Raw genomic sequence first — 72089 nt, forward strand, 5'->3', positions numbered from 1 at the left:
TTGAGGGCATATGAGTCTATAAGTGAGAAAGTTTTTATACCTTCGGGTGAGTCTGTATCATGTGGGAGGTTGTATAGGGATGTATCTATGATAGTTGGGCAAGTTGATCTACCTGTAGACTTGCTAGAGTTTCCTTTTGATGGTTTTGAGATGATAGGCGGGATGGATTCGTTGGGAAAGTATAAAGCTAAGATAGACTGTCATCAAAACAAAGTGTCTTTGAGAGGTCCTAAGGGCGTTAGTGTGTCTTATCGTGGGTTTGTGGTCAAACCCAAAGTTAAGTTGATTGCAGTTGTGACCTTGAAGTCCTATCTGAGGAAGGGATGCCCTTTGATCTTGTGCCATGTGAGAGATCACCGGATAGAGAGTCCGACGATTGATCGATACCGTGGTGGGTGAGTTTGCGAGATGTCTTTTCGGAGGAGATTCCGGTTTGCCACCGAAGAGGGAGATAGATTTCACGGTTGAGTTGAAACCGGGGACGAGGCCAATCTCTAAGGCACCGTACCGGATGGGTCCTAAGGAGATGGAGGAGCTCAGGAAACAGTTAGATGATCTAATAGAGAAGGGATACATTAGACCTAGTGTATCGCCGTGGGGAGCACCAGTTCTTTTTGTGAAGAAGAAAGATGGGAGCTTGAGGTTGTGCATAGACTACAGGGAGCTGAACCGAGTGACGATGAAGAACAAGTATCCTTTGCCAATGATAGACGACCTGTTTGATCAGTTGAGTGGTGCATCAGTCTTTTCCAATATTGATTTGAGGTCGGGGTACCATCAGGTGAAGATTAGAGAGGTGGACATACCAAAGACAGCTTTCACGTCGAGGTATGGCCATTATGAGTATGTGGTGATGCCGTTTGGGTTATCTAATGCACCAGCTGTGTTTATGGACTTGATGAACAGAATCTTCAGACAGTTTTTGGACAAGTTTGTGGTGGTGTTTATCGATGACATCTTAGTCTACTCCAAGACTAAGGAGGAGCATGAGGAGCATCTAAGGATTGTGTTGCAGACCTTGAGGGAGCATGAGTTATATGCTAAGCTGTCCAAGTGTGAGTTCTGGTTAGAGAAAGTTGCTTTTCTGGGGCATGTGATCTCTAAGGATGGGGTAGCTGTGGATCCGGCAAAGATTGAGGCAGTGACAAAGTGGGAAGCACCAAAGAATGTTGCTGAGATCAGGAGTTTCTTGGGTTTAGCTGGATACTACAGACGGTTCGTGAAAGATTTCTCCAAGATTGCGAGACCTATGACAGCTTTGATGAGAAAAGAGAACATGTTCCGTTGGGATGAGAGTTGTGAGATGGCGTTCCAAACATTAAAGGAGCGTTTGACCACATCTCCTATCTTAGCATTGCCTGAAGGGATCAAGAACTTTGAGGTTTATAAAGATGCCTCAAAGAATGGGTTGGGACGTGTGTTGATGCAGAACGGTAAGGTGATTGCCTATGCTTCTAGGCAATTGAAGCCTTATGAGGAGAACTATCCTACGCATGATCTAGAGTTGGGTGCAATGGTGTTTGCTCTTAAGATTTGGAGACATTACCTTTATGGGGCGACCTTTAAGGTATTTTCTGATCACAAGAGTCTCAAGTACATCTTCACTCAAAAGGAGTTGAATATGAGACAGAGGAGGTGGATGGAGCTGATTGGCGATTATGACATGGATATTATCTACCATGAAGGGAAAGCCAATGTTGTTGCAGATGCTTTGAGTAGGAAGAGTGTACATTCTTTGTGTACAGATTTATCTTTGATGAGGTTGAGAGATGAGGTGGGGAGGTTTGGGATAAATATGATGCAGAGAGGGGATGCCATGGGAGATTTGACAGTGCAGCCTGATCTTTATGACGATATTCGAGGTAAATAGGCGTTGGATCCTAAGATAGTTGAGTGGAGAGCTGGAGTAGAGAAAGGGACAGTGTCTCGATTCTCTATTCATACAGATGGTAGTTTGAGGTTTGATGGTAGGTGGTGTGTCCCTAATGATGAGGAGCTGAAAAAGACAATCATGACAAAGGCACACTGTACACCATATTCAGTACATCCAGGTGGTGATAAGCTGTACAAGGATTTAAAGAACACGTTCTGGTGGCCTAGAATGAAGAAAGAAACAGCTGAGTTTGTGGCCCGTTGTTTGACAAGCCAGAGAGTTAAAGGGGAACAGCGACGACCACAAGGTAAGGTTCAGTCTTTAGAGGTACCTGAGTGGAAGTGGGAATCCATTTCTATGGATTTTATCGTGGGTTTGCCAAAGAGTCAACAGGGTAACAATATGATATGGGTAATAGTGGATCGACTGACCAAGTCAGCTCACTTTGTGCCAATGAAAGATACATGGACTAAGGCACAATTAGCTATGGCTTATCGGAAGAATGTGCTAAAGCTACATGGAGTCCCTAAGGACATAGTATCTGACAGAGATGCGAGATTTATCTCAAGGTTTTGGAATGAGTTGCAGGAATCTTTGGGAACAACTTTGAAGATGAGTACGGCATTTTATCCTTCGACAGACGGTCAGACTGAGAGAACGATCAAGACTCTTGAGGATATGTTACGAGCTTATGTGATGGACTTTGGTGGTAGCTGGGAACAGAGGTTGGATTTGATAGAGTTTTCTTACAACAACAGCTATCACACTAGTATTGGTATGGCACCGTTTGAGGCCTTATATGGGAGGAGATATAGGAGTCCGATTTGTTGGGACGATAGTGCTGAGGCAGTGGTTCTAGGACCAGAGATGGTACATGAGATGGTTGAGCAGATTAAGATGATCAGGGAAAGGATGAGAGCAGCTCAGAATAGGCAAAAGAGTTATGCAGATCTACATCGCTGGGATATAGAGTTTCAGGTTGGGGATAAGGTTCTTCTGAAAGTGTCTCCTATGCGTGGGGTTATGAGATTTGGGAAGAAAGGCAAGCTGAGTCAGAAGTTCATAGGGCCTTATGAGATCTTAGATCGGGTTGGAGAGGTTGCATATCGTTTGGCTTTGCCAGCTGCGTTAGAGAGGGTGCATAATGTGTTTTATGTATCTCAGATGCGGAAGTATGTGAGTGATCCGTCGCATGTGTTAGAGGCAGAGAGCTTAGAGTTAGATGAGTCCTTGTCATATATATCTTGAGGTGCCTAAGCAGATTCTTGACCGGAAGGTTAGGAAGACTAGGAGTGGTGAGACAGTTTTGCTTAAGATCCTTTGGTCTAACCACGAGACTGAGTAAGCTACATGGGAGGCAGAGGAGGCCATGAGAGAGCGTTGCCCTTTCCTTTTTGATCAGGTATGTATGGTTACGGGGACGTAACCTTGTTTCTTTTAGGGGGGTAAGAGATGATCGCGAAGTGTTTTTAAGAGCTTTTATACCTTTTTATGTTGTGTCGGTATGTTTGTTGTGGTTGAGTCGGGTTGAGTTTGGGTTAGTAACATGTTTTTATGTTGAGCTTTGTTTTGGTTGTTGTGTCGGGAGTGTAGTAGCGTGTCTTTGTTTTGTTGTGGTTTGAACTTCGGGGACGAAGTTCTTTTTAAGGAGGGAAGACTGTAATACTACGGTTTTATGAGCCTCTGGGTACTCTATCGAGTGGGCCTTACTCTGTCGAGTAAGGGTGTTTTACGATTTAAAACATTTCGACTGTTGGTACTCGATCGAGTAGCCTTGATACTCGATCGAGTAGGCGGCACTCGATCGAGTATGTCAGTTACTCGATCGAGTAGCCGGTTTACGGGGGGGTGATTTGTCGGGTTTTGTTAATAATGCGATTTAATATATAAACAATTCTGTCACTTTCTTAATACACTTTTACAAACCTAATTACTTTCAAAAGAGAAAACAATCTACGTTCTTCGCATCAATCGCATTATTGGGAAATCCCGGAGCTTGGAAGGTCGGAATTCGTCTTTCTTTACACCTTTGTGATCCTTGCGTCGAGGGTAAGATCTACGTACTGTTTTTATGGTATTTCGTTAAAGTTAGTTAAACCCTAATTTGGGGATTTGGGGGTTTTGTTGTGTTTCTTGATTGGTAGTAATTATATGATTGTATGTTAGGAGGGGGATTCGTAGAAGAGGCCTTTTGATAACAGCTGTTGAGATCGTCTGACTATATTGCTTTCCATGTAGGGTTTCCCTACTCAGTATTAGTCCCATAATGTGTGGTGGTGATTTGTGATTGTTGATTGTTATCATACGAGTATTGTGACGGTTGTTGGTGTTGATTGCTGTTTAGTTGTTGTGATTGTTTGTATCTGTCTGTGTTCTTCGGGGAGCGTCCCTGGCTGAGTGGAGTCACTTGCGGGAGTGGCTTCACGCCCATTATTCGCCTTATGTGGAACCCGCCACAACAGGGATTAGGTGGGAACGGCTGCGGTCCCCCACTGGCGGCGTGGAGTGACCTGTTACGATGGGCACTCTGGCAGGGCTATACACTTTAGTGTGTAGTCAGTATTGTGGAGTTGGGAATGGAGTTCGGAGTATATCTGTGATGCTTGAGTTGTGTTGATTGTGTTGTTAGATTATATAAATTGTGTGATTAGTACTGACCCCGTTTATTGTTTTAAAAACTGTGGTGATCTGTTCGGGGATGGTGAGCAGTTGTTGAGCAGGTATGAGTCGAGTTACATGGGATAGCTGGGATATGCCACTTTCAGATGATAGAGTCTTCCGCTGTAGCCTGAGTAGTTTATTAGGCATTTCATTTAGTTGAGTAGACAGTTGGTTTTGAGAACATGTAACCGTATTTTGGTATTTGGTTTTGGATTGTATCTTATTCACTAAACTTATACTATTTAAATATTGTTTCGTTATTGTCTTATGATTATCAATGCCTCGGGGAACCGAGATGGTAACATCTTTATACCTGGGTGGTCCTGGAAAGGCACTTGGAGTATGGGGTGTTACAGTAGCCTGTTGTTGCTTCGGCAAGACAGACACATCTCCTACCGTGCGCACGAGGGCTTGGTAAGTTGTACCGTTTTGTTGAGTTTTTGTTGTCATCTCAGACCTGAATAGGTGTTCTGATGTTGTTTGTTTTTTTTGATTCCAGGAGATTGGTACAATGAGGACTTTCTCAGGCTTCTCCACTTGTCTGGGTTTCTACGACGTTCTCCGAGCCGGTACGAGGGCGTTGATAGAGAGGTCGGCTTTGGGGCCGTTGGTGGCTGCTTGGCGGGATATTCACAGGGCTTCGATTAGGTCGAACCTGTGTCTGTTGGGTGTGACCTTAGAGGACTTTGCCATGATATCGGGCCTCCCCTGTGGCGTGATGCCCGTTGAGTTCTCGGAGACACCGGAGAGAGTGTCTTCTTCTGCGGTTACTCGTTTGATCGGCAGTGCTTTGCCCGAGCCTTTCGACATCACTCCTTACTTGATCGCAAGCTCATATGTGAGGGATCACTTTAGGGGGAGAGTGGCGGGCTATGCTCCGGCGCCGTTGGCGAGTCCGAAGGCTGAGGCTAGAGCTGACGTGTAGGAGGTGCGGTTGTGGTACTTCTTGGGTACTATGTACTTTGGTGACAAGGGTGAGCGCTTGTCGACCAAGGTACTCCCCCTCCTTGCTGACCTCGACACTTTGGGTCGGTTCCACTGGGTTACTTAGGCTTTGGCTAGTTTAACCCAGTACTTGCACGCTGTGGTGCGTCCGGAGGCGGTGGGGGATGGTAGTTCTCCCGCTTTGGGTTGTCCCGGCCTCATCTTGGAGGTACGAGCATTTTTTGTAGTTTTTGTTGAGTTTGATTTTGATTTTGACATTTGATTTTGATTTTTGATTTTGGCAATTTTCAAAAAATTGGTTGATTTGTGTTTGTTGTGTTTTGTTGCAGGCTTGGTTGAACGCTTACTTCATCCCTCTGCTCCTGGGGACTACTGGTGGCGTTCCTTCGGCCTAACTGGCCGTGAGGGCCTAGACGGTGGCTCGGAGAAAGTCGATTAAGTCGACTTACAAGGACTGCAGGCGTCGGGTGAACTCCCTTCGAGTTGCTGACGTAAGTTGTTGTTTCTTAGCCCCTTTTGTTTTGGTAGAAACAGATAGAGATAGGATGACTAGGTTGCTTAGAAAGCCCCCAGTTAGCTGATTAGCTCTTGTTCGAGCGCAGTTTGTCGTGTGGCCTTGGGAGCACTACACAGACCGACAGACGTGCCAGCCGTTGTCAGGGAGCGTTTGCGACCTCGCAGCTCCCAACGTATGTAACTTGAGACGGCGATCTAGCCGGTTTGGTACCTGGGCGAGCGTTTAGCTCGTCAGTGCTTTACTGAGGCTTTCTTGGTACCGGTCGACCCGCTTAGGGTGTTGTTCCAGAAGTCGACGCCTGAAGAGGTTGAGGAGCACCTTTACAGTCAGGGAGGGGAGCAGCTGTTGTTGCGGGAGGTTGACTACGACACCTTTCGGTTGTCGAGGCTTAGGTATGTTTTCCTCTGTTCTTTGTTTTCATTATCTCTTTTGATATAAGGGTTCGTTACCTTTGACGTCGACCCAAATTGTAGGGGGTCGATGCATTGATGAGGACTCAGCCCCCAATTTTCCCTGCGGAGACCACCTTTCGGGGGCCAGGGGGTGAGGAGCTACAGCTGCACTTGCCAGAGCCTGCGGCCGTTGAGGTGACCGACGCTGGCATGGAGTGGAGGTTGACTATTTTGAGGGTGAGTTTTTAATCTGAATGCTCCTCCTCATTTGTGTGTTTTGTCTTGCGTTGTATTGAAGGATATTTCTGGTTGTAGGTGTCGACCGCTAGTCATCAGGCTTTGTGGCGGATGGCTAACCGGTGGAGGGCACTTGCTGGTGACCTGGCTGCGAGGGAGTCTAGGCTTGCACAAGTACTTTTTGTAGGTTCAGTTTTTGTGTATTTTTGTGTTGCATTTCACGTTTTTAGATCTTAATGATCTGTATTGTGTTTTGCAGGGTGCTACGGATCCGGCAGAGCTTGCCCGGGTCCGTGCTGAGTTGGACACAGCCAGGTCGACGATTGAGGCCCAGGGGCTGGGGATCACCAGTTGCGACCAGGAGTTAAGGCGTCGTGAGGATGGGTTGCAGAGCAAAGATGCGAAGATTGCTTCTCTCAGAGCTCAGTTGGCTGCGGCGGAGGAGCTTCGCGTCGTGATGGAGCACGAGATGCTGGAGAGTTCTCCGGAGAGGGAGCCTGAGCAGACGGTGGTGTCTGCCTTGCCCGCGACTCCTCGTGAGACCGGGACTGGTCCGACGGGAGGTGTTGAGTAGTTGGAGTTGTTTGTCCGTGTCTTGGACTTTTGTTTATAAATATTTACATTTTGCGTAAGGCGGTTTGTATATATGTGTTTTTGGATTGTGGTTTATTTATGATTTTTGGCTTTTTTGTGTTGTGTTTCGGAGAAGCGATGTCGGCTGTTAGTTCCTCTTTGCTTTGCACTAGTTCCTGCATCGTTAGTGTAGAAAACTAAACACGTAAAAAGCGTTTGATTGAAACAAAATTAACCACGATGACTCGAAGTTAAAATCGAAATTTGGATGATATTTGAAAATTCCGCAACAAGTTGTCACGTTTGGATTTTTCAAATGAAATTGATTTGAAAATTGAGCAATTAACTCGTGTTTTGAATTAAATTGCATCGAAATTTGTCGGAATTGATTTGCAACTCGAAAAATTCAAAACTTAAACCGTCGGGGGTGAATTTTGAAAGCAGATTTTTGCGAGTGTATTTGGTTTGATTTTTTGTGAGATCAAGACTCGGATGTGTGAGAGCTTGAAATTTTAAAGAAAACTGATGTCGTGTTATCAATTTTCGATTTTTGTGGAAAATGCGAAAAACCGAAAAAAATTTCGGAATTTCGACTGACATTGAAACGATCCGTCGCGGATCGGGGCGACTAGCCCTTCCCCCTAAAAAAAGATAAAAATCCGTATGTTTAAAGCTGCGTTGTGGAAACCGTGTCGGATTTCGTAAAACGCGAAAACAAGAAAATGTGAGTGTGTGAAAACACAAAATATCCTGAATAGGCCCGAAGAGGCGCGAGCCCTGCGGCAGGAGGTTTGAGGTGTCAGGAAGAAACACAAATTGAAAGGGACAATTCAAGGTGGGAATCCTGAGGAACAGCCCAAAGAGGCGCGAGCCAACCGCCGATAGAAGCCAGCTTCCCTTTTTTTCCGGAAAAAAGCGCTAATTGTTTTGTATAAATAGGGACGTTTGTGCTTCATCGTTTCATCATCCAAAACACGAAAAACATCTCTACAAAAACCTTTCTTCTTCTTCTTCCATAAAATTATTCATGGATGCTTTTGAGAATTGGTTGCGGCATTGGTGTCGGGATTTGTCACCTCCCGAGAAGTATCAACTCGTTGTCATGGGAGTTGGTCAATTGTTGGTGCTTCGTCAAGTCAAGGTGCAATCCTCATTTCTTGAAGCATGCTCTCGGTTTTGGGATTCGAAACATCATGCTTTCGTTTTCCCGAAAGGCGAAATTTGTCCTCTTGCCGAAGAAGTAGGTGCCATTGGTGGGTGGCCGGGTTGTGTTCCGGTGCTTCCCCCGACTCGGTTGTGTTATAAGGAGAAGTTCCGTTTGATGTTAGGCTTGCCAACAAGTCAAGTCAACTTTCTCCTTGCTCCTCATGGTGTGGATATGTTGGCTCTTATCAACATTTTCTCAAATCGGTTGGATGTCAATGTCTCGGAGGTGGCTAGGAGAAGGGGTCTTGCCTTTTGCCTAGCACATGCCTACCTATTTGTTGATGCTTTGAAGAAGGAGGGGCCAAAGTGCTATGGTAGCATGACCCTTGTGCATGTGGTTGAGCAAATGGAGCATGGTAGAGATCCATCATGGTTGGTGCTTGGCGAGATCATCCAAGCTTTGGACAAGAAGGGCTCTTGTGGAGAGGCTCCTTCATTTGGATCTCCAAGGATCCTCCAAGTGTGGCTATTGGAGAGGCTAAGGTATGTAGAGCCTCCGACCGATTCTTCTTCTTATTCCTTCCGTCACCTTACTATGAGGAAGAAGTTATACTCGGATAGCTTTGCATCCACCGAGGCCTATTGGACCTCGAGATTGGTGGAGGAGGGTGGTCCTCACATCCGGTGGGTGGTGCCATGGTGGCACTTGAGATCCTTCACGGGGTTGTCCGCTCCGGTTGTTAGTTCTTGCTCTTTGATGGTGGTGGGTTTGAAGGTTGCTTCCTTCATTTATCCCGAAAGGCTCATGAGGCAAATGGGCGTCAAAAAATGGTGACCGCTCAAGATACTCTCGTTCAAGAGAGTGTTTTTCGAAACTCCAAGCTTGTGGAGGTCTTCGAAAGGTGGTGGGCCACTCGGCCGCTTTGGGAGGTACCAAACCCCGTTGCCACGACATGGTTGACTCCCGCTTATATCGAGTGGTCAAGAGTTCAAACCTTGGAGGAAAGGTCCAAATCTCGTAAGGACGAGGTTGTTGATTTGAAATATAGAGAGGTTAGAAAGGCCAACCGTGCCTTCTTTGATGATTTTGTTGATGGAGCTAGCCCGGATGTGATGAGGCCACCAACGAGGAGAAGCTCGGGTCCCAAAGAGGTAGTGGGCCGTGTATGGGCTCGTCTTGGACCGAGTATGGGGTCATGCAAGAGACCAGAGGCCGTCGCCGTTGTAGATCCGTTGAGGATCCGTTCCGAAGAGGAAGTTCATGCTAGGCGGACCAACAAGAAGAACAAGGGGAAGATGTACCCCGAGGGAAAAGGCAAAGGTAGAATGGAAGAATGAAGATCTCCATTACCTATTTTATTATTATGTTGTATTAGTGTTGTGAGTTTTTATTATGTTGTACTAGCTATATTTTGTGTGTTTTGTGCTAGTGTTATTATGTGAGGTGTCTTAGTCGACACCTTAGCTTTGACAAGTTGTAGACTTGCTTAGCTTTATTTGCTGTTGAATTTGTAATCCTTCTCATTATTAATTAAATAAGAGGCTTGCTTGTGTTAAAAGAGTTGTGAACGCTTGTTTCTTCCATCCATTTTGTAAAGGTAATTCGGCTTGAATTATCCTAAACATTGCACTCAGGAAAGTGGGATTTTTGTGGGAAGGGAGAAAGGCTCTTTTTGTATTTTGTGGGAAAGGGAATGTTGTTCCCTCTCTTTTTTTGAGTTGATATGGGTGATGTTTTGTATGTGGGGATGTTTTTTTTTGATGGGGATGGTTGTATCCTTCTTGTGTAAGGAAGGACTGCCTTCGTATCCACCCGAAAAGATGAAATCAAACCATGATCGTAGTTCGAAATGTTTTGTGAATTTGTTTGGGCTTTGTGGTTGTATCCTTCTTGTATAAGAAAGGACTGCCTACATATCCACCTGAAAAGGTGAAATCAAACCATGCTCGTAGTTCAGGTGTTTTGGTTTGAGTGCAAATGGATGTTGCCTTTGACAGATTAAAGGGCATTTGAAACGGGCAAGGTGCCACAACTTCGACTCGATAAAACATGAAATTTCAAATCAGAATGCGTTGAGGAACTTGACTTGAAGGGGTTGAGGTGGTCGCTAGTTGTAAAACTAGGGTGATGTTATTGGTTGCTACAGTTCAAGGGTAGTATTTCTTGAGTTGGTCTAGGTTGGTCGGGTTTGTAAAATCCTCCCTATCTAGGTCACTCAGTCTCACTGCGCCCCCCGAAAGTATTTTCTTGACCAGATATGGCCTGGCCCAATTAGGTTTGAATTTTCCCCTCGGATCGACGGGTAATGGTGCCCGAACTGACTTAAGGACCAAGTCGCCTTCCTTGATATTCCGGGGTTTAACCTTCTTGTTGAATGCCCATTGTATACGTCGTTGGTATAGCTGGACGTTGTGCAAGGCGTTGAGTCGCCGCTCGTCTAGAAGCGTGAGTTGCTCGAACCTTCGACGGGTCCATTCCGCCTCAGGAACTTGACTCTCTAGTAGGATAAATAGAGATGGGACCTCTAACTCTACCGGTTGAACTGTGTCCATACCGTATGCTAGGTAGAAGGGTGTGGCGCCTGTCGGTGTTCGAATGGAGGTTCGGTATCCCCAGAGAGCGAATGGGAGTTTGCTCGGCCAATCGCGGTAATTATCTTGCATCTTCTTGATAATGGTGACAAGAGTTTTGTTGGCTGCCTCCACCGCTCCATTGGTTTTGGGACGGTAGGGGGATGACCGATGTCGTTTGATCTTGTATTTGTCCAACAAGGCTTGTGTTTCCGCCGGGAAGTGAGAGCCTTGATCGCTGATGATTTCATGGGGTACCCCATATCTGCAGATGTTGTTGTCCTGGATGAACTTAGCCACTTGTTTGGCAGTCAAGACTGCATAGGACTGTGCGTCCACTCATTTGGTGAAGTAGTCGATGGCGACAAGGACGAAGCAATGCCCCTTGGTGCCTATCGGGTTGACTTTCCCGATGATGTCGATGCCCCAGGTCGAGAAAGGCCAGGGTGATGTCATGGTGTATAAAAGGGATGGTGGTACGTGTTGTATGTTGGCGAAGATTTGGCAATTGTGTCAATGTTTGACGTAGTTACGACAATCGGCTTCCATGGTGGTCCAGTAGTAGCCTAACCGCATGATCTTTCGGGTCAGCATCATTGCGCTCATTTGAGGGCCACATTCTCCGTCGTGGACCTCTCCCATGACTTTTGGGCTTTGTGATGGTCAATGCAAAGGAGGATAATCCCTTGGGGTGTTCTTTTGTATAATTGTTCTTGATTTATCATGAACTGTGATGCAAGTAAACGGATGGCTCTTTGTCCTCTTGTATCAAAGTTGGGAGGGAATTCGTTTTTGGTTTTGTAGTTGAGGATGGCTTGGTACCAAGGTTCATCATGGTTTTCCTCGTCATTGTTGATGGCGCAAATGTGAGCTGGCTCGCTCCTTCTCTCGACACATAGGGGCCTCGATGTCATGTCGTCAGGTATAGTGACGAGCGCGGCAAGTTTTTCCAGGGCATCCGCAAACTGATTTTTCTCTCGTGGCAAGTGGAAGTAGTCAACCTGGTCGAATAACTCGGCCTCTCGATTGATTTTCGCTCGGTAGGGTGCCAATCTGTCGCTTCGAATTTTCCATGATCCGGACACCTGATTGATGATGAGCGAGGAATCGCCATGGACCCTCAGTCTCTTGATGCCAAGTGTTATGGCTGCTTGTAGGCCGATGAGGCATGTTTCATATTCGGCGGCATTGTTGGTGACGGCGAAATCCAGTTTGACTGAGATCGGAATATGTTCTCCCTCTGGTGATATTAGAAGGATTCCTACCCAGAAGCCTCTCAGATTAGATGCACCATCGAAGTATAGCTCCCATGCGTCGGAGTCGGCACAAAGGATGTCTTCATCAGGAAGTGACCATGTGTTGGTCGTTAGGTCCTCGTTGACAGAATTTTCTGCTAGGAAATCGGCGACTGCCCTTCCTTTGATAACCTTGAGGGGTACGAACTTGAGATCAAATTCAGATAGCATAAGTGTCCACCTAAACAGCCTTCCGTTTAGTACGGGTTTTTCGAAGATGTATTTGACTGGGTCCATCTTGGAGTAGACGTGAACCGTGTAGCTGAGCATATAGTGTCGTAGCTTCTTTGTTGACCATACTAGGGCAAGGCATGTCTTTTCAAGTTGGGTGTACCTTGTTTCATACTCAATGAACTTTTTGCTGATGTAGTAGATGGCTCGTTCTTCGTCGTCGACTGTTTGTGCTAGCATTGCTCCCATGGCTGTGTCGGTGACAGTCAGGTATAGGGATAAGGGAATTTCTTGTTGAGGTGGCATGAGGACAGAAGGTTCAGATAGGATTTCCTTTATCCTGTCGAACGCCTTTTGATAGTCATCATCCTAATCAGTGTGATTGGAGGCGCGAAGCTTCTTGAAGATTGGTTCACAAATCATGGTCAGCTTGGCTATGAAGCAGCTGATGTTTTGAACTTGACCGAGAAATCCCCGAAGCTCCTTCTCGTTCTTAGGCCGAGGCATTTGTTGAAGGGCTTTGATTTTGGTTGGATCAATCTCAATGCCTCTTTTGCTTACGACATGTCCCACGAGCTTTCCGGATGTGACCCCGAATGCACATTTCTGAGGATTTAGTCTCATGTTGTATTTCCGCAGACGAGCGAAGAATTTTCGAAGGGCGCTGATGTGGCCGTCCCGTTTTTTTGATTTGACGATCATGTCATCGACATATACCTCTACCTCTTTATGCATCATATCATGTAGGAGAGTGGTAGCGGTTCTTTGATAGGTTGCTTTGGCGTTGATGAGGCCGAAGGGCATGACCGTGTAGCAGTATGTACCCCACCGTGTAGTGAATGCAGTCTTGTGCATGTCTTCCTCATCCATTTTGATCTGGTTGTACCCAGCATACCCGTCCATGAATGATAGGAGGGCGTGCTCGGCGGTGTTGTCTACCAGGATGTCAACATGTGGCAAAGGGAAGTTGTCCTTTGGACTTGTTTTGTTCAGATCCCTGAAATCGACGCAAATCCGAAGTCTTCCATCTTTCTTGGGCACGGGCACAATGTTGGCCACCTAGTCAGAGTACTCAGACACTTTGATGAACCCAGCCTTGAACTGTTTATCCACTTCTTTCTTGATTTCAGGGCCCATTCAGGGCGCATTCGGCAGAACTTTTGCTTTACGGGTTTAGCTCCGGGTTTAATGGGTTATCCTGTGCTCTGCAATCTCCCTGTCGATCGCAGGCATGTTTCTGTAGGAACAGGCGAATACGTCCTTGTATTCGTGTAGGAGGTCAATGAACTGTTGTCTTTCCGAGGGGTCAAGTGTTGTCCATATCCTAAGTTCTTGAGGTATGTTGTCGGTCCCTACGTTAATAGGTTTGGCCTCCTCAATTATGGGGGTCCTAGTTTCCCGTTTGTCAAGTTCTTTGGCTAGTTGAGGTGGGTAGTCACTCAAGTCAAATTCCTCATAGTCATTCAGAATTGCATTGCAGTTAAATTGAGACGAGTCATAAGCAAACTTAGCATTCATAAAGTCGACTCGAGTGAAAAGCTTGGATAGGACAGACATCTCATGGGCAGTCAGAGGCGACACAGCAGAAGAGGTGTCCCCTGGAACAAGCTCCAGGTTGTCACCTTCCATGGGAGTGGGGATGACCCTAGTTGACTCAGCCTCTGAAGCAGCCACAATTTTGTGATAAAATAGTTGGAAGGGGACTCTGACTGGGACATCAGGAGTGTTAGGAGCTAAGATATGCTCTAACTCCGACTCTGACTCAGATTCTTCTTCACTTCCCTCCTTGAACATAGGTCCTTCTCCAGTTGTAATCTTGAGAATGCGGCCTTGACGATCGGTCCACTTGACGGTTTTCCTCCGGCCTTGTGTAGCTTTCTCTGCGTCAGTATAAGAGATTAAGGCAGTGGGGTCAAACTGGTTGTCTTTTAGAGCAATGTTGATGATATCCTCATAGTCGAGGTGCTTGAAGTTGTCTTCTCCGAAGAGGAGAGTGACAGCTTGTCCGTCGAGGCATGGGGTCGACCCAGACTTGGTTGATGCAGCTTTGGTGTTGTCGGAGATGAAGTAGCAGTCTTGAAAGACTTCTACACCCGGGTGTCTGACCTTGGCCACAGAATCATAGATCGGCTCAGGAAAGCCGTGGTAGAGTTCAGCCTCTCCCTCGGGGATGAAGTATCCATTGAGGGTCAAATGATAGGAATGGAGAATAACTCCGTGCTTCTTGCGCTTCCGTACTAGGAGGTTCATCTCCTGTATGTCTTCATCGGTAGGCTCATAGCCTAGTCCGAAGGGGATGTTGGGGACCTTAGCCTGTTTCAAGGGAGGTAAGCTGCTCTTCAGCGGGTTGAGGGGTAAACCTGGGAAATAACCCTGGCGCATCAGAATGCGGTTGACAGTGAGGTGTTGAATCATCGGTTAGGGCATTCACGGTCTCGAATCCCCACATTTCACTGTCGTCCTCCTCAATGGCTTGGGAGGCTATTCCCTTTTTCATGACGACTTTGATCGGGGAAGCGGGTATTGCGATCGTCTTCCCGTTGAAAGGGACCCTGATTTTCTGGTGCAGGGTTGAGGTGATTGCCTTGACGGCGTGAATCCAGGAGCGTCCCAGAAGCATGTTGAAGGAAGCGTCAATGTCGACTACTTGAAAACTGGTTCGCCTTTCCAAAGGTCCGGTTGCAACGATTAGGGTGATAAGCCCCGCAACCTTACGACGAGTGCCGTCATAAGCGCGTACTCCTTGATTGGTTGGGACCAAATCAGCTTCTTTGTTACCCATTTTATGAGCCGTTTTGAGGGGAATGACATTAACCGCAGATCCGTCATCCACAAGAACCATAGGCACATTCTTTTTAAGGCATTGTACGGTGATGTATAGGGCCAGGTTATGGTTGGCTCTGAATGGAGGGATATCTTCATCAGAGAAGATGCTAGGGTTGTTCAGGTCGGGGACATCCCTTGTCATGTGTGCTACCACTTCTTCAGGGGAGGAGGTAGAGGGAATAGTCAGTTTTCCCAAGGCATGCAGTAGAGCTTGCCGATGCTCATAGGTTGTGGCGATCAGTTGCCAAATTAAAATTTCGGCTTTTTCTTTTTGCAGTTGTTTGAGGATCGAATTCTCGGGAGCCTTTGGTTAAATGTCCACGTCTGGGACGATCTGGTCATTCGTTGTTGGAATGACTGTTGAATTGTTTGGGTTTTGATAGGGATTTCCGGATCGGGGAAGATGACCGATCTCTTTTGCTTGTTTCCATTTTCCCGGAACCACATAGACATCCTCAGCATCGTCTCTCCACATACCATTGACTTCGGGATCTCGAGGGTATCTCGGAGGGGTATTCCTCGGTGGGCAGTTTTTGTGAGGGAAGTTTTTTTGAGGGTAATTTTTGTGGGGTTGATTATTGTGGGGGTGATTATTGTGAGGTTGATTATTGTGGGGGTGATTATTGTGAGGTTGATTATGGTGGGGTGCGTGGCAGAATGGTCGCAGGAGCAATCCTTCCTGGTGAGGGTAGTTTCGGGTGTTTGGATGACCCTCCCTCGGGCGCGGTGTCAGAGGATTGAAAACCAATCGGTGGTAAGCGTCATCCAGTTGAGTAATCCTTTCGGAGAGGCTATAGCCTCCTCAACTTGTTGGAACATGGCAAGCATGGTTGCGGCGCTGAACACAAATACCCCGTCTTAGGCATCCTTCTCCAGGGCATTCACCTCATCATCAATTGGTAGGATGAGGTATAAGCAGTCTAAGGTAGGCTCATCATCGGAGATAGCATGGATTCCCAAAGGGTTTGTCTTGTTGTTTGGTTTTTTTGGTGGGGGTAAATGCAATTCCTCTTTTTCGTTCATGTCCTGAATGACGTGTTTGAGCTTGAAACAGGTTTTCCTGTCATGACCTTTCCCTTGATGGTATTGGCAGTAGGCATTAGGACTCCAGAAACGGGACTTCTTGGCATCAGACGGATCCGGAGTAGGTCCGATCGCTTGTAATTTCCCTTGGTCCATAAGCCTTTTTAAGGCGCTTGCATAAGTTGACCCTAGGTTGGTGAACACTCTTTGAGGGTGCTCAACTCTTTTCGCGGTTGGTTCGAGGAGGTTGACCTCATCAATTTTGTTCGTTTGACCATAGGGGCGAGATCCGGTTGATGTGGATCCCTGATAGCCTCTACCGGTGGTTTTGGCTAGGACACCCTTTCGGAGGTCATCTTCGATGCGGGTTCCAAGGATTTGTAGATCCTGGAAAGTCTTGATATTTTGGTATCTCAGTAAGTTGGCATACACCGGGCGGAGATTGTTGACAAATTTTTCCACCAAAGTTGACTCGCTTGGCTTGCTGACCAACTGAGTGCTTACTCTCCTCCAACGGGTTAGGAATTCCGTGAATCCCTCCTTATCATTTTAAGTGAGGACCTCCAGAGTACGGGTGTTGGCCTGAATCTCGACATTGTCGGCATATTGCTTAGCAAATTCAACTGCGACCTCATCCCAGGTGGTACGGTTCTTCGGGTCAAGGGAGTAGAACCATTGGCGAGGGATCGGTTCCAGGGATGATGGAAAGATCCGGGTGAAGAGTTTCTGTTTGACCCCCTTTATGGCCATATAGTCTTTGAAGGCTCGGATGTGATTGAGTGGGTCCTCCACTCCCTTGAACTTGGGTACATCAGTCAAGGTAAAGTTGTCGGGTAGTTGATCCCCAACGGGTTCAAATCTTCGGTTGTTTTCGAGGTGGATGTTGTTACCCCGGGCTAGGAGTTGTTCTTCCAAGAGTTTGAGCCTTTTCTCAGTTTCAGTCAAAGGCGGAGTGTTGTGTTCTCCAGTTTTCTTGTTTTCCAGGGTGTCGATACGGGTCTCGACACGGTCCAGGGTAACCTTAAGAGAAGTGAGCAGGCTGGCTAGCTGGGCAGTTGTGACATCTCTGTTGTTGTCGTTGTTATTGGACGAAGTTGAAGACGGGGCCATGGTTCTGAGGCAGAAAAACTGCTCGCATTACATCTCAATCCGACACGGTTCAAAGACTGAACGTAGACAACACAAATGACGGGACAAAGATCAGACTCAACAAGACGAGGATGACCGTGTGTGGTACCTCGGTGCTGACTCGATTTATGACGTGACGGTGTTGACCGAACTTTGACTCGCATCCAACGTAATGGCGTGACGCCGTTGGACAAGTCTCGTGGTGAGACGACTCATAAGTAAAGACCCATAAGTACGTTTGCTCTGACTCGATAGACACGAGGCAGAATTGGAATAGTGGACTGAAGTTTTCGAAAATAGAGATTTTCAAATAGATTCGTTTGTCGCTTTATGGACAGCTTCCGAAGAATAGGGATCTCCGCAAGTCGGTCAGTTGAAGGGTTGTCTTACGTTTGTTTTCAAAAGACGGTTTGAGCTTGAGTCGGCTCGGAAAACAATGTACTGTTTCCAGAGACGGTTTTTGAAATTCAAAATTGTATGTTTTGAAAATCGAGTTTTGAAATGTTTGAAAAGGTCTCGGGGACGATGTATGGTCCTCGGGATCTTGAAAATGTTTCGAGAAAGGGGTGTGTGCCTTACTCGGGTTTTGAAAGAGCCATTGTCGGCGCGAGACGGGTTAAAATCCGTGTCTTGACACGGCGATTACAACGGCGTAAAAAGGTGTTTTGAAATGGTTTTAGAAAACCAGGTTTGAAAATCGTCATTACGACGGCCTAGAAAGGCGTGTTGAAATGGTTGTAGACAACCGAGTTTGAAAATCGCCATTACGGCGGCCTAGAAAGGCGTATTGAGACGGTTGTAGAAAACCGAGTTTGAAAATCGTCATTACGACGGTCTAGAAAGGCGTGTTGAAATGGTTGTAGAAAACCGAGTTTGAAAATTGCCATTACGACGGCCTAGAAAGGCGTGTTGTTTAAAATGCAACGGTCGGCGAAAGACCGAGGTTTGAAACGGCCATTATAACGGCGCAAAAAGGTTTTTTTGAAAGTTTGAAAATGACACGGAAGGACTTTGATCACATAACATATAAGCACTCGCAGTTTCATTATATTATGCATAATGCTGACACGGGTTTTGGCTTAAAAGGGTGGGTTACACACCAAGAAATCAAACCCCGATTTTCGAGAGGGATACCAATCCAAACAAAATGTGTAAGGAGGGTGCCCTAGCCTCGTGCTCGAAGGTGATAAAAGCTCTTTGACGAAACAGAAATGTGTATCGTCTACGGTATGCTTGACTCAATCAGGATTCAAAATGCGGGAATGAGAAAACTCACGCCGACGAGACGAGCCAATTGGTCAAAAAGGGTTAGGTTGTGGGCTCGGACAAGGAACCTGACCATGACCGTAATATCAATTAATGCATTTCAACCAAGACCTTGTTCGAGTCTCACCATCTAGGGATCACAAAGACATAAGTGTCATAGTTCTCCCCAGCGGAGTCGCCAATCTGTGGACGTGGGCCCACCTGCGATGCCCAGCCGATCTGTGGACGTGGCAGCGGTCTTTTTGAAAGCCACGCTCGGCGGCGTAAGAATGCTTTCAACCGGATCGTTTTAGATCGGTCGGTTTCGCCTCGGAAAGTGTCTCGAAACGATGCAAGAGATGTTCGGAGTCGCCACCAAGCATTCGAATCCACTTTATACCTAGGTCAATTAAGGCAAAAAGCGGTGTTTGACATAGGTACTAAAGATAAAGAATCGTCCCTCTTTAGCATCCTATCTCTAGAATGACTCTCGTACGCCCTGGATAAGGTCGTCCACTATCAAAAGTTTCTAAGTAAGAGGTGAAGGTACGTATTGGGAAGCCCTTTAATCAGACACCCAATCCCGCCCGCGGTAGCGGCCTCTACTGATTGATCTTGGTTGGTTAAATGAAAAATTGATAAAACGGGTAAATGCATGAATGCGTATCCACAGTTTGAACCTAACATATGAGCTTTCTAAGTCGGTTTGTTTAATCCAAGTATCAAGCATAATATGTCAAGTTGGATTTATTGTTTATTTGCATGCAAGACAGAAATTAAACATCCATTTACCGAATTAGGTTTATGGTGCATTACGTGATCCATTTATCTTAGTAAGGCATTTTGCAAATATAATGTTGAATGAGCAGATTCGTCATCTGATCCGTCCTGTATTCGGGTTAACGGAAGTCGGGATCATCCCGCACAAATGCTGGAAGGGGAACAGACCCTGCATCAAGCAGCCATAAGAGGCGCGAGCCTGCTTGCGATGCAAAGGGGTCTCCCTGGTTTGAAAAAAGAAAAATAAGTGGCCTGTTTAGGCGCGAGTCAACAGACGATGGAAAACGTCTTCTGACCATTAAAAAAGGTTTGTAAAATGTATTGAAAAATGGGTGTTTAAACCCGTCTTGATTTGAAAAGACCATTTAGGCTGCTTTTGTGTTGATTTGAAGAACGAGACTTGAATAATCATCATTGTCTTAACAATTGGTATGGTTTAAACTCGTCGCCAAAAGCTACCAACCAAAACAATATTTATAACTTCACAAACTACTCTTAGCAAAGAGGCAAGTAAAGGTCGGATCCCAAGGGACGGGTATTGATGTAGGATTCTCAATTGCAAATGGTTGTGTCTTAGGGTGTCACAATTTGGGCTGAGATGAATTTGGTCTAAACTAATTAGCAAGGTAATTAAAAGGAGATGTAAACAATTGATAAAAAACACTAGGGTGTCATGGGTTCATAGGGGATTCATGGGAATTGATCATACAAACATGTTCTCAATTATATGCAAGCACTTATTGTTGTGATGGGACCGAGTTGGTGTATAAGCTTACAATCCCTAGGAAGGTTTGGGTCCCGAAGCCTAATCGATTAGATTGTACAACACCTACAAGTCGACTTAATCCTTCCTATTCAACTATATGCATCGTCTAATGAGGCTCGAGTTGGTTTATATGCTTACAAGCCTCATTGAAAAGATAGGTGATGGATAAAAAAAATGCAAAGATTCATAGGCTCGCATTTCATCAAATATAACATGTGCATAAGTTGAAATCACAATAAGCAAGCAAATAAATTATGAAAACATATTAGATTAAGCATGAATCATTCCCCATGTTCGTTTCCCCGAATTCCCCATTAACCCTAGCTAGGAGACCACTCACTCATTACCAAGTTCAAGATGCTAATAAGATTGTCAATCAAACTAACAAAGCTAAACATGATGAATAAATGAAAGTAATTAACAATAATTAAACAAGGGTAAAAGGAATTATACCTATGAAGATGATTCCAAATAATAATGCAAAGAATAATAGAAGTACTTGATGATTGATGGAAGGTTGTCAATATCCCAAATAAACCCAAATAATCTTCTAATTACCCAAAATAAATGAAGAATAATAGAGAAATTAAGAAGAGATTAAGATATGATTAATTTTTTTTTTTTTTGGTGACGAGGGGTTGAATCCCCCCGGGCACATGCAATACCCTGCAAACCACGTGTGCCATGTAAGACATCCTTTAGGATGACAGGTAACCGCAGCACTCCCGTGTAGGGAGTCGAACCCGGGACCTCTCAATTCGTTGCCATTGCAACGCTTTGAGGCACTCCCGCACTCCACTACACTCAAGCCACTGAACCAAGGAGGAAGGGGGCCTGGGATTACAGGATATGGAGATGTGGAATAAAGCTCTAGTTGGGAGACTAGTGGACTGGATTTATGAAGGAAGGGACCCTGTTTGGGTCAAGTGGGTGGAATGTAATCATCTGCGAGGAAGGTCTTGGTCTGAATATGAGCCTAGCACTAATACTAGTTGGGTGTGGAGGCGTGTATGCAGGGTCAAAACTGAACTAGCAGCTGGTTATTTGAATGGCAAATGGCATGATCAACCTGATGGTTACTCTCCTGCAGGCTGTTACAGATGGTTAAGAGGGGTGCAGACTAAGGTTGGTTGGCATTCTGTGATTTGGAATCCCTGGAACACGCCTAAGCATAGCTTCCTGGGGTGGATATGGGTTCATGATGCTCTGAAAACAAAAAGTAAGCTTTTGCAGTTTGGTGTTACAGATGATGCTGATTGTATGTTGTGTGGGCTAGGTATCGAAACTCAGGAGCACTTGTTTTTTGACTGTCCTTATAGCAGAAGAGTTATCCATGCTATAAATCAGGTGATGGGAGGAATTCTAGCTACTCATGATATGCTGGAAAGGAGTATGCAGCATCCTGGTTCTCAAGTCCAGAAAAGAGTATTGTATGCTTTGCTTGTGTGTTTGGTCTATCAGATATGGCAGCAAAGGAATAGATACAGGGTGGATATGCAAGTGCTCAGACCTGAGAAGCTTAGTTCTCTGATTATGCAGGAGATTAGAGCAAGAATAAGGAGTAGGGATTTAACGTTGGTGAAACAAGATGATGTTGATTGGTTACATAGCTTGAATTTATTGTAATATCCCACATGACTCTTGTACTTTGATATCCTATTATTAATATACACATACATTTTACCAAAAAAAAAGATATGATTAATATTGATAAATTGTATTACAACTAATTTGAGAGTAATTAAAAGATGATTAAGAATGGATTAAGATATAACTAAGAGAGCATTAAGAATTGATTAAGAGATGATGCTAATCTAGGTAGTACAAAGGGGTATTTATACTAAAGATTAGGTACAAAGATTAGGGTTACTAAGGGCTTAAATGACTATTAAGACCCTAAGAAAAGTTGAGGAAATGCTCCTCTCGAAGAAAATGAGCATATTCGCGTGCTAGTCCTGCCACGATCCTTGCGTCTTGAGGTAAGGCATGGGCTCTCTGACTTAGGATCCGCTCGGATCCAAGGGAAGACGCTCGGATCATCATGCTGCAAGCCGCTCGTCTTGGCCACAAGACGCCCGAATCATGCTGCTGGGAGACGCCCGGATCGTGCCTGGTCCGCTCGGATTCCTAGGCAGACAGCTTCTCTTCTTTTCCTCCTTTACAATCCGCAAGGATCATCTCGGGGAAGCAAGGATCCTTTCATCATTGTCCTTTTCACTTTATTATCTACTTAGGCCTCTAGTGTTGGTCTTCTCTGTGATGCTTGGTCATTAGATGCGATCCATTTAGCTCCATTTCGCCATGTAAATGCAAGATTAGCCATCCTTTCCTACCAAGGAGACAAAACCTCAAAGAATATGCAAAACGGGAAACTAAAGATAGTAAATGACCTAATTTTGCACTATAAAGCATGAGAACGAGGTTAATTCAGGGACTAAATGTGCTCAAGTATGAGTCACATCAAACATCCCCAGACCGAACCTTTGCTCGTCCCGAGTAAAGAGGTGACTACAACTAGGACCTTTATTTAAACTAACCTACTAATATAACCAATATGAGACAATTAGCGGGTCTCACTCCGCCTCTTCAACTCACAACAAGACAACCATGAGGTAGGATGCCTTCTTGCAAGGCAAGGTGGGGCTTGCCAAAATGGCGATACATCCAAACATTAAGCACACAAAAGAAAGTAATGGATGCATCTACAAAAATGAATAGCCACTTTTCTCATCTAAGTGGCGGAAATTATTTACAAGGGAAACAATCTAAGGGTACACACTCCATTATAGATACGGTTTCTTCAAGTTACTAAGCCTAGGAGGATACCAATAAATCACCTCCAATTTGTGTCAAGCTAGGGTACCTTTATCCTCAATCGTTAAATGCTTTCGTCAAGAGTAGACTCCTTATGGTGTTAGAAATACTGGAGGATCGCGGAATTCCCCTTCTTGCCTAGACAAGAAGAAGGGCCGTCCCTTCTCCACCATGCATAAAAGTGGGTTCAATGGATAAAGGGATCAATATGTATTTGAGTTTCATATGGGAGTTTGCTTTTGTTATTGTTTTCCCCCCCAATTTCTTGTGGCATTTGATATTTGAGAACAATTTCTTTTTGCCATTTCTTTGATGTTTGGCATTTTAATACTTGACAATTTTTAACTTTTCGCATTTTCTTTTGAACATTTTCAAAGTCACCCCAATTAGTAACGAGGGTGCCTTTTATTTGAAGCATAGGAGTTCTTATTTTTGTACTCCTTTTTTCTTTGATGAAAATTGCAAACTTTTTCATTTCTTTTCATTGCTTGAACTCAAATTTGAAAATTTTTGTGCCCATTCCCTTTTGTTGACAAAACGTGGTAGAATGTGGAAGATGGTTGCATGGCTTCAAAGGTCACCTTGGAATAAACGGTAGCCAAGAAGTTATCACACATCAAGGTACTCTTGACTAGGCCTTAATCCATGGGCCAAAGGATACTAGTATGACACATCCTAGGGTGTTTTAGAAGCATTCTAATGAGCAAAGTCTTAGGAAGAGAAAGTATCTACAAGGGCCTTATATACACTTGTCAAGTTTCCCAAATAGATGTTTTCACAAAATTTTCTCTAAAATGCAACTATATGCCATGATGCAATTAACATTTATACAACCTAATGCATATGTTTCTACCAACTAGTATGCCAAATAAGCTAAATGCAATTCCTACAATCACATTGGTGAATACCGCATCAATCAAAATAAAGCCACATAGTCATTAACATAAAGAGGAAAAAGGGGATTGGAAAGATCATACCATGCGGTCTTCATGATCCTCATGTCTCAGATGTGGCATAGTCGATCAATGTGAAAAAGGATAGACAAACAAACAAACAAACAAATATATACAAAATATACAATTCTACACTATAAAGGAATGAACATGTTTTTGGTTTTTTGAAATTTTTAAATTTTTATAGGTTTTTGTTTATGAAATAAAAGGACATGTTTTTGTATTTTTCAAAAATTTTCAATTTTTATCATTTTTGTTTTAAAAGTCAAATTGGAATTTCCCATCCCCACACTAGTATGGGCATCGTCCTCAATGGCCAATACGATAGGAAATTAAGCAAGCTAATATGAGAATGCATGATTTCTACACTAAATGCAAACTACATGACATATAAACAAGTGATTCATTCTATACTAAACTATATGATGAATGAATTTATTGGTTAGAGAGCACAATTTGAATTGACTCCCAATACTTGTGCTTGAACTTCCCCAAACCAAGTAAGACACTATTGCTAGTGTAAAAATGGGGGAGTTCATGCACAAAAATGCAATGCATGAAATTAATTTGTCATTTTGGATTTTTAAAGTGGGAACAATATAAGACACCTCAATGGAACCGAGGTGAGAGTCCTCTAAGTGTTTCTAGGACTCAAAACCAATGATCAAGATTAAAAATTAGAAATAAGAGACATAAACAAAGCTAAGAGGAGGTGTAGGAAACTCACAATGGATTGTGGCATCCTCCAAAAGCATATCAAACCTCAATTGTCGCTCATTGCGACATCCTCATCACTATCATCATCATCATCATCATCATCATCATCTACCTCCATGAACCCGGAGGCTTCACCATAATCTTCATCACTTAAGCTTTCCATTTCTTCCTCTTCTTCCTCACGGCAAGAGTAGCTACCTTACCCGCTCTCAACAACAATCTCCTTCCCCTTAGCAACTTCACCATCCAAGTTGGCATCTCTAGGAGCATTTGGGAAGAATACCTCCCTATCCGTACAACTAGGCAAAGGACATGTAGGATCGTGGAGTCCTTGCCTAGCTTGATGAAGGAGGGGCGGATATTGAGCTCGGTAGGTATTGACTCGGTTTTCATAAGCTTGCTTATGCATATGTTGCAATAATTGAGTCAAGTAGTCTTTGCCTACCTCAACATTTGTGCCACTTGGTGTGAATTCTTTATAGTCAATTGGATAGGGTGGAGTCACAATAGAGGAGGAGGAGGGCTTGGCATTTGATTCCCTATGTTGTCTCATGATCATCTCGGCTTCATCGGAAACGGGAAGTAGGTAGCTTGGACTTCGGGCATTGATGCGGCAAATCTTGCTTGGCAAGATGAAGGACTTAGCTTCTTTAGTGAGCCACTCAAATTTTTTGTCAAGATTATCATTCTTGAGCCAATGGAACTTGTTGATCATAGTGGCTAAATCAAGAAGGTTGCCACCTGTAACCGGTTTGTATGTCTTGTCTTTGTTAAAATCCGGGATGAAGTGTTTGGCTAACCATGTTACTAAGCCTTCATTAACAATAAAAGCCACCCCATCTTTCCCATGGTCAATTCCAAGCCACCGATCAATTAAGAGTTGAAGTATGTTGTATTCCTTGGTGAACTTTTTGTTGACATTCATGGTGGATTCTAGGTAGATAAAGTCGAGCTCGGTGAAATGATTGGTGCCCTTTCTCGCAATTAAAGTGTTGCTCACAACCTTATGCCACATTCTTATGTCCGGATGGTGGACATAAAGAACATGACACTCATGGAAGGACTCAAATTTTCTCCCGGTGATTGCTTTCCATAGAGGTGTGGGATCATATTTCAAGGGCTTTTCACATAATGAGAATGCTCTTCAAGACCAAACAATTTGCCAAACTCACTTATCGATATTCGTCTATCCACATTTTCAAGGCGGAATTCAATATTTTTCCGAGTCTCTACCTTAGTCACCCTCAAAGAGCTTATAAATTCCATGGTAAGGGAGGGGTAGGTTAATTCTTGCATGTCAAAGAGTGTGTTCAACTTCATAGACTCGAAAAAATTCTTGGTCCTTTCAAGCACACCCAACTTATCTAAGGCATCATGGCATATGAATTTGGTAGGCAAAATAGTTTTTCTAGCAAGGGATACAAATGCTTTCCTATGAGAATCGTTTATGAAATTTACCTCCGGATAATCTTGTAATTGTTCAATGACCGGAGTAGGAGTAGCTTCCACCATAGGAGTAGCGATTTCTTGAATTTCCACCCTTTCTTGATGCACTACCATAGCCTTTGAGGCTAAAAGAGCTTGTTGCCTTTTGGAAAGATTGGAGGTTGTGGGTGCCTTGCTTCCACCTTTTATTCTTGCCATGTCTTCTCCTTTTTCAAGATTGTATCAACAAAACAAAGCTTTGCTTGAACGCTTCTAGTCTCCTCAAGCTTCAATTAATCCTAATCGATTTTGCGGTTTTCGAATTTTGCCTTGAAACCCTAGAAAATCGATTTAATTTTTGAGGATTTTGGTGTTTGGTTGGTGTTTTGTTGATGAAGGAGTAATTTGATTATGATTTTAGGAAGTTTGGGTTTGATTTTGGTGAATTTGGTTGAGGATTTTGAGTTTTGTTGATGAGGGGATTGAGGGTTTTGAGGGAGAAAGGGTGTGTGTTTGTGTTTGAATAAGATAGAAATGATTTGGGGAAGGAGGTTTTAATCCTGTGTTATAGCATTCAGTAGCAGGAGACGGGCGGATTTCTATGAAGACGGGCAGATTTCTGCAGGAGACGAGCGTCTTCACCTGGGGACGCTCGGATTTATAGACAGTGTGGACTCATAATTTTTGCACAGGCCAAGAAACACAGATTGCTCTTGAGACGAGCGGATTCCAGCTGAGACGGGCATCTTGTCTGTAATCTGCCCAGATTCTTAAACAGTCCCAGTTTTTCCAATGTCAGCACTCTCAAGACGAGCGTCTTACAGCCAGGACGCTCGGATGTCTCCCAAGACGAGCGGATTCCCTCTGGGACGGTCGGATCTCTTCCTGCACCTACGAGTTCAGGTCCACCCGTGGGGATCTTTATTTCCCATATCATTCTTTCTTCATTCCTTTGTTCATCATTGTGGGTGCACTATGAAGGCTCGGTTAGCCTAGGCAATTGCTATCCCTACACTAAAGCAAACACTACACATCAAAGCATATTAAAATACCTCCCTAACTTTCTCTCATAATGAAAATCTTGATCAAAGTATGAAATTGCAAATCCAAAATTGACAAAAATGCAATATAAGAAACAAAATGCAAGTTAAGGGTTAGAATATTTACAAATGGTGGTTTAGGGAGAACTCCACCAAACTCTCACTCTTGAATGAGATGTCAAGGGGGCATAGCCAAGGTGTTGTTGATGTTCCTCAACACCTTGTAGAAGTAGTCAAAGGCTTGTTCATTTTCATTATAAAGATCTTCAATAGACCTTTGCACATTGTGTTCTTTATGGTGGTGACTCGAGTCAAGATGGTCACCAAAGCCTTGGTCTAAGGTCATAGAATTTCCAATGTAGGGATTGACCAATCCTTCAAATTCATCATCCCATAGACTACACACTTCACTAGCTTGCTTCCCAATGGTATCATGAGTTGATGGAAACAACTCCTCTTTCTTGTTGTCATGGCCAATGAGGCCTTCTTCTTCTCTTGTCATGATTGGTGGTGAGCTATTCAAGGTCTCATTGTTGTTGAAATTTCCTTGCTCTCCGGATAGAGCATCTTGAAGGTTATCCATTTTCTTCTTCCATATGGGTGGTGATTCTTTACCCATAGCATGATCTTTGCATTTAGATGCTAACTTCTTCCTATCACTTTCTTGGCTATAGTAATCAATATTGAAACATGGCTTATGTAATCGGGGAGCTCTCATTATCTTGTTAAGATTAAAAGTGATTGTTTCATCTCCCACTTCAAGTGTGAGCTCTCCATGTTTCACATCAATTACCGCTCCTGCGGTGTGTAAGAAAGGTCTTCCTAAAATGATAGGAATGTTGGAATCCTCCTCCATCTCTACAATGACAAAGTCTACCGGGATGAAGAATTTGCCAATTCTCACGGGCACATCCTCCCATATCCTTAGAGGTATCTTTGTTGATCGATCCGCCATTTGAAGCGTAATGTTGGTGTATTTGAGATCTCCCATTCCTAGTCTCTTGCACACCGAGTATGGCATGACACTTACACTTGCTCTAAGGTCACATAATGATTTGTTGATTGTAGTGTCGCCAATGGTGCATGGAAAAGAGAAGATTCCTGGATCTTTGAGTTTTGGAGGGGAACTTTCTTGAAGAATAGCACTACTCACTTTAGTGAATGCAATAGTCTCTAGCTTCTGGATGGATTTCTTCTTTGTAAGAATATCTTTCATGTATTTCCCTTAGGCCGGAACATGATTGATCAATTCCGTGAATGGGATTGAGACTTCTAAGTTCTTTACAATCTCCATGAACTTTCCAAGTTGTTCATCAAACTTAGGCTTAGCTTGACGACTTGGGAATGGAAGTCTAATCACAATAGGCTCTTTCTCCTTAGCCTTCTCTTTATTCTTCTTCTTTGAAACTTCATTGGTGGTGGTTCTTCTTCCTTAGAGTTCTCAACTCTTTGCTTGTCACTAGAATCCACAACTTCTTCATCAATTGGGCTCTTTGGCCCTTCATATCTTGTACCACTCCTCAAATGGATGGCATTCACCGTTTCATGTCTTGGGGGATTGTCTTGAGGTGGTAATTGCCCCTTTTGTCTTTGAGAGCTAGAAGATGCTAATTGAGACATTTGGGTTTCCAACATCTTTGTGTGGGCTAGTATGTTGTTGATGGTGATGTCTTTTGCTTGGCTATCTTTTTGCATTTGAGTGAAAAATTCTTGTTGATTTTTTTGCATTTGGAGGACCGCTTTTTGAACATCAAAGCCTTGGTCAATTGTTTGATTGTATGAAGGTTGATTTTGATAACTAGGCATCCCTCCAAATTGACTTCTCTCAACTAATTGTATGAATGCGGATTTGGCAATGAAATTACCAGTTAGATGTTATGGTGTAGGAGTACCATTTGGTAGGTTCTCCTCGGTTGGTACGGAATGTGATGAAAATTTAGGCATTATGGGTTGATTTTGTGGTGGGTTTTGTATTGGGTTATCCTCTCCTTCTCTTGCAAAAGGGTTGGTAAACTCAATTTTATTAGGTTGAATGTCCACAATCCCACCAATACCTACAACTCTTGAAGCACCTCTAGCAACTCTTCTATTGTTGGTTAAGGTCCTTTTAATTTCGAAATCAATAGGCAATAGATTACCTTGTGATCTCCTAGTCATGCAAAATATCAAACAACTCGAAAATAATTAGAACAACCTTGAGGAGTTTTAGTTCCCCAAGGTAAAGAAAGACACAACTAAAAACAATTAATGAAAATCAAATCAAGTTAACACTGTCCCCGGCAACGGCGCCATTTTTGGTCCGGTTTAAACTCGTCGTCAAAAGCTACCAACCAAAACAATATTTATAACTTCACAAACTACTCTTAGCAAAGAGGCAAGTAAAGGTCGGATCCCAAGGGACAGGTATTGATGTAGGATTCTCAATTGCAAATGGTTGTGTCTTAGGGTGTCACAATTTGGGTTGAGATGAATTTGGTCTAAACTAATTAACAAGGTGAAAGTAAAGCAATGAAAACAAGCAAGGTAATTAAAAGGAGATGTAAACAATTGATAAAAAACACTAGGGTGGCATGGGTTCATAGGGGATTCATGGGAATTGATGATACAAACATGTTCTCAATTATATGCAAGCACTTATTGTTGTGATGGGATCGAGTTGGTGTATAAGCTTACAATCTCTAGGAAGGTTTGGGTCCCGGAGCAAAATCTTAGATTGTACAACACCTACAAGTCGACTTAATCCTTCCTATTCAACTATCTGCATGGTCTAATGAGGCTCGAGTTGGTTTATATGCTTACAAGCCTCATTGAAAAGATAGGTGGTGGATAAAAAAATGCAAGGATTCATAGGCTCGCATTTCATCAAACATAACATGTGCATAAGTTTAAATCACAACAAGAAAGCAAATAAATTATGAAAACATATTAGATTAAGCATGAATCATTCCCCATGTTTGTTTCCCCTAATTCCCCATTAACCCTAGCTAGGAGACTACTCACTCATTACCAAGTTCAACATGCTAATAAGATTGTCAATCAAACTAACAAAGCTAAACATGATGAATAAATGAAAGTAATTAACAATAATTAAACAAGGGTAAAAGGAATTATACCTATGAAGATGATTCCAAATAATAATGCAAAGAATAATAGAAGTACTTGATGATTGATGGAAGGTTGTCAATCTCCCAAATAAACCCAAATAATCTTCTAAGTACCTAAAATAAATGAAGAACAATAGAGAAATTAAGCTATGATTAAGATATGATTAATATTGATAAATTGTATTATAACTAATTTGAGAGTAATTAAAAGATGATTAAGAATGGATTAATATATAACTAAGAGAGCATTAAGAATTGATTAAGAGATGGTGCTAATCTAGGTAGTACAAAGGGGTATTTATACTAAAGATTAGGTACAAAGATTAGGGCTACTAAGGTCTTAAATTACTATTAAGACCCTAAGAAAAGTTGAGGAAATGCTCCTCTCGAAGGAAATGAGCATATTCCCATGCTAGTCCTGCCACGATCCGTACGTCTTGAGGTAAGGCACGGGCTCTCTGACTTAGGATCCGCTCGGATCCAGAGGAAGACGCTCGGATCATCATGCTGCAAGCCGCTCGTCTTGGCCACAAGACGCCCGGATCATGCTGCTGGGAGACGCCCGAATCGTGCCTAAGCCGCTCGGATTCCTAGGCAGACAGCATCTCTTCTTTTCCTCCTTAACAATATGCAAGGATCATCTCGGGGATGCAAGGATTCTTTCATCATTGCCCATTTCACTTTATTATCTACTTAGGCCTCTAGTGTTGGTCTTCTCTTTGATGCTTGGTCATTAGATGTGATCCATTTAGCTCTATTTCGCCATGTAAATGCAAGATTAGCCATCTTTTCCTACCAAGGAGACAAAACCTCAAAGAATATGCAAAACGTGAAACTAAAGATAGTAAATGACCTAATTATGCACTATAAAGAATGGGAACGAGGTTAATTCGGGGACTAAATGTGCTCAAATATGAGTCACATCAACAATATTCGATGTCGGGTTCGGTTTTGCAAGCTTGACATGAATAGTTTTGAAAATGATTATGAACTAATTGTTTTAAGTTCATTTGTTTGTAATTGGTCAATGTTCATCATCGTACTCGGGTTAAAATCCGACATGGTTTGTGGAACCAAGGATGACTTTGTGTTTATGACTAATACATTTGTTTTGAAAATGTAAAGAAATGATAAAGGCTTTAAAATACCCTTCAAAATATAAAGAAATGAAATAAAAGGTTTTAAAATACCTTTTATAATGTAATTAATTAAATATTATCATCGGGACACGGATTAAACCGTCATGGTATTAGGAACCAAGGATGAAAAATGTTTTATGGTTAAAAACACTTCATAAAAAGAAAATGTTTGAAAATACTTGAAATGGTAAAAACCGATTACAAATATGAAATAAAAATGAAGGAGATGAAGAGACCAAACACGGTTTTTATTCAGGTTGAGCAGGGTGATTTAGGCGCGAGCCTATGTGCTACATAAGTAGCCTCTGCCTCAACCAAAAATCCGGTTTTGGCTCATTCTTCCCACGTTTTGGACCACGTTATACATGATTTAGCATGTTATAGTCATGAAACAAATAAAAACATGGTAAAAGAGGATTTTTACAACCTCATACTTACATGCTAGGCTTGTGGCGAGAAATCGACGTAAGTGTATCAACTTGTTTGGTCGGAAAACTCGGTTTAAAACCGTTTTAGTAAGTGAAAGAGTGTTTTGTTAAGTTTAGTGATAGTGTAGTGGTCAAGATGGTCGGTCAGTCAAGTGATTTAATGCACGATGACGGTACCAAAGAATGTGTAAGGCTTGTGTTTACGATCGGTAGGTCGTAAACACGTGTCGGATTGTGACTTGAGAAGTCGAGTCTAGAATTTTAAGGGAGAGATAAGGGGGCGGACACTCGCGTAACTCTCAAATGGTGGCATTTGAGGGGTATTTATAGGAAAATGGGTGGTTATGTGTGTTTTGAGCGACGTGGCCGCATGGGCTGCTCAAAGAGGCGGGAGCCATGTCGCACGTCTTCGAGGTGTCTTGTCGCTATCACACAAGTGCAATCATGATTTGTTCTATCCTAGGATTTGGAAGAACTTGATTTGTACTTGACCATGTATGATTCCGGGAAATCTTAACATGGAAGCATTTGAAAGGTGTTTTTTGTGTTTGACTCGGTTTGACTCGTTGTTGAAGTCGGGATTTGAATTTTGAGTCGGTTTTTGGTCCGGTGTCGGTTTTGACTCTAATTAGTGTCAATTGCGACCCCGTAGTCATGCATTAAACACTCCAGGTACTTTTGAAAAGTTTTGAAATGTTTTATTTTCGAAATCGTTTTAAATTTTCCGACGTATAGTTGTACACAAACTGTCGATCAAACGCTGCGATTCCTAAGCATGTTGTAGTCTGATAATCATCGGGTCTTTGTTGGAGACTCAATAGATACTGGGTATCTACACACATGTTACATGGTCATAATGATTCTATGATGTGCATAATGTCGTAAAGTGGTTTATGTTATGCGTCGTCACATGCTGATTGACTTGGAGTCAATATATCGGGTAATTATTTTCTCATGCCATTGTTTGGTAGTGAGTTGTTGTCAAGTTTTCATGAGTATAGATGGTCTCACATGTTTAGTAATCTTGCATTTCAATTGTTAATAATTGTTGGTTATATTTAATTGTTGTAAACATGACTGGGAGAGCATCTAGTTACACCCGACTGATTATCGACCTCCTTTCTCAGGTTGTTCAGATGATTGCTGTTTTGGATGATATCTTGCTGGGGAGTACTGTGCGGCGAGGCGAATAATAAATTAGGAGTTTGTTTTTTTTTGCAAAAAAAAAAAAAAATGTAATAGTTTGGTTTTGGATTTAGTAGCGAACCGGATTGGTCAGGTGTTTCCGCCACCTTGACCCTTTTATCATTGTTATACTCTGATAATTCATTTTATATACGTTTTCCCTTTGTTTTATAATCCGGGTTGTTACACGTGAGTCTTCATTGGTCACCTCCCCCCTTTGAGGAAAAGATAAAAGTGGCACATAAGAAGGTTTTGGTGTAACCTCGGGTTCCTCAATAACCAACTCACTAACTTCTTGCTTTTCCGAGTAGTTTTCCTCCCACATCACCATTTATTCTTCTTCATCATCGGTTTCAACTCTTTACTTCTCAAATTATATCCCCACTATTTCTTCAAGAACAAACTCATCATCAATTTCACAACTTGCTTGCTCACCAATTTCGGGGGTAGTTGATAAAATCGGGTCATCATTCTCTTCACTCACTTCAAATGATATTAGCATTGACTCGTCGTCACCAAGATTAAGGGACATGCATGCTTCTTCTATTGCCACCTCTCCGTCCACAATGATTGTATTCACCTCATTTACCTCTATAGGATCCTTAGCATTTTGCCCTTGCCCTAAAGATCCACCCGGTGGTGTTTGAGGGTCGACAAGAGCTTGGGAACCTACTACACAAATAAGGACTCTTTGGGAGTCGTAGAGTTCCTTTATGTCTTGGAATATTTGGGTTTGAAGAACTTCTTGATAGGCGGAGAGGTTTCTCATGCCTTGTAGGGTTGAACTTGCCAAGTCTTCTATCATCTTAAATAATTTGTCATATTGAGCATCTCCCAAGAAATTGTTTGCTTTAGGCGGTGGCTCTTGATTGAAAGATTGGTTGGCAAGTGAGAAAGGAGAATCATGGTTATACCGGTTCTGAAAATTTGAACATTGGCCTTGGTCAAAGCCTTGGTTGTATCCTTGATAGTTTTGATTGAAATTTTGGTCTTGATACCCTTGGTTGTACCCTTGGTCAAAACTTTGATAGTTAATTTGATCTTGGTACCCTTGATTGAAGCCTTGATTGGCTTGGTTCCCTTGGTTTTCATGGTAAAAGTTTTGATTATCTTGGTAATCTTGGTTGAAACTTTGGTGATTCATGATTTGACTTTGTGGTGGTGGATTTGTAGGGATTTGTATGTTGTGAAAGGATTTTGTAGGAAGGGATCATTTGTGTTGTTTAGTTGTTCTTTCGTAAAGGTTTCTTGGTGCGATTGGGTGGATGTGCTAGCTTGGTTTAAAGTTGCCAAGTCGGAATTCCCGATCCTTGCTAAGGTCCTTCTTCTTAAAGCTCTATAGAGCCTTTCTGGTTCTGGGTCACTAAGCAAAGGATTACCGTTTCCTCTAGGCATATTCTTCAACAAACCGTTAGTAAGTGCTTTGAGGCACTAGGGATAAGCAATAACACACTCACTCTACAAGAAACAAGTAACTGCTCAAACAAGCAAACAACAAGTAAAGACTAAGCCTAAGACTCCAACTAACTACGTATAACCTAACGCCATCCTCGGCAACGGCGCCATTTTGATTGTAGAGTAAAGTCGTCACACCCTTATCAAAAACAAATTTATAAAACCCAATTAAAAACTAATATTTTATCGGGGTCGAACACGAAGATGGCGGGGGTGTATACTTAGTCGGTTTAAATCCTAGTTTAGTCAAACAAAAGAAAGAGGTTGATTAATTTTAAACTAAGATGCAAATAAGATATAAAATTAAACTAAATGAAATTGTTTCTAATTAATGAAGGAAAGCTAAGGTCTTTGGGTTCACTTGGGTAAGTCGGGGAAGAGAAGAGTGTTAACAATAAATGGGTAATGATAAAGGCCTATGATTGATCTTAATTTCTTAGTCAATTAGAGATAACCAACAAGTATTCACTTAGTAAGAAAAACTCATCTCGACCATGCCATATAGGCCTTCCATTGGATTTCGACCTAGGATAGACTAAACATGATAATAAAAGACTCAAACTTTCATTTAAGCAATCCATCAAACATTTCATAGGCATAGGAGTAAGGGTTTACAAACAAGCTTTCACTTAGTTGAGACAAACTCATCACAAACATGCATAAAGACTATCTAATAGCATAGGCACCAAGATGGATCAAATATGTCTAAGAAAGGCTCCAGCTTTTATTTAAGCATCTCATTAAACACTTCTAAAACCACCCAATAGCATAATGCACCAAGATAAGTTAAACATGCTAATGAAAGACTCAAACTTTCGTTCAAACATTTCATCGAGCACTTCATATGCACAAGAGTAAGACCAATTTTACCCAATTCAAAAGGTTAACAACCAAATTCACCCCCTTTATCACCCAAGATCCCCCATGACCTTAGATAAGACTACTCACCCATGATTATAGAGGAGAAATTAACAACAAAAGACAATAGCATATGAACAAAGACAAACAATATGATAAAGATTAATACTATGGATGAATAATAATTAAACAACATAAGAAAAGTAAACTCATGAAAATAAATCTAAATAAAAGATGAAAAATTGTACCAACAAAGATGAAAGTAACAAACTTGGATGATAATGGAAGATGAATTTCTTCTAATCTTCAAACTACAACCCAAATGACTAATTGTAAACTAATGAGAATTGAAGAACTTGTGTAAACTAGAGATCGATTAAACTAATATTAAGGAAAAATTACAACTTTTATTGAATAAAAATGAGAGAGGAAATATTAGGGTTCTACAATGTTTGAGAGGAAAAATAAGCTAACTAGTCAAATTGGTAGTCTAATTTCTAATGTAAGGTGTGAGAGTGTATGTGTATCCATGTTGATATACTAGTATTAATAAGACTAATAATAATGCAATTGATGATGATGATGATAATAATAATAATAATAATAATAATAATAATAATAATAATAATAATAATAATAATAATAATAATAATAATAATAATAATAATAATAATAATAATAATAATAATAATAATTATTATTATTATTATTATTATTGATGCTGCTCTTCGTTCCAGCTTGGAACGCATCGTCACCGCGTCTGGCTCGGGTTTTGCGGATTGGCAGTGACGCCTTGCTACTTTCCCTTTTCATCTTGATGGTCTTGGTGTCTATGCGGCGGGGGATGTTTTACATTTTTCTTTTATTGCGTCCCGTTTGCAGTCTGTTGATTTGCAGGCTAAACTACTCGGACCTTCTGGTATTGTAGCTGCTGGCCCTGCTTTTGATGATGCCGCACGGGGTTTTACTGCGACTACAGGCTTTGGTATCTTAGGTAACCCTAGTGAAATTGCTGCCCCCAACGTTATGAAGAAATTGGCAGACATTTATTTCGCGACGGTTGCTGCTGCCTTAGGGTCTGTTTTCTCTTTGACACCTCGCCAGCTTGCTTTATGGCAGTCTCAGTAGAGTTCCCACTCCTCTGATTGGTTGCGTGCAGTTCCTATCTCGGGGTTGGGTCAGACTATGAACGGGAGGACTTACCGTAGTTTGCTGGGGTATCGTCTGGGTGTTCCGTTATTCAAGGTCTCTAGGCCCTATCCAGCTTGCTCTCGGGTTTTTGATGATGATGTTTTTGGGGACCACGCTGTTTCTTGTACTGGTACTGTGGGCGTTAAACATCGGCATAACCTCGTCCGTGACACTCTTTTCGACATCTGCTATAGATCGGGTATTTCTGCAGGAAGGGAGGTTGATATCGGTTTGGTTGATGGACATGGGGGTTCTCTTCGTCCTGCGGATTTGCTGCTTTATTCTTGGGACAGTGGACGTGATGTGTGCATTGACTTGACATGATCTTCTCCTTTGACTCAGACTGGGATGACGGATTTTGTCCCTGGCCGGGTTGTTGCTGATGCTGCTCAGCGTAAGTGTGCTAAGTACGGAGATTTGTGCGCGGCAGCGGGTTATGGTTTCCTTCCCTTCTCTTTCTCATCACTTGGGGAGCTAGGTTCGGATCTTTGTTGCCTTGCTCAAGCGGATCCGAAATTCTCGGTATCTCGGGATGCGGGGCTCGGGTGGTCGCTTACATTTTTACTAGACTTAGCTTTCTTTGTTGCTAAGGGTGTGGGAGCCCAGCTTGTTTCTCGGCTCCCCACCAATTTCATGTAAACTTTTATTTTTCTTTTAATGAAAGCTGCGCGCATCCCTTATAATAATAATAATAATAATAATAATAATAATAATAATAATAATAATAATAATAATAATAATAATAATAATAATAATAATAATAATAATAATAATAATAATAATAATAATAATAATAATAATAATAATAATAATAATAATAATAATAATAATAATAATAATAATAATAATAATAATAATAATAATAATAATAATAAAAATAAAAATAAAAATAATAATAATAATAATAATAACAATAACAATAACAATAACAATAACAATAACAATAACAATAACAATAACAATAACAATAACAATAACAATAACAATAACAATAACAATAACAATAACAATAACAATAACAATAACAATAACAATAACAATAACAATAATAATAATAATAATAATAATAATAATAATAATAATAATAATAATAATAATAATAATAATAATAATAATAATAATAATAATAATAATAATAATAATAATAATAATAATAATAATAATAATAATAATAATAATAATAATAATAATAATAATAATAATAATAATACTAATAATCATCTCCTCCCCCCAAAAGTCAAAACTAATCGACACATTTATGACTCAAAGAACAAAACAAGCAAAACGCAGCGTCGGGGAGCCTTTGCCGGTCAACCGGCGGCCGTCGAAGGCACCGGCAGCGAGCAAAATCAAGAAAGGGGAATAAGTTGGTGATGTGTGTTGGGTGCCCGTGAGCCGGCAGACGGTTTACCGGTATAGGAGCACAAAATTGATGCGAGATGTAGATTGTGGTGCTCTGTACCGGAGAGTCGGCTGTCGGTGGCTATGCTGGCAGCGATCACTTCACAAAAGGAAGGGAATAGGGTGTGTGGCTACCGGTAGGAGTAGTCGGCTGCCGGTATGCCGGCAAAGAGCACATATGCTCATTGGCTTCTCGATTGATGCTCACGGTGGTTTTTGCTGGTGACTGTTGTCGAATTGGTGCAGGGGCACGGTGGCTGACCTCGATTGGTGTTTGGAAATGAAGGTGATAAAGCATGGTAATGGTGGGATTGTGGTGCGGGTGGACGGTACTCGGGTTTTAGGCTGCTGTTATGCGCAGCCTTGGAGCTCAATTGGCTGAGTGATGAGAGGAAGGGTTCTGGGTTAATGCAAGGCGTCAGAGGAGGATTGATGGTGATCGTTTGTGGATGAAGGTGGTTAAATGAAGATTGCCATTGTTGATGGTGAGCTTATACGGAATGATGACGAGAATGTTGACTTTGATGGTTAAAGGTCAAGGTTGACCTTTTACCTTCTTTTTATTTGGTTTACTTTGACTCGTCTTTGACTAGCCTCAATCCAATTTGCTCCTCCAATCCGGCTCGTTATTCCACCTCATTTTACTCTCGCTTGAATCTCCACTCCTACAAATTATAAACAATAAAATAATATTAATACTAATATTATAAAAACCCTAGTAATTATTAAATATAACTAATACGACTAATTATTATAAATTAGTTAATAAATGAGCTTTTTAACCGTTTAAGCACGTAAAATCGAGTCGGAATATAAGATAAAAGTATGAGTAAAATGACGCTAAATTACTACTTATCAGTAGCTTGCCAGGCTGTCTACTTGAACCACAGATCAACACGGGTCCTTTCTAGCGCATTTTTTCCTCACTCATACGCATCCTGGGAACCTTCCCAGGAAGTCACCCATCCTAAGACTACTCCCAGCCAAGCATGCTTAACTGTGGAGTTCTTTTGCATGGATAACCAGAAAAGAAAGTGCACTTTGTTGATATGAGTAGTACTTTCAATCCCTTTAAGCATTAGTCAGATTTTAAGCCTATCAATGGATCTCATCAATGGATCTCTTCAAAGGGGTACCTCACCCGGATAACGTCTTCGGTTCAGTGGAGTATTACAACAATACCCCACTTCACCCCACAACAATACTTCGTCTCATAAGTAAACTCACAGGAAACAGCAGTAAATAAAACAACAATCTATATAACTTATATACACTTTCGAAAATTCGTCTCATAAGTATCCCGCCTACTCCACCACAACCGATGATGACATCGCAGCATCGCCACCAACAACCGCACCGTAGAGCGAAATTACCCACATCGCAACACGGAGTACCGTGCCTGGATCGCACCAGAAACACAACAACCATATTACCACAAGACCATACTCTCGACACAACAATCATCACATGACTCCTCCAACCACCATTACCCTTTCTGAATACCGTCCTGTTAGGTTACCATACACAACATATAACACGGAACACTCAGATACCAACTTTATGACTATCACACTATACCACTACTCGTGAGGTCGGAACCTCACACAAACCTTTACACACATCATAGACCATAATCAAATCTAACTAGCTAATCCTGATCACGTAAGTTACCACTTGATAAAGGTTATCTCTCGCCCGAGCTTAACTCGTATGCCCTTCATAACACATTCTTCCATTCACTAACTATCACCTCCTGACAAATGTACCCATATCATTAATACTCACTACTAGCAGACGCCTCTTATATCCACATCTTATACTCCATCGCAACCATATATACCAATCCGGCCTCCACAAAATCAACCTCTCTAGGACGGCTATCTTCTCTATTTAACGCCATCCTTAACTACTCGTGACAACATCACAATACCACCATATTTCATATAACAAATATCTTACACTCACCTCTAAACATAACAGTTCATCTCTATATCGGTTAACATCCCCATTAACAAACAACAAATCCATCAACAAAATTTGCCTCAGCATTAATTCCAATTCTATCCTTAATTGTATCGTCACCTAACTCACCACCAAAATCTCATATTATAATACACGGATATTGTGGGACCCGGAAAGGAACCTTGGGATGCGTGAGGGGATCTTAGACTAGATTAGAGGTGACTCGGGAGTGATGTATAACTATAAAGTGGACCGAGTATAACCTATACTAGACTTATTGGAGTTGTTATAATGTCCGCCTATAGAAGGGTCGTCTTGCAACTATCATAACTTGAGATCTAGACATGGTATTGATGTAATTCTAATTTTAGGTGATAGCTTGTTCTCGTACGATTCCAACGGTAGGTCACACACCCAAAATAACTAGGAAACGAGTGAGATATGACTGTTTTACGAAAACTCGTCATTGCTGAGAACTTGTCGCACTCGACCAAGTGGACTCGGAACTCGATTGGACTCGTCAGTCGACCAAGTGTCGCTGAATCAGAACACGGGATAAGGAAATCTTATCCCTTTATCCTCATTCATTCTATCTTTTTCCTTTTTACTCCAAACTCTCTCCCTTCTCTCTTAAATCCTCACAAACACCATATTATGAGATTAAAGCTTGGTTTATGGGATTTCTCACCTTGCTCTTCATTCCATCCACCTCGTAAGTTGAGATCTATCTTTCTCTCGTTAGTATGAACCCTAATTTTTAGGGGGGTTTTAATTGGGTTGTTTAATTAGTAATTAGTATGTATATGTGGGTAATTAGTGGGTAATAATAAGGGGTTTTGTATTATGTTATAGTGTAGGATTATTTGTGATAGTTATTATGTGGTATTGTAGGATGAGACGGTCTTATGAGATGGATCTTGCTTATTAATTGGATTGCTTGTGAAGAATGTTAAAAGGTAGGTTAATCCTACTCGGTTTCAATAATGTGGTCATTACATATGTTGTGGTTAATGTTGTAATTAGTGTCACATAATTAGAGTAATTGCATTATAACATGTTTAGTGGGTAATAACATTATTAAGGAGATAAGTATGTTGGTTGAATTGCATTATAACATGATATTGGTTAAGATGACTTGATAAGTCGGTAATTGGCATATTGTGTGCTATCTTGCATTATTGTAATTGTCATGTATATTGGAGAATATGACTGTTGTGATTGTTTGGTGTGTTACTTGGTTATTGAGGAGACGTAAGACGGTTGGGTGACCGTCTTATGCTTAAGTCGCCTCTCGGAGCTTCCCACTCCAAGATGGATGTGCACATTAATGGCTTGAGTCACGGAGGGACTCGTGTGGTTGAGACACGACGTCTGGTAGAGGATCTGGTTGGCTTCCAGACCCGGTACGTCTGGGCGTGTCCCGGTACCTGTTTATGGTTGTTGGTATGTCTGGGCGTGTCCCGGTACCCGTATGGTTGTCTGTATGTCTGGGCGTGTCCCGGTACCGTGGTGGTGGTTGTTTGATAGCGGTTCATTCATGTTATAGTCATGTTGCATACTCACACACTTTGAGTTGAGTCACACTTTATTTATTTATTGAAACTGACGTTTGTCTGTCTGTGTAATTGTCACCTATTTCCGGGGTGGCCTGTGTCGATCCATATGATATTTCCGATCATATGGGGAGGAGGTTAAGTACAGGGTTTGCTTGTTGACGTGAACGGGATTCGGGCCGCGCTACGGACTTTGGAGTCGAGTACATAGTCACTGATGCGTGTATTTTATATAGGTTTTTACCCTATATTTACACGCATTTCTGTGCTATTTATGTGGCAACTAGCTACAAATGCCCCCGAATAGTCTACTTTGGTCTATCTTGTATTAATTGCAGGAATGAGTTGGAAGGAGCATAATCGAGCTAACTTGTCCCGTTTGCATGCATTTTGGAGAAAGAAGGATCGAAGCCCGGATATTGTTGCCTAAGGATGCGTGAAGTGATCCTGGAGGATGTTTTGAGTTGATCTACGCTGCTACAATGCTTTCATACTCGATCGACCAAGATTGGTTGTCAAAACCGGTCGATCGAGTAACTTTAATGCTTGAGTTCCTCGATCGAGTGCTTCCATATGCTCGATCGAGATGGGTATCTTTTGAGTTCCTCGATCGAGTACTTATGTTACTCGATCGAGAGACTTGTCGCTTTTTGTCCTCGATCGAATAGTTTCATTCTACTCGATCGAGAGGTTTAATCTATTACGCAATCTTTTAGTATCTTTCGGATATTTTAATTTGTAACTTAGAATAAATAAGAAAGGAGGAAACGACGGTAGTGATCTCTCCTATCTTCTTCTCTCTCATCTCCTCTCTTAAAACTCTACTCTTTAGACCTAAATTCTTTATTGTTCCCAACTCTCCTTTGTAATCAGTATTTCTGATCCTTAATTCCTTTCCTAGTTATTATTGCAATATTTTTTTTTTTTGGTAAAATGTAAGTGTATATTAATAATAGGATATCAAAGTACAAGAGTCATGTGGGATATTACAATAAATTCAAGCTATGTAACCAATCAACATCATCTTGTTTCACCAACGTTAAATCCCTACTCCTTATTCTTGCTCTAATCTCCTGCATAATCAGAGAACTAAGCTTCTCAGATCTGAGCACTTGCATATCCACCCTGCATCTATTCCTTTGCTGCCATATCTGATAGACCAAACACACAAGCAAAGCATACAATACTCTTTTCTGGACTTGAGAACCAGGATGCTGCATACTCCTTTCCAGCATATCATGAGTAGCTAGAATTCCTCCCATCACCTGATTTATAGCATGGATAACTCTTCTGCTATAAGGACAGTAAAAAAACAAGTGCTCCTGAGTTTCGATACCTAGCCCACACAACATACAATCGGCATCATCTGTAACACCAAACTGCAAAAGCTTACTTTTTGTTTTCAGAGCATCATGAACCCATATCCATCCCAGGAAGCTATGCTTAGGCGTGTTCCAGGGATTCCAAATCACAGAATGCCAACCAACCTTAGTCTGCACCCCTCTTAACCATCTGTAACAGCCTGCAGGAGAGTAACCATCAGGTTGATCATGCCATTTGCCATTCAAATAACCAGCTGCTAGTTCAGTTTTGACCCTGCATACACGCCTCCACACCCAACTAGTATTAGTGCTAGGCTCATATTCAGACCAAGACCTTCCTCGCAGATGATTACATTCCACCCACTTGACCCAAACAGAGTCCCTTTCTTCCTAAATCCAGTCCACTAGTCTCCCAACTAGAGCTTTATTCCACATCTCCATATCCTGTAATCCCAGGCCCTGTTCCTCCTTGGTTCTGCACACCTTATCCCAAGCCACCAAATGAGCTCTCACATACTCAGGACTCCCATCCCACAAGAAATTCCTGCAGATAGCTTCAACTCTTTGTATTATCCCTTTGGGAAGCATAAACAAAGAGGCCCAGTAGGAGCATAGGCTCTTTAGTACAGCTTGCACCAATATCAGTCTCCCTGCATAGGAAAATTTCCTAGCTCCATAGCCATGGATTTTGGAGCAAATTTTGTCCACAAGGCAATCACAATCTTTCTTCTGCACTCTAGTAGTTTGAATAGGCAGTCCTAAGTATCTGAAAGGCAGCTCCCCCTCTGTGAAACCTGACACACTGAGAATCTCTTGCTTTATCTGATCAGAAACTCCACAGAAATAAGCATTTGATTTGGCAGCACTGATTTTAAGGCCTGTAGCTTTGGAGAACGTAGAGAAGGATCTCAGCAGCAACATCATGGACTTATCATCCCCCTTACTAAACATCAAGACATCATCAGCAAACATCAAATTTGTCAGACCCATTTCCTTGCACATAGGGTGATAAGCAAAGTCATATCTAGCAGCTGCATATTTAAGTGTCCTAGTCAGGTACTCCATGCAAAGGGTGAAGATAAGAGGAGAAAGGGGGTCTCCCTGTCTCAGACCCCTCTTCCCTTGAAAGAATCCAAACATTTCCCCATTCAAAGAGACTGAGAAGGAAGCAGTAGTAATACATTGCATTACCAGGACTCTAAATTTCAGAGGGAACTTTAGCATTATCAACAGCTTATCCACAAACTCCCATTCAACAGTATCGTAGGCTTTTTACAGATCAATTTTAAACATACACCTAGGAGAGGATGAAGGCCTTTCATACAGTCTAATCAAGTCTTGACATATCAAGATATTCTCTTGAATGCTCCTGTGTTGTATAAAAGCTCCTTGGTTCTTGTCTACAATGCAAGGGAGAACCTCAGCCAACCTAGCACATAGTAGCTTTGATATGACCTTGTAAATAACATTGCAACAAGCAATGGGACAGAATTGCAGGACAGACTGAGGCCTATCACATTTGGGCACCATAGTGAGAGTAGTTGCATTAATTTGTTTCAAAATCTTACTATGTTGGAAGAAGTCAGTCAATGCTGTAACAACATATTCCTCCTCAATCATATTGCCATCCATATCCTCAATCATTATCACCCTATTCTTATTCCTCCTGCACCTGATAGAATTATGGAAATAAGCAGAGTTAGTGTCCCCTTCCTTGATCCAGACACTCTTAGCTCTTTGCTGCAAAAAACTATCCCTGGCTAGGCTCTTAATCTTCAACTCCTGGCATGCCTCAAACTCCTGCTACTGTAGCAGTAAATTGTCAGGATCCCTGCCCAGTTGAGCCTGCAGATCCTCAACCTCCTGCTGCAGCTTTGTAGTAGTCTTCTCAATATCACTAAAGTCATCCCTATTCAGCTGACACAACCCAGCTTTAAGTCCCTTCAAATTTTTGGTCAATCTATAGAGAGGAGTGCCCTCTATGCCTCTGTCCCAATGCTTTCTGACAGTGTTAACAAACTCTTTAGAACTGCCCCACATATTAAGGTATTTGAAACTACTTTTGCCCCTCCCATTGGTAGAACTCCTTATCAGGCAAGGAGAGTGATCAAAGAGACCCTCTGGCAAGAAATGAGCATATGTGTCAGGATATAAATCACACCATTCTCTATTAACCAAGAATCTATCTATCCTGCTGTAGATTCTCTGCTCAGGCCTCTGCTTGTTATTCCAGGTGTACAGGGAACCAGTAGCAGCAATGTCCACCACCTCACAGTCCTCAACACATCTTCTGAAAGGTTCCATCTCAGCCATAGAGGAAGCCCCCCCATATCTCTCACTAGCAGCTAGGATACAGTTAAAATCACCTGCTATTGCCCATGGACCATGAGTCTGTCCAGCAATCTTCCTCAGCTGATTCCAAAGAGGAACTCTCTCTTGAATGCTATTGAAAGCATAGACCACAGTCAAGTAGCACATGCTTTTGTCAAGCAAAGATTCCACCTTCATATGAATGAACTGAGCATTGTACTCAATAAAATTCACCCTAAACCTCTTTGGTTGCCATAAAATCCATATTCGTCCTCCACTATGATATCCATTATTAGTAGAAATACACCATCCATTATTGAAACTATTAACAGCCTTTAAAAAATTTTTATTCTTGATTTTTGTTTCCAATAGACCAAATAAGCCTATTCCCTTATTCTGTAAGAAATAATTTATACTTTTCTGTTTCCCTACTCTATTCATACCCCTAATATTCCAAAATCCAATACTATCCATGTGAATGTGTAGGAGAGATCGAAACCATTACCATTTACACCTGACTTCATTGAGGGACGAGAAGAAGCAACATCCCAGTAGGATTGAGCTCCAAAGTCCACTTTACTATATCCACCAGGCTCCTCATTCCTCCTTTTAAGAATAGTCAATCTCTTGATTGGGGTAGTGATAATTTGACTTTTCTGGACAGGAGACTTACCAGCTACTTGTTCCACCACAACTATTTCAGTAGCAACTACCTGTATCTACTTCTCAGGAGCTTTCAACTGCTCAGGACTTTCTTAGCAACAGGCCTCCACACTTTCCTAGCTGTAACAGCACCTTTCTTCTTTTCCTCTACTCTTTTGCATTGGTCCCCATCATGACCCATTCCTTGACATTTACTGCAAGTAATAGGCCTCCATTCATACTCTACCTCCACTTTAATCACATCTCCTTTTTCATCTTTAAACAAAACTTCTGATGGTAGAGGTTGATCCACCATCATCTCCACCATCACTCTTGCAAAGCCTAATCTCGTTTTTTTATTCGTAGCCTGATCACTCTTCACATATTTACCCACCAAGCTAGATATCTTAGGCAGACTCTTACCCCAGAACTTAATGGGTAGGTTATGTAGGCGTATCCAGGCGGGGACAGACTTAACATTAGCTTTTGTTAATTCAATATCCTTCGTCCATTCCTTAACTATCATTGGTTTGTTATCAAACAAATAGTGCCCTGACAATAAGACTTTCTCCTTCATCTCCACTGACTTAAACCTCACCAAGAAAACACCATTTGGAAGGAAAGAAATTTTGTCAATGTTGAATTTTGTCCAAATCCTCCTAATAAATCCCTCCACCACCTCCCACGGCGGATTAGCACCCAAAATGAAGCACATCACCGCCTGGTTCCAATAGACTATCTCTTCCTCTACATCCTCAGGTTGGATTTGTAACATCTCATCGCACTCTGTTTTAGCGTCATCATCTTCTTCAGACTCTGTTTCCTGCGTTTCAGACACTACTTCGTCCTCCTCTCCATGCACCTCCTCTTCATCCTCATGGATTGATTCATCCTCACTATCTGTTTTAACAACTAATTCAGGGATACCAACAACTTCATTAATATTTTTTATTTTTCCATTTGCATCAACATCAGGGCCGGCATGAATCTCATTAGGGCTTCCTTCTTTGGTTTCATTCAGTTCTTCATCATTGATGCACGTCTCTATTTGCTTAGCAGGGATGCTCCGTCCTCTTAGAGACATCTCCCGCTGCCGTTGAAGGTTAGTTTTCCTCGCCATTGGCGCGGAAACTAGGTCAAACTTCGCTTTCTCTCTCTATGCAGTCATCGGCTTTCTCTCTCTAGGGTTTCTTTGTAGTAGTTGCATATATTAGTTTGTGGCTTTATGATAACTTTAGGTTTTTCAAATTATTGCAATATTTATTTCTTGTTCTATTCATCTTTTGTCCTTTACTCTTTCTCTTGTCTTTGTTAGCAATTTATTCATCATGTTTAGTTTAATTGTTATGGTTGTTGTTTATATTCTCTCAACAGTAATTATGCATAGCTAATCTCCTTTGTTAGGACATAGGGGAGCCATGGTAATTAGGGAAATTTTGAATAGGAGATTAGGGCTTGGTACAAATTGGGTTTGTGTTGTTAATCATTGCATTTAATAGCAATTAGTTGTTTGAGTTGACGCATTTAGCTAATTGATTCAGTACACCTTGACCTAGATCGAGAGATTGGAAGGGGTAAGACTTGCAATGAACATTAAGGCATTCTAATGAGGGTGAAAGGTAAGTTATTAATGTTTTAGGGCGAATAGCGGACCGAGAGGACCTTTTCACTACCCTGCAGACCGAATCTATGCTGACCTTTGATCTTAGATTGCTTTCCTAGAAAACCATGGTGAACCGACTCTCCTAGCTATCTCTCTTTATCTGTTAACCTTTCTAAGTTTAATCCTTGTTCCCTTTTTATCTCTTCCTTTATACCTTTGTAGTTTAGAGTTAAAATAATCAAAATCCCCAAGAAACGGTTACTCAGACGGACTTAATTAGCTTATAATATTCCCATCTCCCTGTGGATTCGATACCCGGCTTCCTCTACTACATTTTATAGAGACCGGTTGGTTTTATTTTTGATAGGGTTGCGACAGCCGTGTCAAATTTTGGCGCCATTGCTGGGGAGGTGGTGTCATTTTGTTTGCTTTACATTAAGTTTGTCCCTCATCTCAGTGAATTTATTCCTTAAGACCAATCTCATATTTTTCTCTAGTGTTTTAATTGTGTTGCAGGAAATCTGTCCTAGAAGAGGACATTGTCATATCTATTATTCTTACAACTTTGCTTGCTAAAATACCGAACATCGTCAGTCACTCAGAGCCTACTGTAGATTCTCTGCCCAAAGGTTTCTTGCTCCCTACTACGGATTCAGGCACCTTTGGAATTCATCCATCCTACATACAATTGGTTGAGAGGAATCTCTTCAAGGGGGTAGCTGGCGAGGATCTGGGTAAGCATATAGAGTTGTTTACGGAGTATTGCTCCACCATTCCTTTAGCTGCTGGGGTGACACAGGATAGGGTCAAGGGAGTTCTTTTTCCTTTTTCTTTGACTGATGATGCCCGGGAATGGTTAAGAGATCTGGATGGGGAAGTTGCTGGTGTTACTGACTGGAATTCCCTAGCCTTAGCCTTCTACAGAAGGTATTTTCCACCACAGCGCACCAACGCGCTGAGAGACCAAATCACCACTTTTACACAATTGGCCACTGAAGATTTGAATGAAGCTTGGTCTAGGTTCAAGAAGTTAGTTCGCTCTTTACCTCATCATGGTTTCCAACGATGGTTCTTATGCACCCAATTTTACAATGGGTTGTATGCTGATCAAAGTGCCGTATTGGATACTGCAGCCAAAGGGAGATTTCAGAAAAATGTTGAAGATGATAAGGGATGATATCTTATTGAAGACATGGCCATTCATGTAGCTGAATATGGAAATCCCAGAGGAGGTAGGCGAGTGAATGAAAGAGCTGGTAAATCTCTTGTGGCTGAAGTGGAAATTCCTAATGAAAGGTGTGTGATAATTTGGAGACTCTGCAATTTTCGGGTGGACATGAGTAGGTCCATGCTATGATTGAACAAGAGATGATTTATGGTAGATGTGGTGCGGAAGTACATGATCCTATCACCTGCATGGCGGGGGTAGAGAGAGTCCGTGCTTATCAACAATTTTAGCAAGGGATCTCATTCTCTCAATTTTATGAAGATGTAGCCGCATCAAGTACTTCTAGTCCTATCAGTTCGATGCCGCAACAAGTTAATTCATCTTCTACAAATACAGAGATTGCGGAGGTTAAGTCATTGGTGCTATCTTTAGCCCTTCAACTCGAGAGAAATTCGGATAAAGCTGAGAATTCCATAGAGAAGTTGAAAAACCAAGTCGCGCAACTTGCATCCGAACAAATAAATCAAGCGAATCGATCACCTCCTTGCAACCTGATTAATTCAATTAATCTATGTAGTGGTCTTACATATGATGGACCAAAAATGACGGAACTTGCTGATGAAAGTCCAAAAATTGTTTTGGAAGAACAAATTGACGACGTCGCTGCTAAACATCGTCCAAGTCCTCGATCGAGTGAATATGATCCTCGATCGAGTGGTTTTTCCTCTAAAAGTCCTTGATCGAGTGATCTAGATTCTCGATCGAGGAGTGCCCAAGTAGATGATCTCGATCGAGAGGTTTGCATTCCTCGATCGAGTAGTTCGCGTGAAGAAAGTTCTCGATCGAGTGATTATGTTACCCGATCGAGTACATGCAACAGTGGGGACGCTGTTTCGAAGTCTAAACATACTGCTGGGTCATCTTCCTCTGCTGCGGAGATGCCACGTTTAGACAAAGGTAAAGAGAAAGTCGCAGACCCATTTATTGTTACCATAATTCCTTATCCGGGACGTCTGAAAGATGCTAAGGTCGAGCGACAGTATGGTAAGTTCGTGGACGTGGTCAATAATCATCAGGTGATCGTTCCTTTTACCGAACTAATTACCCAGGTACCTTCTTATGAAAATTTTATGGAAGATATTTTGACGCGTAAGAGAGAGCTAAGTGAGTTTGAGACTGTTGCATTTATGGAAGAGTCTAGTAAGTTAATTTTTAACAAAGCTCCACCCAAAATGAAAGACCCGGGTAGTTTTTCTATTACCTGTACCATAGGAAATGAAGTGATAGATAAGGCTCTCTGGGGTTTAGGAGCCAGTTTCAGCGTCATGCCCTACTCTGTTTGCAAGAAGCTTAATATGGGTCATCTTAAAATGACTAGTATTACCCTCCAGATGGCTGATAGATCGGTTAGACGACCCCTAGGTATCCTAGAAGACGTGCCTGTCAAAGTAGGCAAGTTCTTTATACCAGTAGATTTCATTGTCTTAGACATAAATGAGGATACCCGGACCCTGATTATATTAGGAAGACCATTCCTGTGTACGGCCGAGGCTATTATTGATGTCAAACAAGGGCGTTTGACTCTTGCAGTGGGGGATGACGCTATCACTTTCAGTTTGCCTGGTACACTTGCTAGACCAATGATAGAAGATACTTGTTATTCAGTTGATATCGTTGATGATACTGTCTATGAGTTCTGGTCAGATTCCTTGATTAAGGATCCACTGGAAACTTTGATGTTATTAGATGAGTGTGCAGATAACCTGGAGAACAATGACGCTGTGTTGGATCTGCTAGAAGCTGCGATAGATGAGCGTGAACTCACCGACGCCGAAGGAGAGAGGGTAGAACAATTGGTAAATACTCTTTGCGCTATGGACGTAAAGGTACCTGAGCGTAAGCCTCTTCCTTCTCATCTCAAATATGCATTTTTAGATGATACTAAGCAGTATCCAGTCATTGTTAGTGCCAAATTGGATGATAATCAAATGACCGCTTTGTTAGCTGTTCTTAAGAAAAACAGGAAGAGGAGGTTATTCATTGGATGACATTAAGGGCATTAGTCCTATTATTTGTATGCACAGAATTGATCTAGAAGAAGATCACAAACGTTGCAGACAGGGTCAGCGCAAACTGAATAAAAAAATGCAGGATGTTGTGATGGCTGAGGTAATGAAGCTACTCGATGCAGGTATTATCTACTCTGTTGGCCATTCTAAACGGGTGAGTCCAGTTCAGGTGGTTCCAAAGAAAGGAGGAACCACTGTGGTTAAGAATGACAAAAATGAATTGATACCTACTAGAGTAGTAACTGGTTGGCGGATGTGTATAGACTACAGACAGCTAAATGCCGCCACAAAGAAAGATCATTTCCCTCTCCCTTTCATTGATCAGATGGTAGAAAGGTTAGCCTCTTATAAGTTTTTCTGTTATTTAGATGGATACTCAGGGTTCTTTCAAATCCCTATTCATCCGGATGATCAGGAAAAGACTACTTTTACCTGTCCTCAAGGTGTTTTTGCTTATCGTAGAATGCCTTTTGGTTTGTGTAATGCCCCTACTACCTTTCAAAGGTGCATGATGGGGACCTTTTCTGAGTATATAGAGTCTATTATGGAGGTCTTTATGGACGATTTCAGCGTCTATGGGAGTGATTTTGATAATTTCCTGTCTAACCTTGATAAAGTGTTGCAGCGCTGCATTAAGGTTAATCTTGTGCTTAACTGGGAGAAGTGCCACTTTATGGTCAATGAGGGAGTTGTCTTAGGGCACTTGGTTTCTGATAGGGGCATCGAGGAGGATAAAGCAAAGGTGTAAGTGAGTCAGCAATTGCCTCCTTCTGTTAATGTTAAAGGAGCAAGGAGTTTCCTCGGTCATGCAGGCTTTTATCGCCGCTTCATCAAGGACTTTTCGGAAATTGCTAAACCACTTACACAGCTGTTGCTTAAGGATGCCCCCTTTGCTATTACTAATGAGTGTTTTTCTGCTTTTAACAGGTTGAAGCAGGCCTTGATTTCAGCACCGATTATCCAGCCTCGTAACTGGGAGCTGTCGTTCGAGATTGTGTATGATGCTAGTGATTATGCACTAGGAGCGGTGTTAGGCCAGCGGAAAGACAAAGCTTTGAGCGCGATTTACTATGCGAGCCGAACTCTGGGTGAGGCTCAAGTGAAGTACACAACTACTGAGAAGGAGTTACTAGCTGTGGTTTATGCGCTGGAGAAATTTCGCTCTTACTTGATAGGTTCGTAAGTTACTGTATTTACGGACCATGCAGCGCTGAGACACCTTCTTGCTAAGAAGGAAGCTAAGCCACGATTGCTGAGGTGGATACTACTCCTCCAGGAATTTGATCTGCAAATAAAAGATAAGACGGGCGCTGAGAATGTAGTGGCTGATCACCTATCGCAGTTACCGCAGCAGGAGGGAGAGGATCCTTTGCCTATCGATGATTCTTTTCCTGATGACTCTTTATTTGCCGTTTTTACTAATACTAACCATGATCCATGGTATGCAGATTTGGCCAACTACATTGTCAGTGGGGAGCTTCCACCTGACCTGTCTTATCAGCAGAAGAAGCGATTTCTTTACAATGCCAAGCAATACTTCTGGGATGACCCTTATTTATTTAAGGAATGTGCAGATGGTCTCTAGAGACGGTGTATTCCACAGTGGGAGACAAAAGCAATCCTAGAAGGCTGTCACTCATCCTCTTATGGTGGTCACCACGGTCCGTCGCGAACCATGGCTAAGGTACTTCAATCTGGTCTTTGTTGGCCTACTTTATTTGTCGATGCTAAAGTGCTTGTCTCAGCTTGTGATGCTTGCCAGCGCTCGGGAAATATCTCTAAGAGACATGAGATGCCACAAAACGGCATTCTAGAGGTCGAGGTTTTTGATGTCTGGGGCATTGATTTCCAAGGACCATTCCCGTCTAGTAAAGGTAACAGGTATATATTGGTAGTTGTAGACTATGTGTCTAAATGGGTGGAGGCTATTGCTTCACCTAACTGCGATGCCAAGACCGTGATCAAAATGTTTAAAAAGATTATTTTTCCCCGCTTTGGTGTCCCTAGGGTCGACATTAGTGATGAGGGAATGCATTTCAAAGAAAAGAAACTTACAGCTATACTGTCCAAAGTCGGTGTCCAACATCGTCGTGGTTTGGGGTATCATCCCCAAACTAGTGGGCAAGTTGAGGTCTCGAATAGGGAACTAAAAGAGATTTTAGCTAAGGTTGTCTCTAAATCACGGAAGGATTGAAGTCTTAAATTAGATGACACATTATAGGCTTATCGGACTGCCTTTAAAACATCGATTGGTGCATCACCATATCGGTTGGTTTATGGGAAGTCTTGTCATTTACCTATTAAACTAGAATGTAAGGCTTGGTGGGCTATTCTTGAACTAAATTATGATCCTAAGTTGTGTGGTCAGAACCGTTTATTGTAGCTAGATGAGCTGGAAGAGTTTAGGCTAAATGCCTATGATAGCTCGTGCATCTATAAAGAGAAAACGAAGAGATGGCACGACAAACGAATCATACCGCGAGAATTCCATGTCGGCCAGAAGGTGTTGCTGTTTAATGCCTGCCTGCGCTTGTTTCCTGGTAAGTTGAAGTCCAGGTGGAGTGGCCCTTATACAGTGACCGTTGTCACAAAATTTGGGTCCGTTGAATTAGAGAATTTCGAGGGCAAAAGATTTAAAGTGAATGGCCAATATTTGAAGCATTACTCTGGAGAAAATGACTTGGTTGGCAAGGTCAAAGTTTTCTACTTCGACGATCCTGATGAGCCAGATAATTGAAGTCAAAAGGTCATGCGGGACCTCTTAAACCTGCGCTATCTGGGAGGAAACCCGGCTTGTAATTTGTTGTAATTTTGTTAAAATTTTTAGTTCATTTTGCGTGCTTTAGTTGTTAGTTTTCTAAACAATAGGCTGTACGTTTGAACTTATTTTGTTAGTTCCGTAGATTATTTTTTGCGTTTTTTGCAGAAACCTCTCGTGAACGGTGTAACACCCCCTCATACCAAAGTACCTTACCAAGGACTACCCTAGTATGAAAGACTGTTACCATCTCGGTTACTCGAGGTTAGTACATCAAAGTTAACAATCCAAAACACATTTATTAAAGTGCAACTGAGTTTAACGATTACATGTTCCAAAAAACCAAACCAAAGTACAACTGTGAAATGTCTAACAACTACAAAGAATGCAAGCTAAGTCTCTTGGCGGCGAAAGCTAGACTCGAGTGATGACTCCCCATAACTGTCCCATAGCTAAAGAACTGCATCACCTGTCACAATCTGCTCACCATCCCCGAATGGATCACCACAGATTTTACAAAACAACAACGGGGTCAGTTACTGAATAATCAAAGTTCTCCTCATATGGCTTCAGCTGCCTGGACGCATAAGCTATAACCTTCCCACTCTGCATTAGAACACAACCCAATCAATTCTTTGAAGCATCAGTATATACTTCAAAGTTCTCACAACCCTCTGGTAAAGCTAAGATAGGAGCTGTGGTCAAACGCTCCTTTAAGGTCTGGAACGCCATCTCACAAATCTCATCCCATCGAAAACTGGTCTCTTTCCTCATCAAAGCGGTCGTAGGTCGTGCTATCGTAGAAAAGTCATTCACGAACCTCCTATAGTAACCAGCTAGACCCAAGAAACTCCGAATCTCAGCAACATTCTTCGGTGATTCCCACTTGGTCACTGTCTCAATCTTGCTAGGATCCACGGACACATCCTTTTTGGATATCACATGACCCAGAAAAGCCACCTCTTCTAACCAGAACTCACACTTGGATAGCTTGGCATAAAGTTGATTGTCTCGCAAAGTCTGCAAAACTAACCTCAAGTGCTCCTCATGCTCTTCCTTAGTCTTAGAGTAGACTAAGATGTCATCAATCAAGACAACCACTAACTTGTCCAAGAACGGACTAAAGACCCGGTTCATCAAATCCATGAAAGCTGCTGGTGCATTCGTCAAACCAAAAGGCATCACTACATATTCATAGTGACCATAACGGGACCAGAAAGCTGTATTGGGAATATCCTCATCTGCTATCCTCAACTGGTGATAACCTGACCTCAAATCGATCTTAGAGAACACCCCTGCGCCGCTTAGCTGGTCAGACAGATCATCAATCCTAGGCAACGGATACTTGTTCCTCACCGTGACATGGTTCAGCTCCCTATAGTCGATGCATAGCCTCATGCTCCCATCCTTCTTCTTGACAAACAACACTGGTGCTCCCCATGGTGACACACTAGGCCGGATATACCCCTTGTCTAACAGATCATGCAACTATTTCTTCAACTCTTCCAGTTCTTTAGGTTCCATACGATATGGTGCTTTAGATATAGGATTTGTTATCGGTTTAAGCTTCACATTGAAGTCGATATCTCTTTTCGGTGGTAACCCCGGTATCTCATATGGAAAGACATCAATAAACTCTCCCACCACATGTATATCTGAAGCTGTTAGCTATTCAACATGTTGATCTCTCACTTGGCAAAGAATCAAGGGACACTTTTTCCTCAAACATGACTTTAAGGTCATTACCGTGATGAACTTACACTTAGGCGTCATAACAAACCCCTTATAAGACACCCTTATACCCTTAGGACCCTTTAAAGACACTTTCTTTTGTCGATAATCTATCTTGGCATCATACTTACCCAACCAATCCATCCCGACTATGACCTCAAACCCATACATAGCGAACTCTTGCAAGTTGACCGGTAAGTCTACCCCTCCAACCAACATGGACACATCCCTATACAACTTGACACATGATACCGACTCCCCAGAAGTTATAAACACATCATCTTTTACAAGCTCAAACTCCCCCAAACCCATAGACAAACCATGGCCTCTAGACACAAAAGAGTGTGTTGCCCCAGAGTCAAACAAAACAAAAGACGGTGTATTATGAACAAGAAAGGTACCGGTAACCACATGAGCATCATTCTCAGCTTCCTGCTTTCCCATCATGAAGAGCTTCCCGCTGCTTTTCTTACCTCCACCCTGGACCGAGGTGTTAGAAGTACTCGGCTTAGCTGTCGAGTTCTGAGTCGCGCTGTTGTTCGGGCGCTGGTACGATCCTCCACTGTTGCGGTTAAAACCATCATTGTTGTTCTACCCTCCACGGTTACCCCACGACCCAGATGGCTTGTTGCTAGCAAAACTCTGACTCGGACCCTGTGAGAAACTTTCCTGATAAGCCCCTGAGGCTCCTCCAGCTCGGGCACTAGTACAGTTATACCTCCTGTGGCCTATGCCACCACTGTTGAATCAAGTAAGGTTGGAGTTGTCACTAACACTCCGTCCACCACCCCTACCCCATGCTCGCGACCCTCCAGAGAATCTAACTCCTCCTGAAAAAGCCCTTGACTGACCAAAGTTGCCCTTCTTGTTACCTGACTGGTTGCTGCTCCCACTCTCTGCTTTCCTCTTCTGAGTAGCGGTTCTCTCCGTAACTTCCTTGGATAGATCCACTAACCTCTCTGCTTGTCCAGCCCTCAAGTACACATCTTTTAGATCGGTGATAACCCCAGCTGATAACCGGTTCATGATCTTGGGTGCCAACCCCTCTCAAAACGAAGAGTCAAACCCCTTTGCCCTAACTGCATGTCTTCCGCATAGCGAGATAACTCAAGGAACCGGTTATAGTACTCGGTGACCGTCATGTCATCAGTCATGGTAAAGGAATCGAACTCGGATCTCATCTTTTGATGGATGTGTTCCGGCACAAACTGTTCCCTCATATCTCTCTTCAAACTCGACCATGGTATAGCACCGAGTCCCTCACCCTGGTAGTAAGCTCTGGCGTCTTCCTTGACATTCTGCCACCACACCGCAGCCTCACCCCTCAGTTAGTACACCACCTGCTCAACAGCTAACTCTGGCGGACACTTCACCACTTCAAGGAGACCCTCCATCTCACGGTGCCGGTTATCGAGCAGCTTTGGTTCCCCGACGCCCTCATAAGTTGATGGGTTGAAGCGGGCGATGATAGTGCTCAGGTGGGTAGCATCCACCGGTTTCTCAGCCCCCTTACCCACATTATTAAGAGCTTCAAGGAGTGCATCCTACTGCTCGATCATACGAGCCACTTCATCCGTGGACATCTCAGTTGCTTGGATATACGCGGCTGACCTCTTTGGCGGCATTTTGAGCTGATAAGAAGCAAGAAAACGTAAGCACAAAAGCCTACGGCTCAAAATAAACATGACCCTCCGCCAAAGAAGCACTCGGCACCTACTCGGTCGAGTTTTTCACTCCAGAAGCCAACGTCAAAAACCCAAAAATCATACTCGGTCGAGTATGAGTGATACTCGGTCGAGTATGCTATAGTACTAGATCGAGCTGACACAACCAGTAGCTACTGCTACGCATACCCAGACAACACTCGGTCGAGTGCTTGGTTACTCGGTCGAGTACCCCCTACTCGCTCGAGTACCCGCCCTGCTCGGCCGAGTCATGACAGAAACGAGCCACGACTAACATAAACGTACTTTATACATAAATTTCTACCAAGACATTTATATACGGTATGTCACTTCCCTTCGAAAGCCACATAATAAACACTTAACATGCCAACATATTATATGCTCCAAATCTAATATCGATAAATTTCAATGTATCTTTCACATGTTATCATATTTCCCTTCCTTCACCATTTCATTCAATCATGCACGAGATTCATGCCACAAGTACTACACACACATGACTCAACACACAACAGCCCCCCCCCCCATATGACCGGCTTGAGATCGTAAGGGCCATAATGCGACTTCGGGACGTCTCCCAAGTCTTTGCGGTAGCTCCAAACAACTCTCATCGGGCTCATTTTATTTAAACTCCCTACGTTCATTGGGTTCATTAGTTTTTGGTGCCAGAATCGTTGCTCTGATACCACTTTGTAACACCCCCTCATACCAAGGTACCTTACCAAGGACTACCCTAGTATGAAAGACTATTACCATCTCGGTTGCCCGAGGTTAGTACATCAAAGTTAACAATCCAAAACACATTTATTAAAGTGCAACTGAGTTTAACAATTACATGTTTCCAAAAAAACAAACCAAAGTACAACTGGGAAATGTCTAACAACTACAAAGAATGCAAGCTAATTCTCTTAACGGCGGAAGCTAGACTCAAGTGATGACTCCCCATAACTGTCCCATAGCTAAAGAACTGCATCACCTGTCACAATCTGCTCACCATCCCCAAATGGATCACCACAGAATTTATAAAACAACAACAGGGTCAGTTACTGAATAATCAAACTACGGCAAGTATAAAAAGGCAACAAGCTGATCATCATCTCCTCCGGTCTCCGGATCTCCCACAGTAACCGACTACACACCGAGGTGTGTAGCCCTGCCAGATTACCCATCGCAACAAGTAATCCTCGCCGCCAGTGGGGTACCGCAGCCAATCCCCACCTAAGCCGCGCTCATCAACGAGTGATATCCCTATCCCTTAATGTGCACATCCCCTCCCGTGACGGGTTCCACGTAGGGCGAACTAGGGTGTGAAGCCACTCCCGTAAGTGACTTCACCACAATCATTACAACACCAACACCACACCAACACCAACACCAACACTCCCACAAAGATCAGCAGACAATCAATCGTACACCACACAATACAAACTCAAATCAATTAAACAGGAACTGAGTAGGAAAACCCTACCTTAGCACAACTGCAAGAGACACAAGCAAGGCAATCTAGAACGGCTCCTCTACAAAGTCCCCACCTAACACAATCATATAAACAACAATTAACATATGCAAAACCCCCTTTTTCCCCAATTCACAATTCAACCAAACCCTAAAATATTAATCAAAGAATTAGGGGAAAACAAGGACTTACCGAAGATAGAACAAAAGATGGAGGAACTTGCTAACGATCACACACACTAGGGAGAGATTTGGAGAGGATTAGAGCGTCGTTGAGTGTTTAGGTTTTGTAAAAATGTAATTAGAAACTGATTACGTCTTTTATATAACTCTAATCATCTCCAATTCAAACCGCGGAAATAACACTCGTCAGACCGGATACTCGGTCGAGTATAGAGTATACTCGGCCGAGTACCCTCTACTCGGTCGAGTATTCCACATACTCGGCCAAGTATTCCTGGGCAGTAGCCATTCCAGAATACACGACACCCCCTACTCGACCGAGTAGGCCATACTCGGCCGAGTACCAGCTAAGGAAAACCGTAGTATTACAAACGGCTCGATCGAGTACTTTATGTTCTCGATCGAGCACTTTTGCTGCTTAATCTCTTCGATCGAGAGCCTCTATTCCTCGATCGAGTGCTGCTAAAAGTCGATATCTAGATCGAGAGCTTCCCTTACTCGATCGAACACTTTCTCTAGCCCAATCCACTCGATCGAATGCCCTACCCCTTGATCGAGTACTGCTGCTTTGTCTCGTGTCCCGCGAGGTTATTATGGGGGCGTTTCCGACCTACCATGTTGCTGGCTGGTTTGCGGAGGTCATTAATTCGCATCATCTTGTAAGTTTTCCGCGGCCACCCTCTTCTTTTCTCTTCAGTTTGCATTCCCTTTCCTTATTTTTTGGTACAATGAGGGCATTGTACGGTTTGGTTTGGGGAGGTTATGTATCCATATCAATGTCTGCATGTCATTTTTATTGCATTTTAGTTTGCACGTTTATTTATTTTTTGGATGCACTGTTGTTTTAATTCAAAAATTCTCATAAAATTCATAAATTTTCACGTTTATTTTTGCATTTAGGTTGAGTCGGAAAGGTGAGACTTCTGTGCTACCTTGAGTCCTTTTACCCTTGCTCTGCACTTATTTAACATTTTTAGTGGTATAGTCATTGGCATAATCCACGAGTTTTTGTTTAAACTCAACTGAACGAATAGACTTGACTCTCTTATTGGAAAGCTATGATACCGTCGTTTAGTACCAAAAATAAATACCTAAAACTACTAACAGAAGTTAGTGGAATTAGGGTCGATCTCCACAGGGAGATGGGAAAATGTCTGCTAAACTAAATCCGTCCGAGTAACTATTTCTTGGAGGTTTTGAAGATTTGTTCTAAACTACGGAGTGAAGAGTCTATCACACCCGAAATACTCGAGGGGGGGGGGGGGGTGAATTGAGTATTTAAAAATTATGCCTACTTTTTATTTTATATCAAGGGTAATTAATTACTTAAAGTTTATTGATTAAACTTTAATTAATTAACTAATTGATTATGAACGAATGAAATGACTGAAACGAAAGATGCAAGGACACACGATATTTGAAGTGGTTCAGCTTCACACGTCGAAGCCTACGTCCACTATTCTCGATTAATAATTTTAGTACCTTACTCCGGATTACAAAATTATCAACCCAACTCGTATAGTTAACTCTAACTATAACTCGATTTGAATATCACTATATATTCGATTTGACTATCTTAAGTTACTAAGAAAGCACTTGATTGTTCTTCTAAGTATTCACACAATTGAACGAGTAAGAAACAATATGAAGTACTACTATCTTATGACGTAATCTTTAGGAAAGATAAGCAATTTGAAGAGCACGACTTTTCGTAAATATTTTCTAAAACAAAACAATAAAACAATTAAGAATTAAACTCGAATATGTTTTGCAAAGTTTTTTGTATTTCGAGAAGCTTAGATAAATGAAGAATGATCAATTGTATTTATAGTAGAAGTGGGAACTAGGGTTTGCACGAAACCCTAGGATGCCGTGAGATAGGCGGCTAAGGCTATAAGAGATAAATCTTTATCTCTTTCCTAAATTTAATCCAAGATATTATAGTTTTGGTAAATAAGATAAAAGTAAATCTTATTTGACACTTAAAACTATATCTTTAAGATGTTAGGATAAGTAATCAAATCAAATCATATATTATAAAGATAGGAAAATATCTTATATAAATATAAGCTAGATTTGATTAGATAGGTTACTTAAACACAACCACCTCACACGCCCCAACGGTTTGCAACTCACGGCTGAAACCCTAGGCCCGTGTCCAATCTTGGATAAAACCTATCTCCTTGGATTAGGGTTAGATTAGATAGACTAGCAAATCCTAGGTAGCATGACGACCCATAAGTCGTTTTACTAACCAATAGGAATATGCAAATCACCAATTATAATAACCCATAATTCAACTCTACTATATACACAAAAGATTTCGAAATATGTTTAAGAGAATTTTATCTTTTGAAAAATGATTTTAAAACTATTAAAATCGTGCCTTTAAAATGCTACCTAAAGTTATAGTAGAAACAGCTATAACTTTAAGTTTGGTTAGTAAAGTTATAGGTGAAATAGCTATAACTTTACTTTCCCAATACTCTTATCTTAAGATACCGTCATTAGATGAAGACCTATACTAACTAATCTTCCTGGAGATCTTCAGTAAAGAATCTTCTCTTTATCTTGACCAAAAGCTCTTCATCTTGAGCTTTGTTAAAGACTTGATCTAGCCTTTTGCTTGAATGATCATCATACTTGAAACTTGTTACAGTTGCTTATGATGCCTTAAGAACTTCCAATGTTATAGCTCAAGCTGCTATAACATGACTTGAATGATGCTTCACAAATCTTCAATGTTATAGCTAAGAGAGCTATAGCATTACTTGCTAAACTTGTAAACCTAAGTTAATCTAACAAAGACTTAAACAAACAATTACAAGCAAGAGTATAAAACGAAGCACACACTTGTCATTATCAAAACTTAATCATATATCTATATGGTCCAACAAATTCCCCCTTTTTGATGATGACAAGTCTCTTAAGATTTGTGACTAAGTGTAAGTTCCCCCTCAACATAATACTATAAAAAGTCATAGACAGTTGAACGCAAGAACAATCACTTATATACAAAGTATAGCATCTAAGGACCTTAAGAGATTAAAGATTCCGACAAGGAGCAAGCTTAGGCAAATACTTAAGTCACGAAGATTTCTTCCCCCTCTTGACATCATCGAAAAGACGAGAAAAGACATAAAACAACTAGAATAATATTAGTCGAGACACAATTTAAGCATGCAAAGAGATATTAGAAAACGAGAAAGTAATCTACATTAACATGCCAAAATAGAAAATAAGCATACTACAAACCAAATTAGTCTAATTGCCAACTGGGCCGAATGAGAACAAGAGTTTTAAGCCAAATGGGCCGAATGAGAAGTAAGCCAAAATGGGCCGAATTAGACAATTGTTCAAAATATAAAGTCTAACAAAAGAAAAAGGCAAGGAAAAGAGGAGGACGGGTTTAAGGAATGTCACGTTTCACGACATTGGGGTTGACATAACCGGGACGGGTCCTAAACTCAAGAGAGTCGAGACGATCAAAGCATGAACGGACATGGTTAGCTTGTGCCGTGAGACACCGCTCAAAATTAAGCACCTTCATTGACAAGGCTTGAGTAGCCTCGTACACAACCCGCATATCCTCATGCATAGCCTTCCCTTCCTTCCACAAAGCCCCACCTTGACTAGCCAAATTAGCTAACGAACTAGAATGACGAACACACTCCTTTGCCGCCCTAGCCGCATCCTTAGCCATAGCATCCACCCGAGCTTCAAGCCCATGCAAATAAGACAAGACTTCACCATGATCCGAACCCTTCGAACCCGAAGCCTCATTCCTGTCTTTTCCCAAACCCGAGACCAACTCCACAACCATCTTATTTTGTGCATCCAATTTCTCACAAATACTTGCCATAAACCCTTCCAATTTTTGTTCAACAACCGAGACCACATCCGACGTTTTCTCCACCACATTCATTTTTGACAAAAACACCAAATCGGGTTCAATAGCACCAACTTTCATCAATTTAAGATGAGTGTCACACATCTCATATTTCACCTTTACACCATAGCTAGAAATTCCAATAACCCCTTTTTGTGCCAAAAGCCGAGAGACCCACATACCATAAGGCAAATCCAAAGTTGTATAAAATTTTTCCTCAGTGACACACACACTAGTTTGTATGATTTTATGAAACACAAGACGAGGAAGACTAAATTTGGTTCCCTCGAGCCACTTAGACAACAACAACATCTCATAGCTAGACAACTTATCACGACCACCCCTTCTCGGAACAACCGTGTTCCAAATGAAATTAAGAAAGAATTTCAATTTTGGGGTAAACGGCCCCGCAAGCATGTTACTTGACCCCGTAGCATCAACATCAAACGACTTCTTAATTTTAAGCTTCTCTTCCTCCGTCACATCTCCCCATTCCGCACTCGGATTTATTTCGATCCCATCATCAGGAACCGAAAACAGAGTACAAAAATCGGCAAGGGAGATTTTGACTTCGGTATCATTCACCACCGCATGCAACACATTATTTTTGACAGAGACGGAAGAATAAAATTGGATTACCTCTATAGGATAAACCGGACCAACAAAGGAACAAACTTTCTTCCATCCTTGAAAATTCAAGAAATCCTTAAAGAATTGCAAGGCTTCGATTTTTCCATACCACTTTTCGGAATAGAGACGACCACCATGAATACCGTACCTCATAACATTGTTGACACGGGTTCTTTCATCCGCGGTGAGTCGAAGCGTATCAAGCCCCTTTGATGTTGCATTCGGCATATATTCCCGAAACATTGTCCTTTGGGGACCTTCTTGAGTAGCTACAACCTCAGTCTCTTCCACCGAGTCTTCAAACCCCACGGCCGTCTTTTTCCCTTTATTCAACTTCCGTCTTTTCCCTTCTAAGTTAGGATCAACCCGGTTATGATCGGGGTTAGTTGGTTTTTGGTTTGATGAAGGTGAGGGAGTTTTGATAGGGACATAGGTTTTAGTGCATGAAGGTTTGGAGGACCCGGTCCGAGTTGTGGATCGAGTTGAGGGCGAGTGAAAACGGGTTGAGGGAGGAGTCATGATGATCAAAGGATTTTGGAGGTTGAGTGTGTAGAAAAGTCTAAAAAGAGAGCTTTGGGTTTTGTGTTTGTGATGGTGATTGTGACGGTAGGAGGGAGTATTTATGAGAGTTGGAATCTTATTATGGTAATAGAGATTTAAGGGAAGTAGGATAGTGGAGGTGGCGTGTGGAGACGAGTTAGGTAAATTTTTTTTTTTTTTTTTTTTTTTTTTTTTTTTTTTTTTTTTTATATTAAAGGATTTACCAAAAGATAGACAAGTGGTTAGGGTAAAAGATATGGTAAGATATATAAGGATAAAGTAAGATATGGTAAGAGATAAACTTATGGAAATTTCGGTTTTGGCAAGAAAAACGAGCAGTTGGTTACGACTCTTGGCTCATAATAAACTTAAAATATATATGACTAGAAAATGGAATATTCTCATAATATAATATAAAGTTGACATAAATAAAAGTGCAACTAAAAATACGGACACAGTCATACAATCTCGTCAAATCTAGTCAGTCATATAGAGAACAAAATTTTTGTGACAAGTTTAGTTGCCACCAATTAAACCAATTTCCAATCGTAAAATCTCAAAACGTTCTCTAGCCAATGCTTTGGTAAAAATATCAGCCCATTGTTTTTCTGTACTACAAAATTCCAGTCTTATGTTGCCCTTATCTACATGATCCCGTAGAAAATGGTGTCTAATGTCTATATGCTTAGTTCGTGAGTGTTGTGCAGGATTTTTAGATATAATTATAGCACTTGTGTTGTCACATAAAATAGGTATACACCCTACATTTACACCATAATCACATAGTTGTTGCTTAAGCCATAAAAGTTGAGAACATACTAGTCCAACAGCAATGTATTCGGCTTCAGCAGTAGATAATGAAACGGAATTTTGCTTCTTGGATCCCCACGTGATGATACACGGTCCAACAAATGTGGCTATGCCGGAAGTACTTTTTCTCTCAAGTGAACATCCTGCATAATCTGCATCTGAATACCCTATGAGATCGAAATTACACTCAAGAGGATACCACATATATAATTTAGATGTACTAATCAAATACTTCAAGATTCTCTTAACTGCAATCATATGCGATTCTTTAGGGCACGATTGAAATCGAGCACAAACGCATACACTAAACATAATATCCGGACGACTAGCAGTTAAATAAAGAAGTGAGCCAATCATACCTCGATAAGTCGTCTCATCGACAGACTTACCGTTTTCATCCAAAGTCAACTTCTTCTCAGTACCCATAGGAGTTGGCTTAGAATTAGAATTTTCCATACCGAATTTCTTGATTAGCTCCTTGATGTATTTTTGTTGGTGTATCATAATCCCTTCAGGAGTTTGTTGGATTTGGAGTCCAAGAAAGAACTTGAGTTCTCCCATCATGCTCATCTCGAATTCTGAGGTCATTAAATCTGAAAAATACTTGCATAGACGATTATTAGTTGAACCAAAAATAATATCGTCAACGTATATTTGTACGACTAATAAATCGGAAACCTCAGTTTTCAGGAATAGGGTTTTGTCGACAGATCCTCTTTTAAAACCACTTTCTAGAAGATATTTTGACAATCTGTCGTACCACGATCTCGGAGCTTGTTTCAAACCATACAAAGCTTTATCTAATTTGAAAACGTGGTTTTGAAACTTGCTATCGAAAAATCCTGGGGGTTGTTCAACAAAAACCTCCTCATTCAAATAGCCGTTAAGAAAAGCTTTTTTAACGTCCATTTGAAAAAGTTTTATTCCTTTATGAGCAGCAAATGCTATTAACAATCTAATAGCCTCAAGTCGGCTACGGAGCGAAGGTCTCATCGTAGTCAATTCCTTCTTGTTGATTATACCCTTGTACAACCAATCTAGCTTTGTTTCGAACAATAACTCCTGTATCGTCCAGCTTGTTTCTAAACACCCATCTCGTACCGATGACCGTTCGATCTTTAGGTCTTGGAACCAAATGCCACACTTTGTTTCGTTCGAACTGTTGAAGCTCTTCTTGCATGGCAACGATCCAATCTGGTTCGGCAAGTGCTTCTTTGATATTTGTTGGCTCAATGGTTGACAAAAAGGAGTAGAAAGAGCAAAAGTTGTTAAGTCTTCTCCGAGTTCGAACGCCTTCATTCAAACTACCTAGGATGGTTTCCATTGGATGGGAATCCTTATATTTCCATTTCTTAGAAATACGAGGCACATCTTCATCTGAACTCGTCTCGCCTTCTTCGAATGATTGGGGTTCAAGCCTTGTTCCCCCTGAATCCAGGTCTGGGGTTATAACAGAATCAGTTATAACTTTCGACTTAGTTTGTTGATTGGAAGTTGAAGTTATAGCTTCATCAGTTATAACTTTATCCTCCAATTGCTTGGATTGAGAAGAGGTTTTAGTATCATCAACTAAACTCTCAGTACTCTTTCCTTTATCATTCGAAGGGGTTCCTTGTTCATCATTTGTTCCCTCAATTTCTTTATCTTCCTCATCCAATTCTGGAAGTTCATCCCTGGATAATCGGAAATCAGGTTCGTTCAAATCTTCTTCTTCATCCTGTTCAGCTTTGTCAAACATATTATTCTCATCAAAGACAACATGAACACTTTCTTCGATGCATAAGGTTCTTTTATTAAAAACCTTATATGCTTTACTATGATTAGAGTAACCGACAAATACCGCTTCGTCACTTCTGGGATCGAATTTGCTTAATCTATTTTTGCCATTGTTATGGACGAAACATTTACTCCCGAAGCAACGTAGATGTGATATGTTAGGTTTACGTCCCCTAAGAAGCTCATAAGGAGTCTTCTTGAGAATAGGTCTAATCAAAGCTCGATTATGAACATAGCATGCAGTATTAATAGCTTCAGCCCAAAAATTTCGAGGTAGGCCACTACACAATAACATCGTGCGTGCCATATTCTCCAATGTTCTATTCATACGTTCCACAACACCGTTTTGCTGTGGGGTTCGTGGTGCTGAGAAGTTATGCCCAACACCATTCTCCCTACAATATTGTATGAAAGCTTGATTATCAAATTCGGTGCCATGATCCGTACGAATGGAAATTAATTTTGATTTATACTTATTTTGGGCAAGTTTCATTAGAACTGCAAACTCCTCGAAAGTCTCATCTTTTGAGTTTAGAAAGATTGGCCAAACAAATCTAGAATAGTCATCAACTAGAACGAAGACATACCTGGATCCACCTCTACTTCTTACCTTCATTGGGCCACAAAGATCCATGTGCACGAGTTCTAGTGGTTCTTTGGTACTTACTATTCTCTTTGGTTTGAACGATGATCTAACGTGCTTACAACGGGCACAAGAATCACATAGAGTTTCTTGATCGAGTTTGATTGATGGAAGTTCTTCAACCAGATCCCATTTCTTTAGCTTATTCAAGGTTGTTGAATTTATGTGAGCAAATCTTTTGTGCCAAAGGCACGGATCATCTGTCGTTACTTTCATGCATGTGAATGAATTAGTAGGAATGTTATTTAAGTCAATCATATAGACATTCCTTCTACGGTGTCCTTCAAGCACAACACTACTTGTTCCTTCAATTATTATTCGACAGAATCAATGAAAAACAACTTTATTTCCTTTGTCGCATAATTGAGAGATACTGAGCAAGTTGTGTTTGAGACCACTAACAAGATAAACATCACTAATTGCATGAGAAGATGATATTCCAACTTTACCTACACCGATGATCTTACCCTTCTTGTTGTCACCAAATGTAACCTTACCTCCATCAAAGGGTTCAAGTGAAAGAAATAAGTTTATATCTCCAGTCATGTGCCTTGAGCATCCACTGTCAAGGTACCATAGATTATTTTCTTTCACCACAACCTGCAAAATGATTAGATACAGTTTTTAGGTACCCAAGCTAAGTTGGGTCCTTGGACGTTAGTCACTCTAAAAACTAGGTCTTTTCTAACCCAAACCCTTTTTATGATTTTACGTTTTGGATGCAAATGGGTTTGTTTAGGAACCGTCTTGGGTTGAGTTATGGGTTCCTTATGTCGTGGTCTTTCAGGTTGTTTGGGGGGAGCTTTGGTTTTGAAGGGCTCAGGTGTTTGTTTTGATTTGGTAGCCTTCTTAAAATCGAAGCTCATATCGTAAAACCAACGATGATCATTGTTGCGTTCTTCACTGGTACTTGGTTCGGATGGGGTATTTACGCTTTCCTCGAAGATAGTGTTAGATGCTTTGACAAAGTTAATTCCTTTACTTAAATCCTGAGCATATTTGACACAATTGTCTTGGATATGTCCAGTATGACCACAGTAATTGCAAATCAAGTATTCAGGTAAATTTGTATATTTTCTCCTTCTGAAGTCTCGTTCAGAAGGGGTTGATTTGCATTTAGAGTGATCTCTACGACCGTAGCACTCGTGTCCTAATCCCATTTTCATGTTATTATCTGATTGCTCGGTTAGGAAATTTAGAACACGTGTGCTACCTTCCCATTTCTCGTGAACTTTTCTAGCATGCAAAAGTAATTCCTTTAGGGACTCTATCTCTTTGTTGCACTTGGAATGGTCTGACTCTACGACTTTGGGAGGATGAGTCTTTTCATAATTGTCACGAAAGTTCTGGAATCTATCATTAAGAACTCGTACCATCTCGGTATGCGTTCTTTTAGTATTTAAAAGAACAGTCTTAGATTCCTTTAATTGCTGAGTTAGAGATTCAATCTCCTTCTTTTGATCTGTGATCACGGCTTCTCTAGCCGTAGCCTTGGTCTCAAGAAGCTCTTTGACTTTCCTCAATTCCAATGTTATAGCTTCACTAGCTATAACTTTGGCTTGAAGATGCTTAATGTTGAGTTTTAGGTCTGAGGTTATAGCTTCATTAGCTATAACTTTAGACTCAAGAACCTTCTTCTCAGCATTTGTCGAATCTGAAGTTGTAGCTATATTAGCTGTAACTTTAGATTTGAGCTTTTTGGCCTTTGCCTTAAGGAGTTGATTCTCTTCAAAGAATATCGAGAATTTGTTCTTTCAAATCTTTCAATTCCATCTCTTGTTCGTGACACTTATCAAGAGATTGCTCAAAATATTCTATTAAAGCATTCTTAGAAAGTTTCTTGACACTCTTCTTAAGTTCAAGATAGCTTACCTCTTCTTCTTCTTCTGAATCGGAATCTCCTAGGAAGCAGCAGTAGGAGTCCACACTATCTTTGTCATTGTCTGAGAAGAGGTCAAGACTGACGTTGCTTAAGCATAGGTTAGCAACTTCTTCTTCTTCTTCTGATGCTTCGTCGTCCTCGGGTCTAGATCTCCCCAAAGAAGATGCTATCATCACTTGCTTGAATTCCCTTTTAGTCTTCTCACGTTTTGCTTTGTCCTTAATTTTTTCCCATGTGGGACAATCCTTAATCATATGACCGGATTCTCCACACTTGAAGCATCCTCTATTAGCAAACGTATTTTTGACTCAAACTTTCTTATTAGAGAACTTATTATTATTGTTATTGAACGATTTTGCTTGCTTATTTCTGAAAATGCGTTTGTTGAATCGTTTAGCAAACAAGACCGTTTCGTCCTCTATTTCTACATCTTCTTCTTCCTTAGCAGAAGCTTGTAGAGCCATGCTCTTCTTATTACTGGACTCGGCCTCATCGTCACCCAGGACGAGTTCATGAGCCATAAGAGCACCAATGAGTTCTGCATAAGGGAGAGAAGTGAGATCTCTTACTTCTTCCATAACCGTGACCTTGGGACGCCATTTCTTGGTTAAACTCCTAAGTACTTTTCTAGCAATATCCTCGGAGTTGAAAGTTTTACCAAGATTTTTGAGCTCATTGACTATAGTAGAAAATCGTCTTTGACGTGCTATCAAGTGATTCATTATTTTCCATTCTAAAGAGTTCGTATTTTTGAATCAAGCAGTCAATACGATATTTCCTTACAGCCGACGTTCCTTCATAGGCCAATTCAAGACCATCCCATATTTCCTTGGCTAAAGTGCAAGAAGAAAAACGATCGAATTCGATCGATGTCATGCCGTTTTGTAACAGGCTTATCGCTTTCGAGTTTTTCTCACCTTCTTGAATCACCTCAACATAGTCTTCTTCCTTTTTCTCATAGGTAGTGCCTTCCAAAGATGCGACCAAAATTTTATGTGGTCCGTTCTTTATAATCGTCCAAAGACTCCCAATCATGTCCTTTTATGTAGTGTGTCATCATGTTTTTCCAAAGTCCATAATTCTTCCCATCAAAGACGGGACACTTAAGATACTTGGAATCCATTTCACACGTGTAAGGCAGCGGAATAAAAATAAAATAAAAAGATAAAAAGATAGACGGATCTAGCCTCTTTGCGGTTAGGCAATCAAGAGCACGAGGCTCTGATACCAATTGAAGAGTCTATTACACCCGAAATACTCGAGAGGGGGGGGGGGGTGAATTGAGTATTTAAAAATTATGCATACTTTTTATTTTATATCAAGGGTAATTAATTACTTAAAGTTTATTGATTAAACTTTAATTAATTAACTAATTTATTATGAACGAATGAAATGACTGAAACCAAAGATGCAAGGACACACGATATTTGAAGTGGTTCAGCTTCACACGTCGAAGCCTACATCCACTATTCTCGATTAATAATTTTAGTACCTTACTCCGGATTACAAAATTATCAACCCAACTCGTATAGTTAACTCTAACTATAACTCGATTTGAATATCACTAGATATTCGATTTGACTATCTTAAGTTACTAAGAAAGCACTTGATTGTTCTTCTAAGTGTTCACACAATTGAACGAGTAAGAAACAATATGAAGTACTACTATCTTATGACGTAATCTTTAAGAAAGATAAGCAATTTGAAGAGCACGACTTTTCGTAAATATTTTCTAAAACAAAACAATAAAACAATTAAGAATTAAACTCGAATATGTTTTGCAAAGTTTTTTGTATTTCGAAAAGCTTAGATAAATGAAGAATGATCAATTGTATTTATAGTAGAAGTGGGAACTAGGGTTTGCACGAAACCCTAGGATGCCGTGAGATAGGCGGCTAAGGCTATAAGAGATAAATCTTTATCTCTTTCCTAAATTTAATCCAAGATATTATAGTTTAGGTAAATAAGATAAAAGTAAATCTTATTTGACACTTAAAACTATATCTTTAAGATGTTAGGATAAGTAATCAAATCAAATCATATATTATAAAGATAGGAAAATATCTTATATAAATATAAGCTAGATTTGATTAGATAGGTTACTTAAACACAACCACCTCACACGCCCCAACGGTTTGCAGGCTCACTGAAACCCTAGGCCCGTGTCCAATCTTGGATAAAACCTATCTCCTTGGATTAGGGTTAGATTAGATAGACTAGCAAACCCTAGGTAGCATGACGACCCATAAGTCGTTTTACTAACCAATAGGAATATGCAAATCACCAATTATAATAACCCATAATTCAACTCTACTATATACACAAAAGATTTCGAAATATGTTTAAGAGAATTTTATCTTTTGAAAAATGATTTTAAAACTATTAAAATCGTGCCTTTAAAATGCTACCTAAAGTTATAGTAGAAACAGCTATAACTTTAAGTTTGGTTAGTAAAGTTATAGGTGAAATAGCTATAACTTTACTTTCCCAATACTCTTATCTTAAGATACCGTCATTAAATGAAGACCTATACTAACTAATCTTCCTGGAGATCTTCAGTAAAGAATCTTCTCTTTATCTTGACCAAAAGCTCTTCATCTTGAGCTTTGTTAAAGACTTGATCTAGCCTTTTGCTTGAATGATCATCATACTTGAAACTTGTTACAGTTGCTTATGATGCCTTAAGAACTTCCAATGTTATAGCTCAAGCTGCTATAACATGACTTGAATGATGCTTCACAAATCTTCAATGTTATAGCTAAGAGAGCTATAGCATTACTTGCTAAACTTGTAAACCTAAGTTAATCTAACAAAGACTTAAACAAACAATTACAAGCAAGAGTATAAAACGAAGCACACACTTGTCATTATCAAAACTTAATCATATATCTATATGGTCCAACACGGAGATAAAAGAGAAATAAAGTAAAGAAGAATAAAGAAGGAAGTTGATGAGTTTGTCAAATAGAGAGAACAGCTAAGACAGTGGGTTCACCATGATTCTTAAGAAATCTAGTTTAGGGTCTTAGGCCAATGCAAATTCGATCTACAGGCTAGTGAAAAGGTCCTTTCGGTCCGCTATTCGCCCTACAACAATTTCCGCCCTCATTAGAATGCTCTAATATTCACAGCAGGTCTTACCCATTCCAATCTTCCGATCCAGGTCAAGGTGTACCAAGATTAATTACCTAATTGCATCGACTCAAGTAGACAAGAACAATTGATTGCAGTGATTAACAACATAGATCTAATTCGCATTAATTCCTAATCACCTATTCATAATTCCCTTAAAATCACGGATCCCCTATGTCCTAGCAAAAAAGGTTTTCGCTATGCATGATTATTGAACAAACAACAATAACACATAAACTATAAGAGTTAAACATAATATAAGAGAAATAAAGCAAAAGTAATTAATTAGTTAAAAGAAGAGAATACCGATTACAAGGAAGAGCAATGGAGAATTAGGTTTTTTGTGTAAAGTTATAAGAGAGAGTAAGAGAGAGAATTCGAAGAAGGGAGAAGAAAGAAGAGAGAGTCTAATGACTGCCGTCATTACTATTTATTCCTCCTTGCCAAAAGTAAATCTCAAAACTAATTAAAATCCGCATAAAAGACC

General features: G+C 41.4%; 2 protein-coding genes across 2 annotated transcripts; one reads left to right on the top strand and one right to left on the bottom strand.

The window, feature by feature from the left end:
• Positions 1–6484: 6484 nt before the first annotated feature.
• LOC141590310 (uncharacterized) lies at positions 6485–21775 on the top strand. Its single transcript, XM_074410908.1, has 3 exons — positions 6485–6625; positions 6885–7051; positions 21166–21775. The coding sequence occupies exons 1-3, from the start codon at positions 6485–6487 to the stop codon at positions 21773–21775; spliced, it is 918 nt and encodes a 305-aa protein (XP_074267009.1).
• A 20585-nt stretch (positions 21776–42360) lies between these two features.
• On the bottom strand, positions 42361–46768 carry LOC141590311 (uncharacterized). Its single transcript, XM_074410909.1, has 6 exons — positions 45782–46768; positions 45450–45725; positions 44504–45339; positions 43994–44368; positions 43180–43894; positions 42361–43086 (listed from the first exon to the last, which is right to left on the bottom strand). Exons 1-6 carry the CDS (start codon positions 46766–46768, stop codon positions 42361–42363), a joined length of 3915 nt encoding a protein of 1304 aa, XP_074267010.1.
• Positions 46769–72089: the final 25321 nt, after the last annotated feature.

This window comes from Silene latifolia, chromosome 7 (assembly GCF_048544455.1).
Source record: "Silene latifolia isolate original U9 population chromosome 7, ASM4854445v1, whole genome shotgun sequence".
Lineage (NCBI taxonomy): Eukaryota > Viridiplantae > Streptophyta > Magnoliopsida > Caryophyllales > Caryophyllaceae > Silene > Silene latifolia.

Coding starts and splice junctions, on each gene's coding strand:
- LOC141590310 (XM_074410908.1), top strand. CDS start 6,485: ATGAGGACTCAGCCCCCAATTTTCCCTGCGGAGACCACCTTTCGGGGG. Junction 6,626..6,884: donor GGAGGTTGACTATTTTGAGG/GTGAGTTTTTAA, acceptor TGTGTTTTGCAG/GGTGCTACGGATCCGGCAGA. Junction 7,052..21,165: donor ATTGCTTCTCTCAGAGCTCA/GTTGGCTGCGGC, acceptor GCGTGTATGCAG/GGTCAAAACTGAACTAGCAG.
- LOC141590311 (XM_074410909.1), bottom strand. CDS start 46,768: ATGGCGAGGAAAACTAACCTTCAACGGCAGCGGGAGATGTCTCTAAGA. Junction 45,726..45,781: donor GTGCTGTTACAGCTAGGAAA/GTGTGGAGGCCT, acceptor CCTGAGAAGTAG/ATACAGGTAGTTGCTACTGA. Junction 44,369..44,503: donor CCTGACAATTTACTGCTACA/GTAGCAGGAGTT, acceptor TAATTCTATCAG/GTGCAGGAGGAATAAGAATA.